Source organism: Cnephaeus nilssonii (assembly GCF_951640355.1).
Source record: "Cnephaeus nilssonii genome assembly, chromosome: 18".
NCBI lineage: Eukaryota > Metazoa > Chordata > Mammalia > Chiroptera > Vespertilionidae > Cnephaeus > Cnephaeus nilssonii.
The window spans coordinates 43,369,089-43,441,177 of NC_137089.1; the positions used below are offsets into that span (position 1 = coordinate 43,369,089).

The 72,089-nt window shown below is 44.4% G+C and overlaps 1 protein-coding gene and 1 long non-coding RNA gene across 4 annotated transcripts; both read right to left on the bottom strand.

Moving 5' to 3' along the window:
• Positions 1-19,161: 19,161 nt before the first annotated feature.
• Positions 19,162-29,819, bottom strand: LOC307114337. The gene is made up of 3 exons (XR_013814980.1): positions 29,343-29,819; positions 27,008-27,088; positions 19,162-19,317 (listed from the first exon to the last, which is right to left on the bottom strand). It is a non-coding gene; the product is annotated as an uncharacterized lncRNA (long non-coding RNA).
• Positions 29,820-34,119: 4,300 nt separating this feature from the next.
• On the bottom strand, positions 34,120-49,742 carry PEX2 (peroxisomal biogenesis factor 2). Of its 3 annotated transcripts, none has more exons than XM_079796566.1 (3): positions 49,442-49,742; positions 36,937-37,054; positions 34,120-35,397 (listed from the first exon to the last, which is right to left on the bottom strand). In XM_079796566.1, exon 3 carries the CDS (start codon positions 35,378-35,380, stop codon positions 34,463-34,465), a length of 918 nt encoding a protein of 305 aa, XP_079652692.1. In that variant the 5' UTR covers positions 35,381-35,397; positions 36,937-37,054; positions 49,442-49,742; the 3' UTR covers positions 34,120-34,462. The 3 variants fall into 3 exon arrangements, with proteins under 3 accessions (XP_079652692.1, XP_079652691.1, XP_079652693.1); XM_079796565.1 differs by having other exon boundaries at positions 36,954-37,054; positions 49,442-49,740; XM_079796567.1 differs by lacking the exon at positions 49,442-49,742 and adding an exon at positions 49,263-49,432 and having other exon boundaries at positions 36,954-37,054.
• Between the last annotated feature and the right edge of the window lie 22,347 nt (positions 49,743-72,089).

Consider the following 72,089-nt stretch of genomic DNA (forward strand, 5'->3'; position numbering starts at 1 on the left):
CATGACCAGCAGCGAGAGCTTTTAGGTACTTTTTAAAAAATTAAAAAATAATTATACCTTTCAAACTAATATAGTATGAGGTCCTTCACCAAGGTGAGGTTCATAGAACTTAAAATGGAAATCTAACATGGGCTCTTGTGCAGTTTAACAATGTTTCAGAAGCTAAGTGGGTGGCGAAGCTTATCAACTGGAAGTGAGGCCAAGAGGAGAAGCCATCATGAGGCGTGTTGGCTCCCCTTTCATCTGTGATCCGTTACTCAGCCAAACCTCTCCTGGACGTTGGCAGTGCTTGGTCTGTATGAAACAGTGCGCGCAGTCCGATGCTTGGCAAATGAGATTGCTGTTGGGCACTAGGCAGCAATGATGTGTTTAAATTCCAGGGGATTACATTAATGTTACCATAAATGGAAAATCAAATTGTCATCGTCTTTGAGGAGTAAAGAAGAGAAAAATCTATTTCTACCAGACACATCATAAAATTAAGTTACTTCACATAAAATATGAATTGCTCGAGTCCCCGGAGAAAACCATTACATATAGGCAAATACACAGAAAGTTTTGACTATAACAGAAAGGAAATAGGGTAGCGTTGCTAAATAGACCCCTTATAATGGAGCAGCAGCCTGTTTCTGAGATACCAAGAATTTTTTAGTGCAGAAAATTTGGATAAAAAGTAAGTAGATGGGAGAGAAGGTCCCAGTAACACCTTTACTGATCACCATTTCCATTGGCCAAGTCCAATTTTGATGACTTCTGCCATTTTTGAAGGATCAACAAAGCCTGAGAATTTGATGAAGACATAGACTGAAAAAAGTGAACCGCCATGGGAGCTACTTACAGGTTTGTTAGCTTAGAGAAAGAGTATGAGAAATACACCACAGCAAAGTCAAAATTGGCTGTAAATCTCAAATCAGAAGTGAAAGGCTGGCATTGGGCTGGAGTACCAGGCTCAGCTTTAGAACCAGGAGAATCTGTACACATGGAGATCGTCTTTCATTAGCTCTCCCAGCTTGTGGAAGAAAACCTCCAGCAGAGAACGGGGACCCGTGGAACGGCCTATACTGGGGAAAAGCATTGTTTTCTGCCTTTTCACTGCAAGTGCTGAAACTGTTAGCAGCTTTGCTGAAGTAGAGGGGGTTATGGTCCAAATACACCAGTGGTCCCAGAGCTTGTAGAACTCAAGTGCAGGCTTTTTCTTTAGCCGCAGGCAAGTCCTTCAGCCTTTGTCTTTCAATTTCATCTTTCTCCCACAGCTCGGTGGAAAACTCCACAGCCTCCCTCAACAGAATTGCTAATAGCCTGGGGATGTGTGTGCCATCTTCAGGAGTCATCTGACACTGGGGGCCAGAGCAAGCCTCTGTACATTGCCAAGAGAGATCAGGCAATGCTTTAGGTGCTACGTAGTTTTAATCCTGGGGGCATTGTCTGCCTGCCCTGGGCACTTTTCAGTCTATAATCTGGTGTGATTGCCGAGACAAGTCTTGAAATGGTATAGCAGTTCCCTCCTGAGTTATTATCAAATGCTGGAAGTCCCTTCTACATGTAAACATGACCTGAGGTTCAGATGAGCCAGTTAGTTACATTTGATTTACATTTTCACTCATTAGAACAAATACTATGGTGGGTAGTGTGCTTGAAAATGGAATTTAAAAATATCGAGATTGCCCAATCTTCAAGGATGTAACAAGCTAACAGGAAAAGGCGGCGATGGAAACAGCTATAAGGGGATCACAGAAGTACTTTCTGAGTACCAAGGACGGACGGGAGTGACAGACTTGATCTCAGGATCACCCAAGTGGTCGGCAAACTCAAAAAAGTCAGCAGAGCCAAATATCAACAGTACAACGATTGAAATTTCTTTTGAGAGCCAAATTTTTTAAACTTAAACTATATAGGTAGGTACATTGTTATTAACTTCATTAGGGTACTCCTAAGCTGGCCTTTGCTAAAAACTCAAGGGGCCAAAGAGCCGCATGTGGCTCGCGAGCCACAGTTTGCCGACCACTGACCCAGACTAACATCCAGCCCTGCAACTCCATTCATGGCAAGTGCCCTATAGAGATGTACAATTCTTCAAATCTTTATACCATATCCATCCTGTACCTTTTCCGTGCACAGTAATACTGCTATGGTCTATATGATATATATGGCATGTATAAGGTATAATGTATTGCTTCTAGACTACAAACCTATAGAGCATGTTACTGCACTGAATACAGTTGGCAACTGTAACACAATGGTATTTGTGTATCTGAACATATCTAAATATAGAAAGAGGAGATCCTTCTCTAGATGAGGGGTTTTAGTTAGTGAGGAAGAATATGAAATTATTACTAGAACTAAATCTTGTCATTATAATTTATTTGTATATAATTTTGCATCCACCTATTAAATTCAATTCCCCCTTTGCTCTCTTTCTAACGTTCCAATGATCAATATCCCAAGTTCAGGTATAAATAAAGCAAGATAGAGGGGCTTGATCATCTCACATGACGTGGAACCAGGTAGGCATCAGCGGGCAGGGAGCACCTCTTTGGGGGCACGGGGAGTCATTAGATTTATTTCAGACTGAGAGGAGGTATATCTCTTAAGACTAAGCATTCTTCTACTTGGGTTCAGGGATCAGGTTGGACTCTATGTAGACCAGTTTCTTACCATATTCTTAAAATGTTGTGTTGTTGTTGTTTTTTTAAAATGATTTTTAGAGAGAGAGGAAGGGAAAGGGAGAGGGAGAGAGGGAGAGAAACATAGATGTGAGAGTGAAACATCGATTGGCTGCCTCCTGCATGCCCCAGACCAGAAATCGAGCCTGCGACCTGGGCATGTGCCCTGACTGGGAATTGAACCAGCAACCTTTCAGTGTATGAGATGATGCTCAACCAACTGAGCCACACTGGCCAGGGCCTTACAATATTCTTAACTTGCTCAATATTTCTTATGCATATGCAATTCAGACTTGGGTTAATTTAACTATCTGCTTTTATACTAGCACTACCCCAAAAAGAGATATATATCCTCTCGCTTTCTCTTACAGGAAGAGGCAGTGATGGAAACAGCTATAAGGGGATCACAGAAGTACTTTCTGAGTACCAAGGACGGACGGGAGTGACAGACTTGATCTCAGGATCACCCAGAATAACATCCAGTCCTGCAACTCCATTCATGGCAAGTGCCCTATAGAGATGTACAATGCTTCAAATCTTTATACCATATCCATCCTGTACCTTTTCCGTGCACAGTAATACTGCTATGGTCTATATGATATATATGGCATGTATACGGTATAATGTATTGCTTCTAGACTACAAACCCCTCCACAGATTCTTAAGGTCCAGCTACATTAAAATTATTACTGTTCCGTATTTTTGCCCAGAGCAGATGCACCCCCTTCCTCCTGGAAGTATGCTGGTCTCCAAGCCTGGATACATGCTCACCAGGTGTGTTCTTCCTAATACGGTGCTTATTACATTGTCTAAGCACATATTTGTCTTCCCCTCTAACTAGACTGTAAGTTCATGTGGCCAGCATCCAAGTCTGTATTACTCATCTTTGTATCCCAGAACTGAATACCTCACTCATAATGAATACGCTATAAATACACACTGAGAAAAAGTGAACACTCATGAACTTAAATCTCCTCATACTCATGAATAAGTGAAAGGGCTAAGAATACAGCATCTTAGTAGAGATGAACAACTTGCATCCTGCTTAAGAGTTTTCTTAATCACTCTGGTCTGACCTTATTTTCATCTGTGTACTAGTTAAGTACAAAGTTAAGTAAGGAACAAAGCCAGACCGAGAAGACAATATATTCTTGGGATTTCTTTTAACCTCCCACTAGGAAACTAATAAGCCGAGGCAGGGGCCGTGGTAGGTAGTAAGGAAAGAATAACATATCTTCTGAACAATAGCTCTGCTTAAATATTTCCTTAATAAATGCCACAGCATTTGGGGATTCATTAAAGGGAAGAACAGTTCTCCAAATGTTCACTGTGGCCTCAGCAACAGGAGAGATAATTAAGAGATTCTTTGAACGGAACCTAACTTTCTCAGCGGCAGACTAATAGCTACGATTTTCCTAAAAAGGTCTTCTCTAATAAGGTGTAAGCTTTCCTAATCCCTGGTTCAGGCCTGTTTTCTGTCTACGAATAAAAGTAAAAGAGTTCTAGAACCCAACGCTAAAGTGCTAAAAATTTAGAATCTTTTCTAAAAAGAGAAGACAGATTGGCTAATAAATATCTTCACTTGCTGCATATTTCCCCTCTATCCCATTTCTCACCTCTGTAGGGCTTGACATTTCTAGCAATACGCCTGCATAATGATTATCTTAAAATCAGAATGCATTTTAAGAAAGTTAGATAATTTAGTTTTAAAAAATCACTTACCAACTAGTATTTGGGGGAAAAAGAGGTTTCAGATCAATAGAGTAGATTTAAAAAGTACTAAATACATAACACCTAAAAAAAATTAGACCCCAGACTTATATAAGGTTCTGTCAATATTGGAAAAATATTATGAATATACTTGGTTACAACATTATAAGCATCACATGACTCTATAGAATGTCCTTGGAAGAGAAAACAAAACACAGAGAGGCAAAATCAAGCGTCCTCAAACTACGGCCCGCGGGTTTTGATTTTTACTTCAAAATAAGATATGTGCAGTGTGCATAGGAATTTGTGCATAGTTTTTTTAAAACTATAGTCCAGCCCTCCAACGGTCTGAGGGACAGTGAACTGGCCCCCTGTTTAAAAAGTTTGAGGACCCCTGGGCTAAATAATTGGATATGAGAGGTGAAGCACTGCATGATCAATTCACATTTCTCACAGATAATTATCTTCAGATAAAATTTAAAAATGCTTATATACTAACTAGAGGCCCGATGCATGAAATTTGTGCAAGAGTAGGCCTTCCTTCCCCTGGCTGCCGGCACCGGCTTCCCTCTGGCACCCAAGACCCAGGCTTCCCTCAGACCGCTGGCAGGCACCTGGGACCCAGGCTTCCCTCGTGGACCCAGCTTCATCTGGAAGGTTGTCCAGTCTAATTAGCATATTACGCTTTTATTATTATAGATTTTAAAAAAGCAAAGTGAAGGAGAACTAATTATGTAAGTAAGTTAAGCTTTCATAGAATTTCCACCTATAACATCTAAATTATTGGGCAAAAGTATTTGTTGTTAGGTTGCCTGAAAATTTCCTCAGGTCTTCATTTTGTGCAATTACACCTATACGTCCCCAAAACTATCATGACTAATGTACACTGGGTGTTAAAAATTTACATGACAGCATCAAGAAACCATAGGCTATAGCATAGCAAGGTAAGAAGTTATAGATATACTAGAGGCCCGGTGCACGAAATTTGTGCACAGGGGAGGGGGGGTTGTGTCCCTCAGCCCAGCCTGCACCTTCTCCAATCTGGGACCCCTCAAGGATGTCCGACTGCCTGTTTAGGCCTGATCCCACTGGATGTCTGACTGCCCGTTTAGGCCCGATCCCAGTAGGATCGGGCCTAAACGGGCAGTCGGACATCCCTCTCACAATCCAGGACTGCTGGCTCCCAACTACTCACCTGCCTGCCTGCCTGATTGCCCCTGACAGCTTCTACCTGCCAGCCTGATCACCCCCTAATCACTCCCCGGCCAGCCTGATCAATGTCTAACTGCTCCCTTGCCAGCCTGGTCCCCCCAACTGCCCTCCCCTGCAGGCCTGGTTCCCCTAACTGCCCTTCCCTGTTGGCCTGGTTGCCCCTAACTGCTCTCCCCTACTGGCCTGGTTCCTCCCCAATTGCCCTCCCCTGAAGGCCTGGTCCCCCCCAACTGTCCTCCCTTGCAGGCCTGGTCTCCCCCAACTGCCCTCCCCTGCCGACCATCTGTGGTGGCCATCTTGTGTTCACATGGGGCGGCGATCTTGTGTGTTGGAGTGACAGTCAATTTGCATATTACTCTTTTATTAGATAGGATTGTTAATTTGGGAGAGATCACAATGTAAAACAAGAGCCTCCTCTCAAAGAATGAGAATTTTTTCTCAAACAAAAGTTTTAGGTGAATTGTACATTAAAATCAAATTTTAAACTTGTCACAAGCACCAAAATATATTTAAATGCTTTGATCAATTTTTAATTTTTAAAAGTATGCATTTGCTTGTGTATATGAATGTGTGAGTGGAAAGCTTCACTCAACATTTATTGTATACTAGAGGCCCAGTGCACGAAATTCGTGCACGGAGGGGGGTTGTCCCTCAGCCCAGCCTGTACCCTCTGCAATCTGGGACCCCTCAAGGGATGTCCGACTGCCCGTTTAGGCCCAATCCCTGGGATCGGGCCTAAACGGGCAGTCGGACATCCCTCTCACAATCCAGGACTGCTGGCTCCCAACTGCTTGCCTGCCTGCCTTCCTGATTGCCCCTAACCGCTTCTGCCTGCCAGCCTGATCACCCCCTAACCACTCTGCTGCCAGCCTGTTTGCCCCCAACTTCCCTCCTCTGCCGGCCTGGTTACCCCTAACTGCCCTTTTCTGCAGGGTTGATCACCTCCAACTGCCCTCCCTTGCAGGCCTGGTCCTTCTCAACTGCCCTCCCTTGCAGGTCGGGTGCCTCCCAACTGCCCTCTCCTGCTGGCCATCTTGTGGTGGCCATCTTGTGTCCACATGGGGGCAGGATCTTTGACCACATGGGGGCAGCTATATTGTGTGTTGCAGTGATGATCAATCTGCATAGTACTCTTTTATTAGATAGGATGACATTTCTTTTTTTTTTTTTTTTTATCCTCACCTGAGTATATGTTTCCATTGACTTTTAGAGAATGTGAAAGAGAAAGGGAAAGACAGAGAGAAACATCAAAGTGAGAGGAATACTTAGATTGCTTGCCTCCTTCCTGAGCCCTGACCTGGGCCCCAGCCAGGGAGGAGCCTGCAACTTAGGTACATGCCCTTGATCAGAATCTAACCTGGACTCTGCGGTTGACAAACCTAGACATTATCCACTGAGCCAAACCGTGTAGGGCAGGTTATGACATTTCTTAGCCCTCCAGCAGCGGACCTTCATTTTTTTCTCCAGGAGTGTGGTGGAAAAGCCCTAGATCACTTTTTTGGATTCTTATACCCAAGTTACTAAGAATATTACCAGTGGCATACAGGGAGCTTAGCCAATGAGTGGTCAGAAAAGGTATTTCCTCTGTAGTTCACACCTATCTCCTGTGATCTCCGGCTCCACCCCTGCCAAGGCCTAAAGCCTCCAGCCCTGGGCAGGGACCCCCAGCTGGCTCTGATCGCCCTGCTCTACCCCCAGCCAAGGCCGCAAGCCTCTGTTTGAGGCTCAGGCCCTGGGCAGGGACCCCCAGCTGGTTCCAATTGCCCACAGACACCCACAGCTGGCTCTATCGCCCGGCTCCACCCACGGCCAAGGCTGCAAGCCTCTAGGCTTGGGCTCTGGGCAGGGACCCCCAGCTGGCTCCGATCTCCCACAGGGGACCCCAGCTTGCTCTGATTGCCAGGCTCCGCCCCAGCGGCCAAGGCCGCAAGCCTCTGGCAGAGGCTTGGGCTCTGGGCAGGGACCCCCAGCTGGCTCGGATCACCTGCAAGGGACCCCAGCTGGCTCCGCTGGAGGGATCCACCCCAAGCCAAGGCCTAAAGCCTCTGGCTGAGGCTTGGGCCCTGGGCAGGGACCCCCAGCTGGCTCCAATCACCTGCAGGGACCCCCAGCTGGCTCCGCTCGTGGGCTCCACCCCCAGCCAAGGCCTAAAGCCTCTGGCAGAGGCTTGGGCTCTGGGCAGGGACCCCCAGCTGGCTCCGATCCCCCTCAGGGGACCCCAGCTGGCTCTGATTGCCAGGCTCCCATCACCAGGCTCCGCCCCAACGGCCAAGGCTGCAAGCCTCTGGCCAAGGCTTGGGCTCTGGGCAGGACCCCCAGCTGGCTCTGATCTCCCCGCTCCGCCCCCATCCAATGCCGCAAGCCTCTGTTTGAGGCTCGGCCCCTGGGCAGGGACCCCCAGATGGCTCTATCCCCCGCTCCATCCAAGGCCAAGGCCTCAAGCTTCTGTTTGAGGCTTGGGCCCTGGTCAGGGACCCCCAGCTGGCTCCAATCACCGCAGGGGACCCCAGCTGGTTCCAGTGGCCCAGCTCCACCCCCAGCCAATGCCGCAAGCCTCTGGCTGAGGCTCGGGCCCTGGACAGGGACCCCCAGCTGGCTCTGATCGCCTGCAGGGGACCCCAGCTGGCTCTGATCACCTGTGGGGGACCCCTGCTGGCTCTGATATTCCCCTCTGATCTTCGGTTCCAATATCCCAGTTCCAACAACTGCTCTCCGAGGCTGCAGCCATCTTGGTTAGGTGCATTTGCATATTCCCTTTCTGATTGGCCGGTGGGCGTGGCCGGTGGGCGTGGCTTGTGACTGTAGCGGAGTGATGATTTGCATATTACTGTTTTATAGATAGGATTCTGCACCACGCCTTAAGCTAAATGCTATGTTGCCACATATACAAAGAACACTAGTAACCAAGAAACTACTGGAAAGAAAAAGAATGCTTATTGGGCAGAATGCTTCCCTTTTTTCATCCAGGACACTACTTTTCAACCTGTGACTTGCACACATATATAGCAAAAAGTACTGTTGGTATTTTTTTAAAAATTGATTCCAGAGAGGAAGGAAGAGGGAGAGAGAGATAGAAATATCAATGATAAGAAAGAATCAATGATTGTCTGCCTCCTGCACACCCCACACTGAGATCAAGCCCACAACTTGGGCATATGCCCTTGACTGGGAATCAAACTGTGACCACCTGGTTCATAGGTTGAAGCTCAACCACTGAGCCATGCCAGCCAGGCAGAAAGTATTGTCTTATTAGCATGTATGATTATCTTATGAGATATTTTGCTCACTCTTTTTTGCTTTGCTCAAGTTTTCCTTTAATCTCTGTATTGAGATTCATCTCCTGAGGGCCTGCACTGACAGAGACAGTCAGAGAGTCTCAGAAAGGCTGGTCTGGTCCTTTCTAGTCTAGAGCAGCTTGGACTAATAACCTTGCTGTCAAGATGTTTACTATTTCATGTAGAAAAAAAACACAGTGAGCCACTCAAGTCTTATAAAGTGAAATATAAGCAAAATATGAGTGGAAACCTTTAATTATTGTCTAATTTGAGAGCCAGTGATTTAAGGTCAACATTCATGAACTATTAAAATCTCTGTCTATTTTCTTCAGTAGATGTGCTACAGATAATGAAACTAGGATCATTTCTTGACTTTTCCCTTTCTTAAAAATGTCTTGTAATTAAATGATATTCTAACACACAGTGAGTCCCTGGCCAAAACATTTATAATGTACATTGCATGAGGCCACTGGCCTGCATTTAGGGACCTGAACATATAAGAAGTGTACATCACTAGAGCAAAATACACAGAGAACAGATTCTCAGAGATTGAATTTTTAAAATCCTCCTGTTTTTGCAAATAAGCACTTACTCACTAGACATAGGTGATTATCAATTTCTGCCAGGAATGTAGTACTAAAGGCTGACTTCATTTGTCAATGATCTGCTTTGGGGACAGAGAACTGTTAAACTTGAATACACACAATTTACATTCCTCCATAAATCTGATCAAGATTCACCAAGGAGAAGAAAAATTTCAGCCCCACTCCAAAAACATATAATGTTACTCTCAATCTTTGGCATCAACAGAAGATCTTGAAAAGTAGTACTCATGTCATTCTGCATTAGAGATTTCAAACATGCATCTCCTTTTGCACATAACTTTGCTACTGGAGGAGGAGTCGGAAAAAAATAAAACCTATATATATAAAAGCCTAAGCAACCATTCGACCGTTGTACCATTTGCTATGATGTGCACTGACCACCAGAGGGCAGATGCTCAATGCAGGAGCTGCCCCCTGGTGCTCAGTGTGCTCCCACAGCAGGAGCACCACTCAGCTGACCGACAGGTCCCAGGCTCATGGCTGGCGAGCGCAGCTGTGGCGGCACAAGCCTCTCCCACGGACACTCCCCCTGCACGTCCCTCCCCCATCTGGACCAGGACCGGGATTGGGACCAGCATCAGGACTGACTGGGTGCGAGCCTGCAGCCGCTTCTCAGTCATGGGTGCATCGCTATGGCCCTAGGATGGGTGCACAGAGATTGCAGTGGAGCGGCAGCGAGCCTACCTAGTGGTGGCAGCAGGCGCAGTGGGGCCTGGATGAGTAGGAGCAGCATGGCACCCCGGCACAGGCTTGGGCTCCTCCCCAGGCACCTGCCGCACTACTATATCCCTCGGGGAATGTTGGACTGCTGTTTTGGCCCGATCCCCGCAGGCCATGCTGAGCGACCCCACCGGTGCACGAATCCATGCACCGGGCCTCTATTTAGAAATAAAGAAAACATATTAAGATTAGCATTTGAAAATTAGTAAAAGGACACTAAGGTGACAAGAGAATATTTTAATCAGACATTATTAATTTTAAGTTATATTCTCCTAGATTTAGCTTGACATGAGGGTAGAATTCCCATAGTTAGAAAATTTCTATTTATTTGGAAAAAAAAAAAGACATAATGGAAGTGCATAAACTGACTATAAAACTTAAAACTATTTTGTTATTAAAAATGTTAAAAATGATTACATTTCAGAGTTATTTTGGAATGGAATTTACCTAAAATAAAGTTTATGACTTCTGGAAAATTAATCTTATTAGTTTTTCTTTATGTTTTAGTTTATGATAGTTTCAAATTTTGGCAACAGACACATTAAAAATTGGAACAGAAGACAGTGCCCTTGGTGGTCCTGGATCTGACTCTTATAATCAAAAGATATTTCAGCACTCACACAGTGAGTCCCTGTCCTATTTGGAGGGAACAAACCAGCCTCCAGCCACTCTCCAGCGTCTTATCCAGTCACGACTTTCGGAAACACCTCTGAGACCAGCCAACACTGTTTTGTATTTCTACATTAGCTCCTTATTGCTGAACAACCCTGAGCTCTCAAGTTCCTCAGAATCATTCCACCAAGGAGGAGGCCCCATCAACTGCCTGGCCAACCCGCATTTGTGGGCCTCCCACACCTACCTCTTTCTGGACTTCTATTTCCACGGTGGCCATGTGGCCCCGTAGGACGGGGGCCATTTCTTCTGAGAGTTGGCCCAGAAGAAGCGCAAGAGCACCCAGCATCTCTTAAAGATACAAAGCCAGCACGGTGGCCGCATTCTCTTCCAGAAGGTGCGGAAGCCTCCCCAAGATGAGTGGGCAAAACTCAGGACACCATGGAAGCCGCCATGGCCTTGGAGGGGAACCTGAACCAGGCCCTTTGGAGCTGCAGACCTGGTTCTCCCCGCACAGACCCTCAGCTTTGTGACTTCCTGCAGAGCCACTTCCTGGGTAAGCAGGTGAAACTCATCAAGAAGATGGGCAACACCTGGCTCACCTCCGCAGGCTGGCCAGCTCCCAGGCTGGGCTGGGCGAGCAGCTCTTCAAAAGGTTCAGACTCAAGCACGACTGGGAGCCTTTGGAGCCCAGAGGCCTTTGAGGGCCCCTCTGCATCCCATGGTGTCTGGCTTTTGCCTGAGCCTCTCCCCGAAATCCATAGCCATTCTTTTAACCATCCTGAAGTCCACTCCCATGCATTGAACCAAACGGAAACAATAAAGCTTTTTGCAGCAAAAAAAGTTTTTAAAAAATTGGAACAGAATACTGCTTTTTTGCTCATGAACAAAACAAAGGGAAAGCCATTACTATGACCTTATCTCTATTCTCCTATGAAGAGAATAAGAAGCCTAACTTTTCTTTTGGAATTATTCTAAACAGGAATCCAAGAAGTTCTGAATTAAGCTGAAAAATCATTAAATGAATACAAATGATTCCAAATTTTAAAACCTTTTCCATAGGAAGAAAATAATGACTGTCAAAGAGTCCCCAACATTCAAGCCCCCACATCATATCATAAGCACAGTCCCCTAGATACTAAAGGACTATAAGTATAAGTAAGATATGCTCTCTATATGCAAGGAACTTTCTGTGGGGAGACACACAGAACATAAATACATATAAATGAAAGAATAAAAAATTCTCAGACTCCTTTACAGGTGCATCCCCTCCATGCCAGCCCCTCCCCTGCCCACACAAACTCACACCGTAAAGATTTTTCTCTGTTGATGTCCTTCAAGGATGGGTCCTTGGCTTTTATGCTGTATATTTTCTATGAACTCTCTAGGCCAAGCATGAGTCTTCCATTTACATCACACACAGATTTTCTCTTTGATCTCAAGGGAACCTTAAACACAAGTTTCCCCAAACCAAAAGGGTCTTACCTCCCAGACCTGATCTCCTTCCAGGGCTCAGTGTCTTGGTGCGATGGCACCACCCGGAACACTGACACCTCCTCTTCTCACCCTCTGTATCAAACCGCCACTATATCTGGTAGACTTTATGGTCCAAGTACTTCTCAATTCTCTACACTTCTCTTTGTCCCACTGACACCACCATAACCCAACCCACCCATTTACACCGGAACTACTGCAATGGTCTTAGAACTGGTTCATCTGCATCTACTTTTGTTATCTTCAGATAATTTCCCATGCTACAATCCGAAAGTTCTTTACAAAACTTTGTCACTTTGCCTGCTCAAAACTCATCAGAGGTTTTCCATTTCTCTTTGAATAAAAGAAAAAATCTGGACACTCCTTATCACAACAGATATCCTCATATCATTTAGATCCTGCTTTCTGCTGAATTATTACTAGTATCTTTTTTTAAAAAAAAATTGTTTACTTATTGATTTTAAAGAGAGAGGGGGAGAGACAGAGAGAGAAACATTGATTTGTTGTTCAACTTCATTATACATTCATTGGTTACTTCTTATATGTTCCCTGACTGGGATTGAACCTGCAACCTTAGCGTACCAGGACAATGCTCTAACCAACTCAGCTACCCAGCCAGGTGTAATAGTATCTTTTTATAGAAAGGTTAAACTACATGAGAACTGAGATGTGACCAATAGATTATAAATGACCTTTTAAATACTTGTTGCATTGATATTTTATGGGCAGTGATACGATTTTACGGGATTTAGTATAAAATGAGATATAAGAAAGTAAAGTTTGTAAGTAATGAATGTTTTTCTGAAAAATGTAGTGGTGATGAAAATAAAAGAAATGAATGGTAAAGTTTTTATTAGAATTATGAAACAATCAGACTTGTAGCCAATGGTGTAGAAAACATGAAAGATGCAGGAGAGAGCAGGTAACTGATGGAGAAAGAAGCAGGATACTGGGGAAGTAGCAGTGTCTATCAACTGGGTTAAAGGGTAGCAGAGTTTGCCAAAAACATAGGGACTTCCATTATAAGTGAGTCTGAAGGGGAGTAAGTGATAGAAATGGAAAGAGCTTGCACCTGGTGATGTTCATTTTTTTCTGTGCTAGGCAGGCATACCTCAGGGGTATTGCGGGTTTGGTTTCAGATCATAGCAATAGAGCAAAGATCGCGATAAAGTGAGTCGCATGCATTTTTTTGGTTTCCCAGTGCATATAAAAGTTATGTTTAAACTATACTGTAGTCTATTAACTGTGCAATAGCATTATGCCTAAGTAATGTACATACCTTAATTAAAAATATTTTCTTGCTAAAAAATGCTAACCATCGTCTGAGCCTTCGGCAAGTAGGAATCGTTTTGCTGGTGGAGGATCCTGCCTTGTTGACGTTGATGGCTGCCGACGGTGGCTGCTGCAGGTTGGGGTGGCTATGGCACTTACTTAAAATAAGACAACAGTGAAGTTTGCCACTGTTGACTCTTCCTTTCACAAAGGATTTCTCTGTAGCACGTGATGCTGGTTGGTAACGTAGTAACCACAGTAGAACCTCCTTTTTTGTTTTTAGAGAGAGTGGAAGGGAGGGGGAGAGACACAGAGAGAGAAACATCCATGTGAGAGAGACACTTCAATTGGTTGCCTCCCCCGTTCCCCGACCAGGACCAGGGATCAAGCTTGCAACTAAGGTACATGCCCTTGACTAGAATCAAACCTGGAACCCTTCAGTTCATGGGCTGATGCTCTATCCACTGAGCAAACTGGTCAGGGCAGAACCTCCTTTAAGAATAGAAGCCAATCCTCAAACCTTGCCACTGCTTTATCAACTAAATTCATGTAATAGTCTAAAGCCTTTACTGTCATTTTAACAGTTTTTCTCGCCATCTTCATCTGGAATGGATTCCATCTCAAGAAACCCCTTTCTTTGCTCGCCCATAAGAAGCAACTTCTCATTCCTTAACGTTTTATCATGAGTTTGCAGCAATTCAGTCCCATCTTAAGGCTCCACTTATAATTCTAGTTCTCTCATTGTTTCCTCATCTGCAGTTACTTCCTCAAAGTTAGACCAGAGGGTTGGAGTCAAAGGCTTCCAAACTCCTATTAATGTTGATATTTTGACCACTTCCCATGAATGATGAATGTTCTTAATAGTATCTAGAAAGGTGAATCCTTTCCGGAAGGTTTTCAAATGACTTTTCCCAGATCCATCAGAGGAATCACTAAAGTGGGATTCATTTCCATTGTCACAGGATATTGACAAATAAGAAATGACTGACCTCTTGGCTTCCACTACTTAAATCTAGAAAGGGTCTAGAAATTGCTTAGACTTAACCCTGGACTATAGTCCAGCTCAGACGATAGCTTAAAAATTAATGAAGAAAAAGGAAGCGGAGGATGGGGGAGACCCACAACACTGCCTCTGCATCTTTCCTGATGTCATGGCAAAGACGAGTTGCAATCCATCCTGTTTCCATTCTGGTCCTACATGCCCCACTGGTCTGGGAAAATTGCTCCTGACAGGGATGAAAACAAATGGGAACATGCCTGCGTTTTGCTTATATGCTGGCCAGATCTTTCCCAGAATTTCCTTTTGGCAAAAGCAGCTCTTTCAATTTACATGAAAGTGACTGTGTTTTTCCTTTTCCTCGGACCCTTTTGATTTACATTCTTCCTTATTGACTCACTTCTTCCTGGCGTGTTAAAAATCACTCCTCAAATTCTAGGATGACTAAGAGTCCTTTTTGGCTCTTTGTCAGGCCATGCTTCTTCATGACCACAGTTTCTAATTCCATGCTGTTTCACCCCACAACTGACCTGAAGAATGGGGCTCCCCCTGGGGTGGTCCCCACGGCCCTAGTCTCTCTGCATGTTGGGGAAGTAAAAGCACATTTATGGCACAAGATTTGGTATGGTCTTTTAGTGCCTAAAATGTTTTAAAAGTGTTATTGCTGTTAGATAAATCAAATGTATCAAAGTTTTAGCATACTAGGTAATAAAATATCATATCTAAGAATAACCAATAAGAATGGGTTGAGCCCTGGCTGGGTGGCTCAGTTGGTTAGAGCATCGTCAGCCACATGAGGGCATGTACGGGAGGCAACCGCTCCATGTTTCTCTCTCACATTGATGTTTCTCTCTCTCTCTCCTTTTCCCACTCTCTAAAAATTAATAAAAATGTATTGTCAAGCGAGGATTAAAAAAAAAAGAACGGTTTGAGAAGTGTGGCTGTGTTCCAATAAAACTTTATCTACAAAAGCAGGTGGTGGGCAGGCCATCATTTGCCTGTCTCAGGTTTAAATAAACACATGATAGAGATTTGCACATGCATAATGTTGAATATATATATATATATATATATATATATATATATAATCACTTAATAGTACTTCTCTTTTTGCATGTAGAATACTTAGCTGAAACATATTCCACTATTTTTTACAATCATTTTATCACCTTTTACTGAAAAGAATGGTTCGTTAGAACATTGTCCTGATACGCCAAGATTGCAGGTTCAATCCCCTATCAGGGCACATACAGGAATGAACCAATGAATGCATAGATAAGTGGAACAACACATCTATGTTTCTCTCCCTTTCTTTCTCTAAAATCTATAAATAAAAATTAAAAAACATAATGGTTTGATGAAAACACAAACAAAATACATTCAGTAAATATTTGTACATTTAACCTGATAAAGGAAAGCAGAAGACAATAGTAAAAGGACCATAGGTTTGGGGACTTGATGGAAATACCTCTGATATGAATACAAGTTCTGTAACTTATTAGCTCTGGGACCCTGGACTCAATACTTAACCTTCCGGAGACTCAGGCTTATTTTGACCATTCTCCCTATCTATAAACAGGGATGGTGTCATTGAAAAGAATAAAACGCAATAACTCCGGACACATTGAACAATGGTTTGCCAACCTGTGTGCTTTTTGAGGGTAGGAACTGTATCTTCTCACTTTGTGTTCCCATGCTAAACACAGCAGCCATCTGGTAAATCCACGAAAGATATACATTGAATGACTGAACAAGGACAGTAATGTGAATAATCCAGAATAACATCATGCAATGAATGTATTCTTACTGGGGGGGGGGGGGGGGGGGAGGGGAAGGGGGGTGGGGGAAGGATTTTATATGTGACTTTCCATGGAATGAGATTTACATGAGTCATGAAGAGCCAATATTTACAATTAGATTGCATTCCTTGGGAACACACAGGTTGAGCAGAAAGCCACCCAAAAACCTTGCTGAGCAATTAAGGGGCAACTGGCCTGGGACTAACAACCCTTATCAAAATAATAATAAATTGAAGTCCGTAACAATGCCAGTCTCTTTCCATTCATTCCACTGGAATGAATGGATCTAAGCTGTCATCGTTTAATATTATACTGCCACTGGGAGCTTTTCTCACATCACAAACTCTTCTTTTGGCATGTCCAAATACAGTGTGTATATTTGGTAGGCCAGTTTGGCAATTTTAAGGCTTTGATTTTTTTCTCTGTGAAACCCCTGCTTCCAGAGTCTGGAAAAAACTAAAAGCTCGAATTGAGCAAAGATTGATTGGAATGGTGGTTTCAGTTTATGCCGTCTAATTCTGATGGTTCTTATAACAGGCTATTAACTTATTTGGAACCCTGTAGTGAGAAGATTTTTAAGCTAAAAGATGGAGATCTTTTAATAAATAAAGAAGGTAACACAAAGAGTAAGACAAACAATGTTACCAGTGACTGGAGAAGACTTATCATGAAAATAATGTTATATGTTATTACCAGTATTAGTTTTAATGTAATTTTTACAGCCAATATGGCTTGCTGTGGGTTGCATTCAACCAAAATGACTCATAAATATTTTAAGGATGCATGCTTTGAGGACAGTCAATCAAATTTAAATAAAGCACTTGTTTTAAAATGGCACATTTAAGCCTTCAGCTATAAGCGTTTCTTTCGACCAATTACACCAGGGAATACATATGAATTGCTCTTAATTTTATTAATTTATTTATATTGCATCTCATTGTCTGAATCAAAAAAATATGATGATGATCAAGCTTTTAAGAAGCCTACTGCCTTGCTCTTTTTTGTTTTGCCATAGTTTAAGAAATTCATATCACACATGATCTGTGACTGCCTACTAAGAATCAAAAAGGTAATTAAAGACTTGTGATGGCAAACATTTATGTGCTTGATAGCATAAACCCAATGGATTTAAGTGATTTAACAAAGAACTTCACTTGTTATTTTGTAACAATACATATGATGAAGAGAATCAGATCAGTTTTTCAAAAGAAAACACAACACGCTTATTTATAACTAATTCAATCTATCCATTAGCTGTGTTGTAACTAGCACACTAAGAAAAGTATTGTTAAATAATTAAATGTAGAGGCACTCAATATCACAATATTGCATTGTTTTAATCAAGCTGTCAGCTCCAATAATGGAGATGAGGGTTAAGGATCTGGGACAAAGGAAGCTGAAGGGATTGACAGGGCAGAGATGGTGGAAAAGCAGAGAAGTAAGTATGAAGAGATGATTCGGTGGTGGAGGCTGTGCTAGTGTTTGGGAATCAAGTCCAAATGGTTGGCAAGAAAGGGGGGAGGGAAGAGAGGAAGTTTACAACTGGAAAGAAATGCTCTTCGGTGATCTACGGACGTGGGTTCAAATCTTAGTTCCACTGATTTCTTACAGCACCACCTTAACGGCAGGGATTCTCAACCTTTTCATCTCCTGGCCACATAAACTAATTACTAAATTCTGTGGCACACTAAAAAAATTTTTTTAACAATCTGACAAAAAATAAGTATAATTTGGATTCATTCACACTGGACAGCTATTGCTGTGTTGGCTGCTGTCGTTTTTTAATTTAACAATCTAAGGGAAAAGAGGTCAGTGCCCCTGACTGAATAGTCAGGTACTGCATGTTGTACAAATCCTTGCGGCACACCATTTGGCTGTCGCTGCCTAGGGTCCTAGAAGAGCCAGTTTTCTCGTTTGCAGAACGGAGACAACAACGCCTGTCTCTTAGGGATGCTGCAGGCATATTTGCCACCCGGCATCTCTCTAGGAGCTTACATTTTAGTAGATGAGAGAATCTGTGCACAGATAGTGACAATCGCGTGTGATATATGCGGTGTATATACAAGGTCCTCCAGTGACAGAAGAATGGGAGTAATGAACTCAGTTTGGGTAGGTGAAGCGGGGGGAGGGGGGGGCTGTGCAGAGAAGGGGTCACGCAACACCTCTGTGCCGTTATTGATGATCTGAGGTAGGCACCTGTCTTACTCCTCTTGCGCTGCAATAGCAAATGTCATAGGCTAGGTGGCTCAGACGACATATTTATTTCCTTACAGTTCTGGAGGCTAGAAGTTGGAGATCAGGGTGCCAGCAGTGGTCAGGCTCTGGGGAGAGCTCTCGCCTGGCTTGCAGACAGCTGCGGCGCTGAGAGAGAACTCTCTGGTGTCTCTTTTCCTCCTTTTATAAGGCCACCAGTCCTCTCAGATTAGGAGCCCACCCATAAGACCGCCTTTAGTCTTAATTGCTTGCTAAACTCCCTATCTCCAAATACAGCCACTCTGGGGAGAGGGAGGGAGGGCTTCAACATATGAATTCAGGGACATACCGTAGTTATATCAGCATCTAGTTAGGCAGGTGCCAAGACGATAAGCCTAAGGGACAATGAGTACAGAATCCATAGAGAAGACTGCGCCCAAGGAGCCAGAAGCTCAGACAAGTAGTCTAGTCCACCAAGTCCCCACAGAATTGAAATTCTTTACACTATGGTAACAATTTTTCTCAGACTAGGAAATGTTGCATACTTCCAATATTTTAGCACAGACACTCTCTAAGTGTGCCTACCCGAGGCCTTGTGATGGGGTTCCGTGGGAGGAGAAAGGATGTAGCTCAGTAGCTGAAGAAGTGCTGCTGAATGGAAACAGACCACGGTGACACGGAGAGAGCTGCTATCGCACAACTCTGTTTCTTCCACGGCGTCTCATACCCTAGGGGTGTCCAGTCCATGCCAGTTATACGAACTTCCTAGGAAAATCACATCCAGAAAAACAAGCGTGTGCTTTTGGTCCAATGGTGACAGAAAGTACCTTCTTCTCAAATAAAAAAAGAAGAGAATATTGCTGCGAAGATTCCAGGAAAGGCAAGGTATTTGTTGAAATATCTAAATGACATGTTCTACCAGGTCACACCTGTTGAGCCCAGCCAGTGAAGTGTGAGCACAGAGGGCTGTGGTGTGCATTTCATGTCCACTTCCTCTGTGTGCACAACGGGACTTCCCTTCCCTGGATGGGGCCACCTGGCCACAGGCTGCCCAGGGGATGTGGCAGAGGGGATATAAGCCAGGCCCTTAAACATGCTTCGAGTGGACATCAAACTCTCTCTGCCCTGCTGCGGTGGCACCCTGACTTGGAGACCACATGTTGCAGTTTCTGAAGTAAGACAGAAGACAGTGACACGGAGAGAACTGCTATCGCATTCAACTTGCTTACCCAGCCTGAACTGGCTTGGTGTGTGTGTGTGAAGGAATTTTTGTCTATAGTGTTAAAGCCACTTAGAAAACAAGAATAGGTAAGCTCACCCTGACACCTTGCCATGGGAGAGGAGATTTGATTTCTGTTCTGCTTAAATCTATTTTTATTTTAGTCTTCTAAAATGCTGGCCCTAACCTATCAAACTGATTTAATGATCCCCAAAGGCCTGTGATCTGTTATTTGGAAAAACCCTTTCAAACCCCAGGAGAGGTTGGATCCGGTAATGTGATGCTTGCCATTAAAACGCGGATTGAACCACATTCATAGACAAGCTATGGTGCAAACTGATCACAGTCAGATGGTTCCATTGTCTTCCTGGGTGGCCACAGTCCTACCCCAACCTTCCCATCGACCGGAACTACGGGAGCCAACTCTAGAGACTTGTCTCTTTCAAAATGAGACAAATCCTATTAAAACAACATAAATATTAATGACTCACTCCATAGGAAGGACAAAGGCAATGAGATAGGCCAATTTTGAAATGATTGTGTTTCTTTCCTTCTTGGAGGGGGGTGGCTCAGACTGCCTTACTGGGTTTCATTTTCTTGCACCATCTTCTTCAATCCCACTGTCACCTCACATCCTCGGCTCCTGGAGCCGCCTGGCTGTGTCACAGACCCCGGAGCTATGCCCTGCCCTCTGCTCCTCCATGAGGTTTCAATGATGCTGAATTTGAAGCCAGCTGGGTTGACTTTTTAATGAACTCAAATACTTAACCTCTCTCTAAGAAAGGATGTTCACTCCCTAGGTATGTGTCACCGTGTAGCAAAACCTTTCCTCTCTGCAGGCTCTGTCCCCAGTGCGGGGCATGCAGGAGGCAGCTGATCAATGATTCTCCCTCATCATTGATGCTTCTATCTCTCCCTCCCTTTCCACTCCTTTCTGAAATCAATAAAAATATATTTTTTAAAAAACAAAACACAAAAAACCTTTCCTGCCTGGGTTCCTGATATCCCCAACCATGGAACTGTTTCCTGAAACTTCGAAACTTCTCAAAGAGAATATTGTTCCTCAACCCCTTTTGGTTGTTTTAGATTCTTTGATTTTATTTAAGTAATTAGAGGCCTGGTGCACGAAACTCATGCAGGGGAGGGGAGGTATCCCTCAGCCCAGCCTGCACCCTCTCCAATCTGGGACCCCTCAAGGGATGTCCGACTGCCCGCTGTAAATGGGCAGTCGGACATTCCTCTCACAATCCAGGACTGCTGGCTCCCAACCACTCACCTGCCTGCCTGCCTGATTGCCCCTAACTGCTTCTGCCTGCCAGCCTGATCACCCCCTAACCACTCCCATGCCAGCCTGATAGATGCCTAACTTCTCCCCTGCTGGCCCGATTGCCCCTAACTGCCCTCCCCTGCTGGCCTGGTCACCCCTAACTGCCCTCCCCTGCCAGCCTGGTGGCCCCCAACTGCCCTCCCCTGCAAGCCTGGTCGCTCCCACTGCCCTCCCCTGCTGGTCTGGTCACCCCTAACTGCCCTCCCCTGCTGGTCTGGTCACCCCTAACTGCCCTCCCTTGCCAGCCTGGTCACCCCTAACTGCCCTCCCCTGTAGGCCTGATCCCCCCTAACTGCCCTCGCCTACAGGCCTGGTCCCTACCAACTGCCCTCCCCTGTAGGCTTGGGTCCCCCACAACTGCCATCCCCTGCAGGCCTGGTCCCTCCCAACTCCCCTCCCCTGTAGGCCTGGGTCCCCCCCAACTGCCCTCCCCTGCAGGCATGGTCTCCCCCAACTGCCCTCCGCTGCAGGCCTGGTCACCCCTAACTGCCCTCCTCTGGAGGCCTGGTCACCCCCAACTGCCCTCCCCTGCAGGCCCGGTCACCCATAACTGCCCTCCCCTGCAGGCCCGGTCACCCATAACTGCCCTCCTCTGCAGGCCCAGTCACCCCTAACTGCCCTCCCCTGCTGGCCTGGTCACCCCTAACTGCCCTCACCTGCAGGCCTGGTCCCCCCCAACTGCCCTCCCCTGCTGACCTGATCACCCACAACTGCTCTCCCCTGCTGGCCATCTTGTGGCGGACATCTTGTGTCCACATGGGGGCGGCCATCTTTGACCACATGGGGGTGGCCATCTTGTGTGTTGGAGTGATGGTCAATTTGCATATTACCTCTTTATTAGATAGGATATGTTGGTCAAAAGAAGGTACTGGGCTTAGAGACAGCAGATCTCCTCCATCACTTCTGAAAACTGTAGGAAGTCGGGGTACCCTCTTGCTTTCTAGGCTTAGATTGACTGAGCACACCCTCCATTCAATGGGTTTCACGTTATTTTAAACTTGAGGGAGATTTTTTGTTTTCTCGTCTCTACTTGAACTGTCAGGAGGTGTGATGACAGGGAATCACATAAGCTTTCTGCTGATAACTCTTCTTGTTAGATTATTTTTCATTAAACCATTGTCATATTTCATAACATATTAGGAGCAAATTTAAAACAGATTCAGGCATAACTTCTTCACAGGTAAAATTGCTCTGATGTTTCTTAGTTCGGGGGAAAATGATTTGTAGATGTTTTTGCGAAGAAAGGTAAAAGCTCTTGTGTGAAGGATCCATATTCTGTGGACTTGCAGCCAGGGAGAGAAATGTTCATGCCGTAAGGAAACATGTAAACAGCACCAAGTGCTAGAGAATAGGAAGAGGAGCAGGAAATCAAGGCTCAACTATATGGTGCCATTTATAAGACAGGGTTTTTGGAGAGTGGAGTGATACTAGACATTTAAAGAAAAACGGACAGAAACCATGGTAAAATTTCAAGTGTCATTCCTACTCCTAGTACCCACCCACCCATCACCCCCCTCTTTTTTTTTTTTTTTGCTAATTCTCAGTTGAGGATATTTTTCCCATTGATTTTTAGAGAGAGTGGAAGGGAGGGAGGGGAAGAGAGAGATATATATAGACAGAAACATGGATGTGAGACAGACACATTTATTTATCGGTTGCCTCTGCACATACCCTGACTGGGACTGGGGATCAAAACCTGCAACCCAGGTACCTGCACTTGACAGGGAATTGAACCCAAGACCCTTCAATCTGATTGTGTTTCTTCAATCTGGGGGCTAATGCTCTACCACTGAACCAAATTTCCAGAATTCTGAGTTCCCACTTTGATTGTGAAGTGTGATTACTGTTGAACACCACTAACGCCATGATCTAGACACAATGAGGTTACTATAGCCACGGTGGCTGCTGAAATTTGGGAAGAATTAGGAATCACAAGAGTTAGAAAGGCATGGGAGTCATTTGATGTGCACAACCATAGAAGTCTATGAGCTGTGCCAATGAATTAAATATTTTTCCTTTGACATATAAATAGAAACCATTATAGAGGCTTTCCTGCACTGGAAAAGCCCACGGAATTTAAAGTTTAGATAGCAATCTTCATTGTAAAGGATGGATTGGATGGCTGGTCTGGAGGCAAGGAAGTCAAAGATGGCAGTCTGAACTTGGGCAGGGAAGGGGAAATGGAGAGCAGTGGGTAGAACAGATGTGACACAAAGCCCATGCAGGCCCCAGGGGTCAGAGTCGACCAGCTGGATGTGAGAGAGGGAAAAGCAGGAAGCAAGAAATGATCCCAAGTTGCTGTGTTGCAGAAGACCAAAGAAATACCAAGCACAAAGAAATACCTAGAGAAAGGGAGGGATCCCGTTTATTAACACTCATGGACTCCGGGAATAATTTCCACATCAGAGTGAAGAAAGACGCAGAGGGCTTCACTTTTTATAACCTTCTGGGGTCTTTGTCTCGCAGATATGGTTCCGCCCCCTTTCCTGGGCTTACAGGAAGGCCCCCAGGTGTTGGGGGTCCCCAGGCCATATCTGATGATCTGTCCTGGGGCCAGCGATAACGACCCTTTCCCCCCATCCCCCCACCCCCAATCCCGCCCAGGGCAGTGCATTGTTCACAGTTTTTATGGCCTGACACGCCTTGCAAGACCAGTTCCCTCCTCAGCTGTGTCATGGTGACTGCAAGAATCAAGTGAAGAAGTGGGCGGGGCAAAATGATAATCAGTTCAGTTTTAAATCTGTTGAGAAATTTTCAATTGGAGACCCAATTTATGATGGTCTTTGAAAACCTGGTGGAAGAGTTCAACTTTGATGCAGTAATTAGACAAGAACTTTAAAGAGTTAAATTGGAGTCATAAAGATGGTGTTAAAGTATAATTCATGGTATATCCATGTATAACTTTTAAGAAGAAAAAATAGATTAAGAAAAATCCATCTTTGAGGAGCTAGTGATATAAGCACGGTGAGAGCAATAGAAAAATTCAGGAAAGGACCAGAGAGGGGAGATTTCACATCTTATATGAGGAACACAGATCCCAAAACCCATATTATATATATAACGAGAGGTCTGGTGCACAACATTCGTGCACTGGAGGGGGGGGTCCCTCAGCCTGACCTGCACCCTCTCGCAGTCTGGGACCCCTTGGGGGATATCCGCCTGCCTGCTTAGCTGGCAGGCAGACATCCCTCTTGCAGTCTGGGGCTCTCGCAGTCCCGGACCCCTTGCTTCTTACCACCTGCCTGAAGTGGAGGCTGAAGAGGCTCCTGCCACCATGCCACCATGCCACCACTGCTGCACTTGCCAGCGTGAACCGGCTGAGTGGCGTTTCTCCTGTGGGAGCGCACTGACCACCAGGAGGCAGCTCCTGCATTGAGCGTCTGTCCCTTGTGGTCAGTGCTCCTCATAGCGACCAGTGATTCCACCATTCGGTTGATTTGCATATTAGCCTTTTATTATCCTATCTAATAAAGAGGGAATATGCTAATTGACCGTCATGCCCTCACAAAGCTGGCGGTGCCCACAGCCAATAAGGAGGGAATATGCTAATTGTCTGCTATGCCCTCAAAGATGGCGGCGCCCACAGCCACAAGATGGCGGCACCCAGTCCCCTCAGCCCCACCGGGGTGGCAGGCACGCAGCACGGCCAGGCCCGCCCCCAGGCAGGTCTGGCTGCTCTGCACACCTGCCTCCAGAGTCCCCCAGTCCCCTCAGTCCCCCAGCTGCCCAGGGCTGCCCGAGGCTCAGGTAACCAGGGCCGGCCGAGGCTTGTGCTGCCAGCAGTGGCAGCAGCAGAGGTGTGATAGGGGCGTCACCTTCCCATGATCGCCGGGTAGCCTCCCTCCCCTGAAGGCTCCCGGACTGTAAGAGGGAACAGGCCGGGCTGAGGGACCCCCGCTCCAGTGCATGAATTTTCATGCACCGGGCCTCTAGTATAGGATAAGAAGGTGACTTTTCCAGATGATCTAAGTCCTGCAGGTGGGAAGCTTGGTGAAGGAACCTAATGGGCAGTGCCTTTGTGAAAATTACAGGACATCTCCTTTGAATGGCTGTCCTAGCCCAGGGCCTGTGGCTGGTCCTACTCCCATTCATCCTTCTGACCCAGCCTCCATCTGCAGTGTGGATGCCCCAGGGAGTGTAAACAGGCCTGGAGACCTTTGAGTAGATAAGAGAAAAGGAAGAAAGCCTTGTTTTGTTATCACTTTAAGTAGATAAAGGACTCTCTTGAGGAAAGAAGCTCAGACTTTTTCTGAGGGGTTTACAGGGCAGGATTATGACCCGCAGTCAACCATTTCGAAATGGCAGGTAAATGTTTTAAGTAAATAAAACTGCTCAAAAGCATGACTGCCTTTCTTGGGAGACAGTGAATTCAGCCATTGGAAGTAATAAAATGCAGTTTGGACCTCTAATTGATAAGGATGATTCTTTCAAGCCTGTGATTTGATGGTTACTTGCCCAATGAGTGTTATGGCCAGTAAATCTATGACCACAGAGGAGAGCTGACGGTGGCTAGAATGGAGGCGGCAGAATCTGGTCTGGTTATTGTAAGAGCAATTTTTCCTCAAATTCCAAGATTTGGGGGAAAATAGAACAGTCCCCCAAAATACTTTTAACTTATAATTACATAGCTGTATAACATTTGCTACAGTTGATTATGATTTTACTGGAAGTACAAGATCAGCTTTGGCTTAGAAGTTGTACTTGAGTTAATGGATTATTCTAATAGGAGTTGTGGATAAAATCCTGATTTGTCGTTGGCTAAATTATGAGTCTGCATTCCCCAGATTTTCTAACAGATGTAACTGGGATAGCTAGTGTTTGTTTATGTTTCTGAATTCAATGGCTAATTAGTACTAGGATATCAATTTTATTTCAGAACGAAGGTCTTCAGTATGACCTGACTGTAAATACCTGTACAGGTTTGGTTATGTATATTTAACTGATATTTAAGAATCTTATTTTCATTTAATGTTAAATTCATCAGCCAACTAATTTAAGAAAAATAAACCTTTTATGAAAAAAAAAGTAAGTTGATTAAAATTCCAGTTCGTTTTCAAATTCTTCAGTAAGGGAGAATGTAGAACGGAAATGCAAAAAGCAAACAGCTTACAGAAGGACAAAGAGGAACCTGAGCCAGCAGGTTAGTCACACAGGCAACCTTGCTTCTGTCTCTTCAAAGAATCAACAGAAGGCCAGGAAGATAAAATCTAGTTTCCTGGTTCAGAAGGCTGCTGAACATCTTGGAACACATTCTACCTTCCAATTCATGACCCTCCCTGGAGATTAGAAACAGGTTCTAACAGATCGGAGTGTCTAAGAATTAATGTTCTTAGCAAGGTAGAACATTGGCTCAAGCCTTCTCCTATAGCAAAACCCATTTCTAATGAGAACCTTGTCATCAGAATTATTAGAAATAGAGGAAAATAAACATTTGGAAGATCGGTAGTGCAGTAAACCCATGAACCCAGCAAAACTTAGACCTTATCAGTAAAAACAAATGGATTCTCATTTAACTTATGGGAGATCCATTCATAGAAGGCCTACTGTGGGGCAGGCACTTAAAATGAAAACAGGAGCAGCAATAACAACCACCCAATGCCTATTTTCCCATCAGTCATTGTTGGCTTGCTGCAACTAACTAATTAAAACCATATTTCAATTCAAGTAGCTTTACTAAGTGACCAGAAATGGGCATTTTTCTGGTACACCAACTATTTATTAAATTTAGGACACTATACTTCATTAAAAGTACTTTAGGTCAACATGTAGAAGAAAACTCAAAATAGTATTTCCTCTGTCTTACGTGGCAATCTTTCACTGTTAATTGTCATTTGGCATGTGTATAGGCTAAAACCAGGTTACCTATTGCTGCATAACAAATTGCCACTTGAAGATGGGGTCTTGCTTACCAGTTCCCAGAGCTGCAATGCTTGAGGCATCAAACTGGTGCTGACTCGTTAAGTACTCGTGCAACAACCATGGCTGTTTCCCTTAAAGATGAGAAGAAAGCCTCTTTCTCCACTCTGGCCAGGGTTATTCCCTCAGGTCCCAGAACAATGTTGCATATACCAATGTCTAACAGGGATCTTCCTGAGACCATTTCCTTTGTCTTATTCTGGCAGCACCTCCATCATAGGGTGTGTTGGTTAATTTTATGTGTCAACTTGACTGGCACCATGGGGTGACCAGATATTTGGTCAAATATTATTCTGGTGCTTCTATGAGAGTGCTTCTGATGACATTAACATTTAAATCGGTGGACTTTGAGTAGCAGTGGTTCTCATCTGATCAGTTGAAGGCCTTTATAGGACAAAAAGAGCAGGCTGCCCTGAGCACGAGGGAATTCTCCAGCCTGCTGGCCCCCACATTGGAATGGCAGCATCAGCTCTCCTGGGTCTCCAGGAGACACAAGGCAGGACACTAAGTCTTGGCTCCAGGGCATAAATCCTCCCCCTCCTCTTTTGGCCTCAGGTGAGTCAACATACACATCTCTAAAGTTGATTCCGTAGATTCCTCTAATATATACATATGTGAATCCTGGGACTACATATAACCTTGTGATGCACATACTTGCACAAAAGTCATTGTCCCCATTTTGGACTGCTTTCCTAGGATAGATTTGGAGAAGTGGAATTCTTGGGTCAAAGCTGTAAGTTATTTAAGGTTCTTCACTAATACTGGCAAATTCTTGACTGAAATATATCATTATTGAGCCTCATCAATAATGAATATTCACACTGCCAATTTTTATTATAGTAAATATGGGTGAATATCCTGGTAAATAAATCTCTCCACACACCAGTAGTATTAAATTACAGAATTATACTTTCTTGTAAAAAATAAGTAATTTTTAGGGTATTTGTATGGAAGGAGGCAGAGACAGGAGGAAGGGGAAAGCAGGGAAAAACTTAATATTTTAAAGCTTCTGATACATATAACAAATTTGTTCTCCAAAACAGTTTATATTCCTACTGTCATATCAGAAGGTGCTCATTTTCTTGTACTCCTAATAATACTTGGTATGATTATTAAAAATAGCACCAGCAGAAAATAACTTTAACAACATGTAGGTTAAAATAGCATCTCTGATGTTTTACCTTTTCCTTGACGTTCAATCTTCCCTTCATTCAACTAATAATTATTGAGTACCACCATGGACCAGGCATATTGTTCAGTTCTGAGAAAACAGTTATAACCCCTCCCCTTCCTGAATCATCTCCATTTCTTGGGTCAAAAGAAATTCTTGACAAAGACTTTTCCTCTCAAGCATCCAAGTATCTGCAGAATACATTGTACCTCCCCTATTTCTTAATTATCGTACATACAGTTACTCAAATAGGACATTCTAACCACTGTCTGCTCTATTATGGCTAATACTCTACCTGGCATTTCCATCTGAGTAATTTTTTTTCCCTGATACCTTCTGATTTTTGTTGAGATCAACGCAGAGGGTTTGGGTAAGCCAGATGAACAATGTACCTCTGGGAGAAATTGTGAAATAAAATTGAAAGGTTTTGTGATATTGTAAAAAGGTATATTTTGAGCCAGAAAGATCTTAGTTCTTACACTTGCAATGTAACCTTAGGCAGATTACTCAGTGGACTTTTTTATGAATTATGGTTTATATAATGTTTTTTTCTCACTGAATAAAATATTCCAGGAGAGTACTAGCCACTGAGTAGAGCTAAGGATTTGGGGTTTGTTTCGGCCATGCTTTGTTACTCGGTCTGTTACCTTTCACCAGTCTTATTGCTGGTTTTGCTGCTCCATTTCTTGCCAGGAGCCCCTCCCTGTTGGCTCTGGAAAGTGTGGATCTCCACTAGAGTTGACCAACCACACTTCCTTCTCCAAATGCGCTTTATGTTCTCACCTGTCTTTGCCTTGCTTATGCACAAACCGTTGTTCGGACTGGACCCTGTTTTCCAGTGACAACTAGTTTTCAGGAAAACTGTGAGCTCTGTACGGGCAGAAAACACATCCTCTGGTTTATGTTTTTTCACACTCAGTGCTTGCCCAGCCCAGTGTCTGACACTCTATAAATCCTTAATGATCATCTGTTGAATGACTATTCACCTGAACTTGGGTGTTGAGGGCTCATGTGTGAAATCTCAAGGGTATTTTTCCCCTCATTTTAATATCCTTTCGTTTCACCTGAAGATTTCCTACAGAGCTATCAAGACTGAACTCAAATGCCACCTTCCCAAGCAGGGTTTCCACAGATCCCCGATGGAATACACTACTCACTTCTCGATGTTCTCCAGGCATTTGTCGATTTTCTCTCACCACCTTCTCCTTTGGTAGAGTCTGATCTCTTATTTATCTTTGGATTCCTAGGCATCCACATTCTGAAGAAAGTGTTCGATAGCTGTCTGAAATGAATGGACAGGGAGGCTGTGTTCACTCGTTCCTAGGACTTTACATTTTAGTTTGCATAAAGGAGAAGCCAGTTTAAAATGTACTTGAAGGAAAGTGAGTACGAGGCCATGTGCAGTAACTGGGGAGTGCAGAGGATGGGGGCATGGAATAGGTTTTAATTGGCGGCTCCATAGTTCAGGGGTGTATCTCCAGGGGCCAACTCTCCCCTTTCTTTGGCTGCTGCCAGTCTCTCTCTGCCTGTTGCCAGCAGGAAACCCACCAGAGGTGACCCCACATCCCTTGCGATTTCACGGGGTAGAGACAATACTGAGCCCTTAGGGGCAGACTACTCTCCACTGAGGATGGAATTCCTGGCACCATGGCAGACGCAGGGGCAGATATTCATATTTCTCAAAACACCCTCGGGGCCTCTGCATAAGAATGGTTCTGCAGAGACAGGTCCACAGACCCTCCTTATGTAACTCATTAGAGGAAATATGTGGGTAACCAGAGTAGTGGCCGGCGGAGGGGTGAATAAGGACCAGCTTTACGTTCAAATGATCTCGAGAGTCTGTCACTTCACCCTTGCAATACCTCATAACTTGGTTAGTAAATTCAATTATCGTACTTTTGATTCAACCTCTCAATCCAAATATGGAGGTGTTTTGAAAAAGACTGGACTTTAACTTCCTAAGGCTTTTAGATGTTTAACCTTTTCCTTGTTGGCATTTCTGAGAAATTTTCATTTATTGTAGATGGCCTTAGACCGTCACTGTATCTGCAGGCATTACTTTCCTCTTACTAGTAACTCCGTATTTTTTAAAAAAATATTTTTTTATTGGTTTCAGAGAGGGAGAGGGATAGAAACATCAATGAGGGAGAATCATTGGTTGGCTGCCTCCTGCACGTCCCCTCCACTGGGGATCAAGCCTGTAAACCAGGCATATGCCCTTGACTGGAATCGAACATGGAACCCTTCAGTCCGCAGGCCGACGCTCTATCCACTGGGCCAAAACAGCCAGGGCTTAACTCCCTATTTTTTTTTTTTTTATAATATGTTTTTATTGATTTCAGAGAGAGAAAGGGAGACAGAGAGGACAGAAACATCAATGATGAGAAAAAATCGTTGATTGGCTGCCTTCTGCACACCCCCTACTGGGGATTGTGAGTGAAACCTGGGCATGTGTCCTGATCAGGAATCCAACCCTGACCTCCTGGTTCATAGGCTGATGCTCAACCACTGAGCCACACCAGCTGGATTTAACTCCATATTTTATACTGGAATGCCCATTTTCCATCAGTCAACTTTGAAACACTGGACAAAACTAAGTTCAAGTGCTGGTGGGGTAATTTTCCCAGGGATCACTCCCAGGAGGTGCCAGGTGATAGAAGGTGAACAGTTCCTGATTTCCACAGCCCCTACACTCCTTCACCGTGGGGATGAAAAGATTGAAAGTAAACAGTAAAAAGGGAGGATTTCACCTTGGAAAAAAATTTTCTTCTTAATATTTCAGTTTGACTGGGAGAAAGGAGTGAATGTTAATTGTTTTTAGACATCAAGTAGCATGGGGTTTGGCGTTTTCTACCAGCTATCCATCCACTTGTGGAAACAACAGATGCAGGTAAGAAAAAGAGACTGATCACTTAATTTTTTAAAATAAAATTGATGAGACAGCAAATGATATTCAATCCTATTAAGGAGACAAAGCACAGACCTTAAAAAGAAAAGAAATCCTTTCCTTCCTTGCATTGGGATTGTGTGTTATGGTTCCACAATTCAGGGAGATTGGAAATTATAGAACATCTGCAATGAAATTGGTTTTCTGTGGAAAACTGATGAATCACTTACCGCCAATGACTAGAAAGAAAAGCACTTGTTTATACCCTTATGTAATGAATTTTTATGAGGTGAAGTTCGCTGTTTATAAAAAATACACTTTAAGCTGCTCGAGATGTAAAATAATAGAATTCAGAATTCAGAGCCATGCATTACTGCAAAGACAGTCACTAGCAGAATATTATCTGCTTACAAAACACCAAAACAGGGCTATTACTTCTATAATGGAATTAAAAAAAAATCTCATCTACCCAGTTGGATTCTAGAGGAAAAAGTATTTAAAGGGACATAGCTGAAATTGACAGCTCCAAAATTGCATGTATTTTCAAAGAAAAGTTATTAATTCTCTTATTGTGCTCCTGAATTCCAACTGTGTTTTCCCTCAAAGCAAGAACGCCATAGAACGTTTTAAATTAAAAACGGCACTCGAAGATACACTGCAAACTGGGGCTGCTGTCCGCGCTACACTGTTACAGAAATGCATGGGCAAGTGTTCCCACAATTCCACCCGCTGCTCTGCTCATTTATTTGGGAGGCCTTCCTAATCAAACCCCAAACCCTCTTGTCTTTTTTTTTTTTTTTTTAAGTAATCACCCTTCTTTAAAAAAAAAAAATGGAGATAGACCCAGCTGGCATGGCTCAGTGGTTGAGCGTCAACCTATGAACCAGGTCACGGTTTGATTCCAGGTCAGGGCACATGCCTGGGTTATGGGCTTGATCCCCAGTAGGGTTCGTTCAGAAGGCAGCCAATCAATGATTCTCTCTCATCATTGATGTTTCTATCTCTCGTTCCCATTCCCTCTCACTTCCTCTCTGAAATCAATAAAAATATATATTTAAAAAAAGTGGAGATAGAAACATTGAGGAGAAACATCAACATCGATCAGCTACCTCCTGCATGCCCCCTACTGGGGACCCAGCCCACAACCCAGACATGTGCCCTGACCAGGAATCGAACTGGTGACCTCTTGGTGCATGGGTCGATGATCAACCACTGAGCCACACTGGCAGGGCCCTCTTGTCTTCTTCAAACATTGTGGCAGTTACTGTTTTTGGCTGTAGGGACACACACACACACACACACACACACACACACACACACACACTCACACATAGCTTCAGTCTATTTTGAAAGACAGTCATCTAGTTGAGACTAAGGCATATTCTAGTAGGTTTAAGATGTGGCATTAAGAAATAATGCAAGCAATACTGTATAGGGGTTTTCCCTCTAAAAGAATTTGCCCTTTGCATTTAAGCCTTTTTAAAGCAATTAAGCATAGTGTGTTATTTTATAATTTTTGTTGACTAAAAGGGAATTCTTACAGATTGGTGTGGAATTTAAAGAACAGAGGCTTTCAGGAGAGGATGCTCACCATTTCTGAACATGAAGTGAGATGTGTTTAGCAGGAACCCCTCCTGGACACCTCTCAGAACAGTAAAGCCTCTGGCTCCACAAATGCAGATTTATGACTATTTAGATAAAGTCTCAGCTGAAGTTCAAGTTTGCATTATGTCTTATTGGCAACTGAACCATAAAAATACTCAGAAATGTCAGCATTCTTGTGTCCACATCTGGAAGGCATACAAAATCCTGGTCAGGCCCTGTGTCTTGACTCTTAGTTGAGGAAATATTGTCATCTTATAGGCTTAGGCAAATTGATAATATAACGTATTCATGTCGATTGTTTTGCTCTGGTGTACCAGTTCTAGATATTTTAAGGTAACCAAACCACATTTACAAACACTGTACATTCACTTACACATACAAGTACTTCTGGAAGAGGGAGTGGGGACTTTCTTTTTGTTGCCTAAACAGTTCTAAGTGGTTAAAAAAAGTTCTATACTATATGGAGTCAGACTTAGCATCTAACTTAAAATGTATGAAATAATTCAGACTTTTTCAACAGCTGTGGGTGGCCATAAAGGCAGGCTATTTATTATAGCACACAAATGGGGTTTATAGGGCCTCCTATGTCCTAAATTCACATTTGTAAAAGACGGATTCCTACCTATGCAGATGTTTTCTCTTTGGATTTAACTGAAACAACACTGGCCATCAGATTTTAAAGAAATAACTTGTTTTGATGTAATTAAAAAGTATGACATGCTTATTGTAGAAAAATTGGGAAATACAGGAGGGACTTATGTCTACCTGCCCATCACCCATCATTCTTGAACCAGCACCTCAGTGCCCGTGGTGACCTGCCTCCCCTCCTACTTCAGGATCACGTGGTTTACGTGAGGGATGTCACCCACATTGCGTAATGGGAAGGATTTTCCATCCGGGGGTAGGAGTACGAACACAATCCCATGCTGGCCCATTACAGTGATCTCCCTGCTTTGCTGAGTGGCCAGGCAAGGAGCTCTTATTCCAGTGGGGCCAGGGAGCTCGCAGGACATAAGTCTTCAGCTTTTGGGGGCCTCCATTCTGCCTGAGAACAGAGCCCACTGAACCCCTTAAAAACTGGCTTCAGAGAAAAGCTTACAATTACGAGTGGGCCACCAGATCAGAAGGTTTAAAACAACAGGGTCTGGCCGGCTGGCATGCATCAGGTGGCTGAACGTCACTCCATGAACCAGGAGGCCATGGTTCAATTCCTGGTCAGGGCACATACCCAGGCTGAATCCCTAGTTGGGGACGTGCAGGAGGCAGCCGATCAGTGATTCTCTCTCATCACTGATGTTTCTATCTCTCTCTCTCTCTTCCTCCCTTCCTCTCTAAAATCAATAAAAATATATTAAACAAACAAACAAACAACCCAAAACACCACAGTCTTATCACTGTCAGATTATGTTATAACACCATCTCTGGAAATAAAGGCACGCTCATCCCAGTCTCCAAAACTTTTTATTTTTAGAGTCTAACCTTGTTCTAGGAAGTACAAAGTGAAGGAGCATTGTTCGTAGGCATCGGACAAAAACTGCCCATTACTCCTGACATTCAACACTGAATGCAATCATTAAAGAAAATAACACATTAGCATTTACAGAATATACTTAGAAACCCATGGATCCCAGTGATTAGCTTTTAGTCAGGTCTGGCAAGGAACAGAACACAGTGGCTGAGAAGTACATGTTCTCATAAAAGACACCTAAATGGTATGCTCAGGGTGACTAATCCTAAGGATTTCAACACAATTCAGTTTTCTGCAGAGACAACGATTTTCAGTTTCTAAAGAGCATTCACTTCCGACACCTCGATTCCTGACTTCAGCGGCTGCACACTGTGCACCTCTGTGCCACACTTCGGGCAGGTGAAGAACATGTCAAACAGGAAGCTGCTCTTCACGCAGTAATAACAGAAGATGTGCTCACAGCCGATGGTGTGGGGCATAGTGGGCCACTCCCCGCACAGAGAACACTGCTTGCCGCTGCTGGCCAAGGAGCTGTCGCTGTGAGGAGCACCGGCGAGAGGGATGCACCACGAAGATAACTTGGCCTTCAACTTTTGGGTGTTGATGAGCGGTAAGAGAAAAATGAGAAACTCGGCGAAGCCGTGCCAGAGAAGCTCCCTGTTCATGTACTCGAAGCCAACCTCACGCACGTGCTGGGGCTGGCAGAACACGGAGCGAATGCCTAGCAGGCGTTCCGTCAAAGTTGCAAATTTGCCCTTCTGGAGGAAAATCAAGAAGTTAATCAGGCTCCCTAATTGCACAAGGCCCACCACAAAGTTCAGACACTGTTTGGCTTTCCCAAATGAGGCTAAGTGATGGTTTCGAAAAAGATCATAGCAGCGTTCTTCTAACCACTTCCCGCCGATCGTGCAGGCAGCGTACCAGAGCTTCTGGTTCTTACTCGGGGGCTGGTATCTCAGGGTCGTGGAGAAATCGTTTTTGTACTGAATATTTAAAACTGACTGGCCCACAGTGGCGTTTTTGGAGTAAACGGTGAATCGCCACAAGAAAAGCCACAGGAGGGCTTTCAGCTCAGGTTCAAAGCGGGCCAGCAGCCCTGGCTGAAACCCATGGAAGCACTGAGTGACCTGGGACCAAACCAGCTGCTCCAGGGCCTTGTTCAGTTCAAGTGCATCCAACTGACTGATTCTCAGCACCCTGTGTGTGCTCTGTGCTTTCTCTTCTCTGGAAGCCATGCCTTCTCCAAAGAGCTCTAGGAGAAAGTACGATTAGGAAACAGCATCAGACACAGACAACCTTGTACCATCTCCGCAACCAATGCTCGGGAAACCGGGATACACAAGACAGGACACACCTCTGCATCGTGTCCAAACAGCACACTGAGCAGTCACCTCTTACTGGGAACTCCTTTCTCTTTCTCCTCGCATGTCCTCCTCCCTCCTTTCTTTCCTGTTTTTTTCTTTTCGTTTTTGACCCTCCTCATCAAGGGAATAACAGGTTTTAGCAATAATAGCTAAGTAATAGGCCGAATAATAGCATGGCTAGTGGAGAAATATATGCACTTAATAAATACAATGAATTATGTGGAACACTGTAATGAATGGTTAAGTCATGGCCTCAGTTTAATGCCCAGCACTTCTACCGGTTTATTTTTATTTTTAAAAAATCTTTATTCTTGAAAGTATTACATACGTCCCCCTTTCCCCCCTCATTGATCCCATCTAACCCGTCCCACCCTTTACCACCCTATTGTCTGTGTCCATAGGTTATGCATATATGCATACAAGTTCTTTGGTTCGTCTTCTCATCCCCTCTCCCCACCCCTTCCTTCTGAGGTTCAACAGTGTGTTCCATGCTTCGATGTCTCTGGATCTATTTTGTTCAACAGTTTATTTTGTTCATTAGATTCCTCATATGAGTGAGATCATGTGATACTTGTCTTTCTCTGACTTATTTCACTTAGCACAATACTCTCCTGGTCCCTCCAAGCTGCCTCAAAGGGTAAGAGATTCTTCTTTTTTACTGCTGCATAGTATTCCGTGGTGTAAATGTACCACAGCTTTTTAATCCACTCAATTACTGATGGGCACTTGGGCTGTTTCCATATCTTAGCTATTGTAAATTGAGCTGCTATGAACAAAGGGGTGCATACATTCTTTTTGATTGGTGTTTCGGGTTTCTTAGGATATATTCCTAGAAGTGGGATTACTGGGTCGAATGGCAGTTCCATATTTAATTTTTTGAGGAAACTCCATACTGTTTTCCATATGGCTGCACCAGTCTGCATCCCCACCAGCAGTGTACTAGGGTTCCCTTTTCTCCATATCCTTACCAGCATTTGTCATTTGTTGATTTGTAGTAAGTTTTCATTATTCTATCACACGATTGCAGAAAATAAATACTAGCACAAAGCAACATGAATGCAGGAATCTCATTATTAAGATGCATCATACACTTTTGGGGAAAAGAGAACTATTATGCAAAAAGGTATTCTAAGATCAGTTCACAAATTCTATTACTTTATGACTTTTACTAAAAGATGTTAAATATAATTTGTTAGAAGTCAAAAGGACTGCAAAATACATCCTAAAATAAAGTTGTATGTCTTAAAATTGGAATATCTTTACAATCAGAGAATTTTTCAGGAGGAAGACTTTGAGTTACCCATGGATCCCAGATAACTGAGGGGCAGGAAGCCCAATACAGGAAACAAACATGACTACTAAATAACAGGTTGTTTAGTGCTCTTTTTTTCTGAACCCAGATATAATATGACAGGAATGCTTCTCACATTCCGGGTGACCTCACCGGTTCCCCCTTCCTGGAGCTCCGTTAAGACTTCTAAGCTGATAGCAGTGGGGATTTTGGCTGCAACTTCTGTGAAATCCTTGCCTCATGCTGGTCAGGAGCTACAGGAGAGAAAGGAGGAGGTTAGAACAGAGTTTTCTCTGCTCCCTATACAAATCTAATTAATCCCCAAGGCCTGTTCTTTGTCCAAAACATTTTTCAAGTCCATCCCTTATTCTATCCCACAGCTTCTCCCTAAATTGCGCTGCTCTTGTCTCCTGTGGATTACATCCAATGCGTGTATCTACCTTCTGAGGCCTTCGGTGCATTCCCACACCGTGATCCTTCAAACAAGCCTCCTTCAGCTTCTTGCCTTCCTAATGCTTTGACCTCTAGTCTAAGTGCCCCCTCTCTGCTCACGAGGGGACATTTTATCACCTGTTCCCTTCACTGGGAGCAGTACGTTCCCATTCTTTAACTCATCCTAAGTTCTCAAGTACTGAGTGAGGCATCACTTCCTCCCGACTGGCCCAGCTTGGGTGAGCTGCCCCCTCTCGCTCTTCTTCCCCTGTCTAGACCTTTCTGTACTGGACATACACTACTTTGGAAGGTTGATTTCCTCCACCAGAAGATAAGGCCCATTGCAAAGATCATCCGAGTCTTATCACAGTTGAATCTTAGCAACTAGTTCAGTGCCTGGCATGCAGGATGCATCCTATAAAACTAGATAAATGGATCAATGGACAGAAAAATGTCTGGGATGGTGAAGGGTAGAAAATACAAATTTCCATCCCTTAAAACTGTTTCAAATGCCCATATCCAGATTGTTGTTGATTACTTATTTCAACATGGGTTTGTTAATGTGTGAGAGCTAGTGAAAGAATGGCAGACAGACTCAACTCCTGTGAAGAGTATAATGTAACAGGGTGATGTGGGGGGTAAGAGTGTACTAAAATGTCAAACAGACAATTACAAGAAGACATGATAAGTGATGTGCGATGGGAATTATGCTTATGAGCAGAAAAGGCTTCACGGAGGGGCAACACCTATGCACCTGAAGGGTGAGCTATGTCAGGCTGGTAAAGGAAGGTAAGAGCAATAGTCCAGGCCGAGGGAAGAGCAGGTGACAAGGACTGAAGGTCCAAGGACAAAAAATAAGGTTGGCAAGAAAAGAACGAGACTCATCCTTAAGGCCCTCGTTTATCGAGATGGTAATGGGGAGCCATGGAATGGTTGTAAGAAAACAATAAAATTTGCGTTTACACAGCTTGTTCTGGCTACACTGAGAATGGCTTTGGGGCCGAAAGACCAGTTGACTGTTAAAACGATCTGGTGAGAAACTAATGGTCTAAATTGGAAAGGTATCAGTGGGGATGGAGAGAGTCAGGTGCCTCTGAAAGCTCGGAAGTGGTAGAATTGACAATATTTTGTGAGAAATAAGCCAAGAATCACTGACTTGAGTAACTGAGTGGATCAGACCAGTTCTCTGAAATGGGAGACACACACAGAGATGTTGGTTAAAGGGAAAGATAATGTACACATGTAGTCTTGGAGATCTGAGGCCACTATGAGACAGCCAAGTGGAAAAGGTCAGGAGGCAGTCATGAGGACTGGGAGAAAAAACCTGGGCGGGAACATTGAGCATGGGGACACTCAAATTGGATTAATCCTAGCTAATAAAAGAGTAATATGCAAATTGACCATCACTCTAACACAAGATGACCGTCACTCCAACACACATGATGGCCGCCCCTATGTGATCAAAGATGGCTGCCCCCATGTGGACACAAGATGGCCGCCACAAGATGGCCAGCAGGGGAGGGCAGTTGGGAGGGACCAGGCTTGCAAGGGAGGGCAGTTGGGGGCGATCAGGCCAGTAGGGGAGGGCAGTTAGGGGTGACCGGACCCGCAGATGAGGGCAGTTGCAGGGAACCAGGTCTGCAAGGAAGGACAGTTGGGGGGGGACCCAGGCCTGCAAGGGAGGGCAGTTGGGGGGGACCAGGCCTGCAGGGGAGGACAGATGTGGGGGGACCAGGCCAGCAGGGGAGGGCAGTTGGGGGGGACCAGACCAGTAGGGGAGGGCAGTTGGGGGCAACCAGGCCGGCAGGGGAGGGCAGTTGGGAGGGGACCAGGCCGGCAGGGGAGGGCAGTTAGGGATGACCAGGCCGGCAGGGGAGGGCAGTTGGGGGCAACCAGGTTGGCAGGGGAGCAGTTAGGTGTCAATCAAGGCTGGCAGGGAGTGGTTAGGGGCAATCAGGCTGGCAGGCAGGCGAGTGGTTTGGAGCCAGCAGTTCTGGATTGTGAGAGAGATGTCCGACTGCCCATTTGGGCCCGATCCCACCGGGGGGCCCAATCCCTTGAGGGGTCCCAGATTGGAGAGGGTGCAAGCTGGGCTGATGGACACAGCCTCCCCGCTCCCCCCATGCATGAATCTCATGCATCGGGCCTCTAGTCTATTATAATTTTAGTTAAATGCTCAAACCAGCAAGGCGGTGATTTATACAAGACAAATAGATCTTGACCGTTTATAACACATTTAATGTTCTCTGTAACAATGTAATATTTTCATAGTTTTCCTACTTCAGCTACTGTGGCATCTCATTGGTTATGTTCACTGATACCACTTATCTTTGGGCTTTCCATCTTCCTATGCCGTGCTCTTCCACATCGCAGCCCTGTAGGCTCTGTTCTAGTCTAGGAAGACTTGGATTGTGGTGCCTCAGTTATTTGCATTTCTAACAAGTTCCCTGGAGATGTTGAGAATTATGGGCTAGTCCATTTCAAAGCACAATTCATAATCCTTTGGTATATCTATGACCTATACATGCTGCGTGCCAGCTGCCCACTCATTCCTGGTTCATTCCGGGTTCCTTCTCATCCCTGTATCCAAAGAAGCTGTTCAATGCACTGACTCAGGTGCTCCCTTCCTCCTATTAAGGGATGACACAAATCCACGCGCATCAATGCATCCTCGCCCTCCCTGCAAGGTGCTTGGGGCGCAGAGATAAAGACTCGCCCTGGCTCACTGAAGGTCCCCAACCAAGGTCTGCCGGGACGCAGCAAGTGAATGGACAACTAGGCAACCACAGAGGGAGATAGTACCTCAGGCAAAACACAGAATTTCAAAGATAGAAAAATAACTTTAAAGTTCACACACACACAAATTATCAATGAATAAGATTATTTTTCTCACTTTTTTGTGGTTTACAAATTTTCTTGAATCAACTTATATCATTTATGTAACTAAAAACACACACAAAAAAACATTATTTTAAAAACCTCATAAGCAAACCAAAATCTACAAAACTATTTCCCCACACTAATCATATCACCTCTTTCTTAGCTCATATCACCCCGGGATAAAGTACAAACTTCTCAGACCCAACGTGGCCCAATTCTGTCTCCACCCCTGCGATCGTGTGACCATCATTCCCCGTGGAGCCGTGAAGGAGGACCATCCTGCAGTCCCACCTCGTCGTTTCTCAAGCACCTAACACTTACCTTCCCTATCAACGGCCCCAATGCCCTCAACTATCTCCCTTCACATTCCAACTCTATTTCAAAATTCCCTAAAAAATTCGTAACTATCCCCAACTCCCGCTGTCACCATTTCTTAACTGTGACAGCCACTGTCTGTGACACCCACTCGAACCCTCAACCACTTGTACTGTGATTTCAGTCATGTGAACACACCTTCTGCTAACTTGACTATAAACTAGTTAAGGGAAGAGCCTTATCTTATACTTATTTCCCAACGCTCCTACCACTTACGCAGTGACTTGATACGTAGCTCAGTTTGTGTCATGTAAGATTCTGCAATCATTGGTGATATGTGGGGGTATGGTATGTGTAACACAGTGTCTACAACATAGCTTCCACACCCTGTGGTCAGCAAGATAAGGGAAGCTCTCTGATTGTCAAAGTGCTCTTGAAACGCTCGGACCTTACTGCACATCAACATTAGGTCCAACACTACCAGTTCCCTCCCTTCATCCCACTTCCATGTTTAACTGGAAGGATTGCTTTTTTTCCCCCCAGATGAGTATCAGATGAAATATGTAGCTGGCGTTGGAGGCCAGTTGTGCCCATTTATGCATTTTTAAATACTGGAATCACAATCAGTTTCGGATTGTGGCTGATGACTATCTTATTATGTTACGGAATTTAACTCAAAGATGGGTTCAGAGTAGCTGCTCAATAAACGTGTTGAACGAATGCGTGGTGGAAGGAGTGAACTGGAGGGGAGAGAAGCGATCTTTTCCTCGGGTTCCTTGTGTTTAGTGAGAAACTGGACAGAAGGAGTGGCTTCTTGGGAGCCTTTTATTTCAAACCCCTTCTTCTGGAGGAATCATACTTAAGAACATTTTGTAAAAACAGAAAAATTTGACAGCTGCCAGAAAAGGAGACTTATCACACGACCCAACCAAGCCAACATTTAACAGTTCTTATTATCAAAAACTTCTTTCTTATCCCTCTTGTTACAGTTTAACATTGTTTTCCCTTTTTCTCCCCAAGCCTGGCCTCAGTGCAGATTAAGAACAGCTGGGCCCAATCTCCTCGCTCCATCCGACTGGACTTGTCGTGGACCCGCAGACTAATATTAAACTGCTCTCCACATTTTAGAGTCAAAAGTCCCCAACTCTTCTGGTAAACCATACTTTCCTGTCCCTGTTCCATTGATGGCTACTGGCCTGTCCAGGTCTATTTACGTTCAAGAATTTAAGTCAGCATTAACAATACCCAGATTATTGGTTCTTGCAGGTTACTATCTAGTCTCTCACAAGTAGGTTCAAACTTGAATAGTTAAAAAAAACACAAGCTAATTTTTATTTTCAAAGTTGGGATCATTTTGAATGGAAACAAACACCATCGTATTTCATTCAAAGTTATTTTTCCAGAATTCCCCCAAACAGGCAATGCTTTTCCTTATTTTGCCATGGAATCTCATTCCTTTAATGCATAATCCTATCACTCCTTCCTTCCCACTCCCCAAATTATACTAATTTAAGAATATAAAAGGCTAATGCAGGGGAAAACATTTATGACCAAGCAAAGAGACTTACAAAAATAATTAAAAGTATACTTACCACTAAGTAATATTAGTGTTTAGTGAAGGATAGGGTATGTGAAAACGATGCTTAAGGCAAAATCAAGACCAGATAAAAAGTAGAGCAACTACTAGGGTTAGGCGTGATTAACTTGTCACATAAATATGTTTAAGACAAAATAATCTAGCACTAAAAACTATCAAGAAGGTCTCCTGCTGACATTTTATCACTAGACATCACACTGATTTTCTTTCACAGAAAAAAACCCTGAAATTCGTTTACTAAGAGCAGCGATACATAACCTTATCCCTTAAATAACTCAGGCTTTCCTTTTACGCTTTTCATTCTCTAAAATAAAACTCTGCCATCTATATCGCATTCTAAAACCAACACAAATGATTCTATCTCACTAAAGAGGGAAGAATGTTTCAGGATGTATTTCAGAGCTTTTATTGAGTCGAGTACAAATTATGAATGAATATATTTTATTTAAAACCATGTTATTGACAGAAATCTATCAATAATAATGTGGGTATTGTCAAGGGCCTGTCAATATTAATGTAATTATGATTAAGGGGATGACATGGATTTTTAGCTATAATACCTAGTAACATCTCCTACATTGCTGCTATCAATACACACACACTATTATTGACCTGCTCCAAGACTCAGTGCTAGATGTATTACCATTAGGCATATTTGTCAATGCATGCTGCCTACAAAACTACACTGAAATTTACAGTCCTGTAAACTCTGTCAGCAGAAACACGTGACTCCCAAGTAACCTCTCAGGTATCAAACCCACCCATTGCCCCCGCCCCCGTCCCTTCCCCCGCCAGGACAACCTTTTCCGGATCCACAATAGTCACCTAATGTTCAGTATGACAATGTTGCTGCCACACTCTCCTAAGGGTTCTAGCAATCAAAATGGATGAAAGCGAATATTCATTTCTTTCCCTTTTAGGGTTTAAAAAATTTTTAAACTAACATTTTTGCATTATGAGTTTACGTGAATAAAGCTCTTAAAATGGAGATTTTTAAGTTTTGAACTTCCTCCCTAGTATTTCCTTTGTGTGGTCAGATAGATTTACTGTACATTGTATTGAAATCAATACTAATAAATGGGACGTGCATCAAAGAGGGATTTAACAGGACACCGATTCCCAGAACACATTTCAAACACGAGCAGGAGAGAAAAAGCTATGGCCGAGGCCATTAGAACACCGTGACCCCTGACACTGTGAACAGGCCTAGAAGTCACCGTCAGAAAGTTCAAATCCCACTGTGGCCACACACTTGCTAAGTGACTTGTCACTACTCCTTTGTTGCTCTTTCATCAAGTACAAGCCACGTTTCAGTAGTTTATAGATATCCCAACTGTGCTGCTCTGGATGCAGACAAGACTTGAAGGATTGAAAACATTCTGTTATGGACACCAGTCCTCTAGATCATTTTTAACTTAAAGGCAATCCTCAACGAAATCCAAATAAAAATAATTTTTTGGGGGTGGTAACGGGTACACAACAAAATGTTTTTAGAATACATTTGAAGGAAAACTTCAAAGTATTACAAATTTCTCAAAGAGATGAACATTGATAAGTACTTTGTCCTAGCAGAGGGGATATATATATATATATATATATATATATATGTATATATACATACACACACATATATATGTATATATATACATATATATGTGTGTGTATGTGTATATATATATACACATACACACACATATATATGTATATATACATATATATAAATATATAAATATATATATATATATATATATATATATATATATATATATTTATATATATGTATATATACATACTAAAGGCCCGGTGCATGAAATTCGTGCACGGAGGGGGGGGTTGTCCCTCAGCCCAGCCTGCACCCTATCCAATCTGGGACCCCTGGAGGGATGTCTGACTGCCCGTTTAGGCCCGATCCCGGTGGGCCTAAATGGGCAGTCGGACATCCCTCTCAAAATCCAGGACTGCTGACTCCCAACTGCTTGCCTGCCTGCCTTCCTGATTGCCCCTAACCGCTTCTGCCTGCCAGCCTGATCACCCCCTAACCACTCTGCTGCCAGCCTGTTTGCCCCCAACTTCCCTCCTCTGCCGGCCTGGTCACCCCAACTGCCCTCCCGTGCAGGGTAGATCACCTCCAACTGCCCTCCCTTGCAGGCCTGGTCCCTCTCAACTGCCCTCCCTTGCAGGCAGGGTGCCTCCCAACTGCCCTCTCCTGCTGGCCATCTTGTGGTGGCCATCTTGTGTCCATATGGGGGCAGGATCTTTGACCACAAGGGGGCAGCTATATTGTGTGTTGCAGTGATGATCAATCTGCAGATTACTCTTTTATTAGATAGGATAGAGGCCTGGTACAGGGGTGGGGGCCAGCTGGTTTGCCCTGAAGGGTGTCCCTGATCAGGGTGGGGTTCCCTTGGGGCGTGGGGTGGCCTGAGCGAGGGGCCTGTGGTGGTTTGCAGGCTGGCCACGCCCCCTGGCAACCCAAGCGGAGGCCCTGGTATCTGGAATTTATTTTCCTTCTACAATTGAAACTTTGTAGCCTGGAGCGGAGTCAAGCCTGGAGCTCCCTCGGCGGCTGGCAGCCATTTGTGTTGGGGTTATAATTGAAACTTTGTAGCCTTAAGCAGAGGCCTGGGCCTGGCCAGGGTGTGCGGAATGCTTTGCTTCCCCTGTTGCCGGGGGCAACCCTGGCCTGCTCTCTCAAGCTCCATTCTGCCACCATTTCTGTTTGAATTTGTTTACCTTCTGTAATTGAAACTTTGTAGCTTGAGTGGAGGCTTAGGCCTGGCAAGGGCAGGCGGAAAGCTTGGCTTCCTCTGTTACCTAGGAAACCTTGCTCTCTGTGGCTGTAGTTATCTTGGTTGGGTTAATTTGCATACTCGCTCTGATTGGATGGTGGGTGTGGCTTGTGGGTGTGTCGGAGGTATGGTCAATTTGCATATTTGTCTATTATTAGGTAGGATATATATGTGTGTGTGTATATATATATATATATATATATTTTTTTTTTTCTCTTTATTTGGAGAGAAGGTACTCAACTCAAATACTACAGTCTTCAAGACGATCATCAGTGTTACAGAGTTGAGCACCTTACCTATTTCATTTACGGTATATTTACTCAAGTATCTAAAACGAACACAAAATACTTTTTTAAACCTTAAAACAGAATCCCCAATACCTTGAGGCCAGCTTCACAAACACATTTTTTAAGAGAAGAGCATGGCACTCATGATCTTTTCTTCAGAACGTTGATGCTCCTGAGTCCTGACGAGAGAAAGCACAGTATGAAAACAGAGGACAGGTGTTTGAGTGAATAAGGGGGATTCTAACCAGCTCTACGGCCCAGCCCAGGTCCACCCTCAGGCTGTGTGACCCTGGACCAAGTCATTATACCACAGGACACTTTTCAGCAGTTAAAAAGGTCAGCAACTATAGAAATTTCACCTACCTAGAATCCTTATGGGAACTAACCCGTGGAAGAGGAAGAGAAAGAATAAAAGAACAGTCCTTTCCAACTGCAGAAATGGTAATGTTGAACACGAGTCTGGAAAAGGCTAGCGCGAGTGGAGAAATCAGAACAGAAGACGTGAGACAGAGAAACACTCCTCGTGGAAGAAACAGCAAAACCAAATTCCACCGGCTCATAAGTTTACAGCTGCAGTAAACATGCACCACTGACCAGTGACTGAGGCTGATAATGACTATGGTAGCCAAGTGCGCTTTGCAAAATTAAGTAGCAAGTCATTTAATCTTTACACTATGATGAAAGAGCTTCTTTCATTATGTCTGTTTTAAAACAAGGAAACGGAGGCACAGAGAGATTAGCTGACCAGCCAGAAATAACTCAGCCACATTCTGAACCAATGCACCACACTGACAAGTGGTGATGGGCTTGAAAAACATTAACAGCCAAAAAGGTGAACATGGGCACTTTAGGAGGGCGCCACTGGGCATGCCGATGGGGCTGTTTTAAGAGGCTGAGGGCTCAGAGATCAAGAGCACAGGCACAAGCTATCGGGAAATGCCAACCCAAGGAGGAGCCAATGCGCCTCATCCAACAGGAAGCCACCAGAGCCGAAGCACGCTGTGCATGTAGAACAGGACCGAACTGCCTAAGAGGAGATTTCGAAATGACGTAAAATTTTTGGAATACACATTCCACTGCACATTTTACGGCACTGGAGAGAATGTGGAACTATCCACACGGGAAGAGATGTTTGCAAGGTAACAGGAGCAAGTGCCAGAGGACACACAGGGTTTTCTTTGCACGCTTTATCTCACCGAATTTTCATACAAGTAAAGATCATCATTCCATTTTACAAAGACCAAAATTAAGCCTTGAGGAGATTAACACACCTGTGCAAGGCCAAGCTGGCAGTTAGTAAATTTCTGGTAAACCCTAGAGAAAGTACGGAACACACAAAAGGCAGTGAGTGGTAGGGACATTGGGTAAGCTTGGACCAAATTCAACACCGCAGAACTCAAAGCACAATTTCTTCTCTCAAGACCAGGCTGCCAGTCACTCTCAGGACTGGATGGGGAGAGAAACGACAGAACATGGTTGAGCTACCCATGTTGCCTGGGGTGCGTGCCATCCACATTCCCTCTCTCTACTCCTACACATGTGGTCAGAGAACTGTCCAAAGAGACTCACGGTACATCTGCACAAAAATGAGGCGTGAACATTCATTTAGCGATTGTGAACACCCACTATACCCAAAGCAGAGGCAAGGCCAACTCACCTAACACTGGGAGGCAATGGTTATGCATAATCAAAACACTGACTCTAGAGCTCTTGGTTTTTACGTTTTAACAGTAAGAAGGAAAAAAAGACACACGGATGAAATTTATCTCACCTTACTGACAGGCAGGTAAGAAGGGGGCGCTCTGATAAGAAGAAAACCTACTAAATAGAATAAAAACATAGAAACGGGCAGTTGGTTGTGTAGCTGGGAAAGGCTGGAAGAAGTGGTCACAGCCCACAATGGGGAGGACAGAGGATGCCATTGGCTCCTCTCCTGGCCTCTAGCTCGTATAGAAATCCCAGCTCTGGCATCTGCAGCACCAGGAGTACATGCCCAGGGGCAAGAGCAGCAGTCAGGGCTTCCCTCCTGAGGTTCCTCCCCCAGTCGGAAGGAACTGAAGAGGAACATGGGATGTTTAGAAACCGCTGTCGTTTCACAGGAAAGAGATAAAGGGAACATCCAATTTGCTTCTAGGCTGCCCAACCCAGATAATCAAAAGGGAGCCAGTGATTCAGAGCAGAACTTTTGTCCAGAAACAAAGACTGTGCATATGGCATACATGTCCCTTGTGCTACAGTAACCTGCACACTGTGGAGTAAAAAAAGAAAAGAAACTTTAAAACCATGTGATGCTGTCAGAAAAAGATGAGGCTAGGACTAAGAACTTTACTAGCAATGTGAGGCTGGGTGAGACTGCTAACATCTGTATGCTGGATAAGACTGCTAACATCTGTAAGGTTCAGCCACCAAACACGTCAAATGGAAAGTACCTGCTTTCCTACTGCAAAGATGATAACAAGCTTTGAATATAAGTAAAAATTTTATGGTTAACATAAAAGGGTAGGGGGAAGAAAGAAAAATAAAGAATTGTGATTCTGATCATAAAGAAAGAATGAAACTTGTAATCTGTATTTATGAAACAAATGAGATTGAATATGGACATGTTTATGGCTTTTAGTAATGAATTAACTGTGAACATGATTCTTTTATTAAAAAAACACACACTAATACATAAATGCACATTGAATACAAATGAATACTATCCCGAGAAACAAAATTTAAATGCTAGAAGGGAACACAGGTCTTCTAGTCTAAGATATGAATTTTATTTTCTTAACAGAAACCCTGTTTTTCGAGCAAAATATATAAAATAGCTGCGGAGGGTCTGCTTGCTTTGTCTCTCCCCAGAAAGCTCCAAGCAATTTCTGCAGCTCTCCTATGAAAGTTATAACACCACAGGTGGAGTTCTACCCCTAATTCCTAAAAATGGGGAGAATAAGGCCAAGCGGTAGAGCAGGGCATAAGAAAATCAGTCAGGTCTGGAACTCAGTTTTCTTCACTGAGTGTAGCATTCTCTTTACTACCTTGTGTTACTTCTATCCTCCCCCCCCCCCTTTTTTTTTAAAGAAAAATAAACAGGAGAAAAAATTTTTTTGACTCTTCTTTCAAATCTGCTTCTGTCTCAAGCACATACAACTTCAATTTTTCTAGACACAGTACTTGATAATATGGGTGAGATCAGAGAGACTATTAAAGTGAAAAGAGAAAAATGCAAAGTCGGCCATCCCAAGTTTATTCTGTTCAGGTTTAACTAAAGGTAAACACATTAGGGGAAGGTGTCCAGACTACAAACAGTGGTGTGGATGGAGCCTCAGTCTCCCCATAATTGCTATTTTTATTTATTGTTTTAAAAAATATTTGTATTGATTTCAGAGAGGAAGGGAGAGGGAGAGACAAACATCAATGATGAGAGAGAATCACTGATCAGCTGCCTCCTGCATGCCCCACACTGGGGATGGAGGCCATAACCCCGGCATGTGCCCTGACCGGGAATCGAACCCCCAAGGCCGAGTTCATAGGTCGATGCTCAACCACTGAGCCACGCTTTCCGGGCTGGTTTTAAATTATGGTAAAAAAAAACACATATTTCCAAGGCCATCATGGAATACTAGCTAGGTCGTGTTAGACCTGAACGTTCAACAATTAGTCTTATTCTGCAAAAAAAAAAAAAAAAAAAAAAAAAAAAACCCACACCACTTTCATACACAAAACGTTGTATTTTTGGAAAACGGAACCTAAAAAACTGAACAAACAATAACTTTTAACTTCAGGCCCTAGACGAAAAATGCTAACGACGCTCATATTTCTTATCAGAAATCATTTTAAATATAACAAACTCATCGCAAGTGATTCTATTGGAAAATTCTCAGCAACGCTTCCTCCACAAGAAAATCAAAACTGCTTTTCAGTGCACAGGCTTTGCAAAAAATGTTGGACACTTCAGCACCCTCTTTTTTTCTTTTTCGGTACCAAATGCAACACTGTGCACGAGCCACCTAAGAAGTGAGGAGTGGGCGCCCTAACCCACAGCCCCTTCTCCGGGGAAGGCACCGCGCAGCTCGGCCGGGTGCGGGCAGATTCGGGCGGTCTGAAGTCACTGCGCGGAGCCGCCGGCCCGGCCTGGCTGTCTTTCCCCTCCGCAGGGTGCGATCCCGGGCCTAACCTTCGGAGTTCAGGTTTGCTTCTGGTCTTTCCCCAAATCACACTCTGATCGGCCTCCTCCGGGAAGCCAGGGCCCTGGGGACCCCAGCCAAGGGCGACGAGGACAAGGCGGGGAACCGGACGCCCGCGGGCCACCCCGCCGACCTCGGGCTGCGCTGCGGCTCCTCGGCGGACACTGACCTTAGGAGTCGGCGACACGCCCCGCTCCAGCGAACTTTCTCTGAAACATTTTCTCGGAAGCTTGGCTTTTCCAGGCAGAACCTGGGCTAGCCAGGCTTCCGGAACTCGCGGGCTTCCGGGGCGACGCAGGACCCGGAAGTGTCTGGGGGGAAAAAAAGAAAAAAAAAGAAAAGGGAACTTAAACCAACGAGAACTACGCTTTGGCGCAGGCGGAAGGCCCGGGAAGGCCCCGCAACGACGAACTCCGACGAGCCGAAGGGCCGAAGGGGCGAAGGGCGACGAGCCGAAGGGCCGAAGAGCCGAAGGACGACGAGCCGAAGAGCCGAAGGGCCGAAGAGCCGAAGAGTGCACGGCGCGCGGTGATTGGTCGGCTGGCCTGTTCGGAGGAAATCCGTATTTGATTGGCAGGAGAGTCGCGAACGGGTCAGCCGAGGGTCGGGACCGCGCGTCGGGAGGTCCAGAGGTCACGGGGCGGAGGCGGAGAGGGTTTCTCCCCGGCGGCCACGGGACAAGCGCCGCGGGGTGGCGGCGGGGCGCCTGTGCACCCCCGGGCTCCTTGCTGGCTCGCCCTGGGTGAAGGGCCACTGCGGGATAGCCTGGTGGGGAGGGGCTGCGGGGTGGGGCGGCCGCCTGCGGGCGGCGTGCGCTTGGCTTAGGCTGGGGGCTTGCTGACCCTGCGGGCTCAGGCCCAGGGTGGCCGATGCCCCGCGGGGCGGGCTGGGTGCGCTCGCGGCCTCTGGGCACTGAGTCAGCCTGCAGGGTGGGTCTCAGTCACCCCTGAGCTCTTGGAAACACGGACAGCCCACCCCTGGGAAACAGGATTTCCAGGCCTGGGCCCAGGCGAGGGTTAGAGAGGTTAGTTATCCTGTACAACCCGTGTCACAATAAATATTTTTGTTTTGTTTTTTCAGTCGTGGAACCGAGTCGTTACTCGATGTGAAACGTGGGCAAGATGAACGATGAACGAACACGTGTTATTGAACTCTAATACTGTTCAAGTTCTTTTTTTTTACGGTGTACAATTTAACATCTCGCATGCCTGGGGTTTTGTTGTCTTCCACACATTAAGGAGATCTTGGGAAAACTAGGCCCAGAGGAGGAGGAAGGTTTCTGGAATTAGAAAAAGGCCTTCCCACCAGGTGAACCGAGGGTACAAATGAGGTCCGGTAGGAGGGACAGGTGGACAGTTGTGCAGGTCACTTAGGCACAGGGCGAGGTTTTCTCTGGAGTTGGCCAGGGTAGTAGCCGCCTGAAATGTGGCCAGTCCAGGTTCAGGTCTGATCTAAGTGCAAAATGTGCACTGGGTTTCTAAGACATCGTATGAAAGGAAAAGAGTGTACACTATTTCATTTTATATTGATTGCACGTTGAAATGAGAATGTTATGGGAAGTTTAAAATCCCATTATATTTATGTGGGAAAGGGCTGTTCTACAGGGACGGGGAATCTACTCTCAGAGCTTCGGGTTGCCTTCTGGTATAGTCATGCACCGCTTAACTATGGAGACACATTCTGAGAAATGCATTGTTAGACGATTTCATCATTGTGTGAACACCATAGAGTGCATGTACGCAAACCTAGATGGATCAGCCTACTGCACACCCAGGCTCCATGGTGTAGCCTACGGCTTCTGGGCTACAAGCCTGTACAGCAGGTGACTGTACAGAACTACACACGTTAAAGGAGCCACAAGAGGCAAGGATGCAATGGAGGCGGAGCAACAAATTGATGTCTCTCTCATACACAAATCAATCAATGAATCAACTTTTTAAAAGCACAGATGTATGGGGCTGCTGCTGCCAGCATAAAAGGGCTACAGTTTTACAGCAAACATTTTCTAAGAAGTAGAAAGAGCCCACTCTGAAATAATGATAAGAAAGTATAGCCCTGACCTGTTTGGCTCAGTGGATACAGCATTGGCCTGTGGACTGAAGGGTCCCAGGTTCGATTCCGGTCAAGGGCATGTACCTTGGTTGCAGGCACATCCCCAGTAGGGAGTATGCAGGAGGCAGCTGATCGGTGTTTCTCTCTCATCGATGTTTCTAACTCTCTATCCCTCTCCCTTCCTCTCTGTAAAAAATCAATAAAGTATATTTTTTAAAAAAAGAAAGTATAGTATTGTAAATATATAAACCAGTATCAGAGTTGTTTGTCATTATCTAGCACTATGTACCGTATATAATTGTGTGTGCTGTGCTTTTATACCACTGGCAGCACTGTAGGTTTGTTGACTGCAGCATCACCACAAACACGTGGGTAATGTGTTGCACTACCCCCGTGGTCGGCAAACTGCAGCTCGCGAGCCACATGCGGCTCTTTGGCCCCTTGAGTGTGGCTCTTCCACAAAATACCACGGCCTGGGCGAGTCTATTTTGAAGAAGTGGCGTTAGAAGAAGTTTAAGTTTAAAAAATTTGGTTCTCAAAAGAAATTTTAATTGTTGTACTGTTGATATTTGGCTCTGTTGACTCATGAGTTTCCCGACCACTGCTACCCCATCACTAGGCCAAAGGAAAGTATAGCTCATAATCTTATGGGACCACTGTCTTATATTTGGTCTGTCATTGACCAGAACATCTGTATGCAGCTCATGACTAATCTCTTACCTTCTAGGCTAAGAAGACCAAGTCTCACTTAACAGTCATGAAGGAAGGCAGCCAATTCACACTTCTCTGGTGGGACTATAGGTGTACTGTGCTTCACTTAATTTTTTAGGAAAGGGGGGAAAAGGCCTCCAAAAGATGGTGATTTTCAGAAAGAAAGTTCTAGTTCATGGAGGCTTATAAATGTCACATGAACATGACAATACTGATAAAAGTAAAGATACCAAGCTATCCCAAAATTTGAATTATGTTTGATGAATCTGATTAAGAATATAATAAAACAGCCCTGCAGGATAGCTCAGTTGGTTAGAATGTCATCCCCATATGCCAAGGTTGAGGGTTCGATCCCCTGTCTGGGTACATACAAGAATCAACCAATGAATTCATAATTAAGTGGAACAATAAGTTGATGCCTCTCTCTCTCTCTCTCTCTCTCTCTCTCTCTCTCTCTCTCTCCCCCTTCCTCTCTCTCTAAAATCTCTCTATATATCCATATATTACTAGAGCATGGGATTTGTGCACTGGTGGGGGGCATGGCCTGCGGGGATCAGCCTGCTGTGGGAGCGCCACTCATCCTGGTCAGCGAGTGGCTGTGGACCCACCCTCTGAGTAGCTGCTCCCTGGTCCGGCATCTTCTGTGGAGCCGGAGCACTCGCCTCTCCAGGGGACCCAGTCGAGGCCAGGCTCAGGCTCAGTGACCACAGCACTGAGAGGTGGTGGAGTAGGCCTCAGTCCCACAGCAGCCACAAACCCGCCTCCCAGCCTCCGGGGTCAACTCTGCGAGCCCGGGGGGCGGCACTGCACGGCCTGCAGGCATCCGGAGGAGGTGGCAGGGAGCAAGGAGGAGGAGCCTGGGGCGAGGAGGTGACAATTGCAGCCCGGGTTCCTATCTGTCGGCCTGGGGTTCACAGCGAGAGCAGCCGCTCATCCCAGTCAGCCGAGTGGCGCTCCCACTGTGGGAGTGCACTGACCACCATGGGGCAGCTCCTGCATTGCGTGTCTGCCGCTTGGTGGTCAGTGTGCATCATAGCAACTGGTTGACTGGTCGTTCTGGTCGTTTCGCTGTTTGGTCGCTGGGCTTTTATTATATAGGATACTAGGGGCCCAGTGCACAAATTTGTGCACCTTGAAAGGAACTGGGGGCTGCAAGGCTGCAGTGGGCACAGGGGCAGGTCTCGGCCCATCCTACGTGTCCCTATCCTTCCCCTCCCGCTGCGGGCCCTGGTCCCCTGTCTGCCAGCATCCCCGCTCCTGCTGCCACCACTCCCACCTGCTGATGGCGTGGAGCGATTGGGGCTGGTGCCAGCAGTGGGTGCAAGTGGCGGCTGCTGCCCTGATCACCCCTTAGGAGCAGGGGGAGGTGGAGAAGCCTTCAGGGGCAATCAGGGCCAGCAGCCACTGCTTGCACCCACTGACAGCACCAAGCAATTGGGACTGGCGCCGGGCACTGGCAGCAGGTGCAAGCGGCAGTGGCAAAGGGTGCGAGCACCGGGCGGGACTGTAGCGCGCTGGAGCATAGAATTTTCAGTAACCACCAGAGGCTTGCCCTGATGACAGCGATCAGCGCCCTGCCTTAGTCTGGCGTCCCCGCTTACCTGCTCCACCATCCCACCATGGCCAATGCCCACCATATTCTGTGCTCTGCCGTCTGCTGCCAACACCCGCCATGTTCCACGCACACTCCCTGGTGGTCAGCGCATATCATAGCGACCGGTTGTTCGCTTGTTCCGCTGTTCGGCCTATTTGCATATCAGGGTTTTTATGTAGTGAGATAAAAGCCTAAGCAACCGAATGACTGGTTGACTGGTTGCTGACACGCACTGACCACCAGGGGTAGACACTCAACGCAGGAGCTGCCCCCTGGTGGTCAGTGCGCTCCCACAGCCAACCTCCCACAGCCGCCGGCCAACCTCCTGCGGTCCCTTCCCCAGGCCCGCCAACCTCTGGTGGTTCCTCCCTCTGACCGGTCGGCCAACCTCCCACAGCCTCTCACCCCAGCCTGTCAGCCCCTCAATTGGGCCCGATCACTGGCCAGGCCGAGGGACCCCCCACCCGTGCTTGAATTTGTGCACCAGGCCTCTAGTCAATAATAACAATAATAAAAGAAACATGTAGAACATTATAATTTTTGTTGAAAATGTTTAAAATCAATTCTGTTTTTTATCATTTAATGTCTAAATACATTATATCTTTTTAGATTTCCAGTGACCTAGTAAGGCAAGGTTTCAGGGAAGATTTGTTTCCTGTCTTTTTGTACTTACTTTATATTTATTTTTCACTCCTTTATTTAACAAAAGCAGTGAGGGGCCAGGAGTGTTGCTAGACAGTGTTGAAATAAAGGTGAACTACACAGACATGGATGGCCCTTGCTCAGAGCTAATGAGTATCAATTCAGAGACAGAGAAAAAGTAGATAATGACCGAGGCATAGTATATTTTGCCTTTGATTAAGTGCTGTACCTCTGTAAATTCAACATGTTAATTGTTTTAAACCTAGAATTTATATATTCCTGCCAACATGTTAAGAAAGAGTCATTAGGATTTGGCTCTGGGCTTAAAAAACATTAGTAAAAAAATCAAAGTCTATTTAATTCATGCATTAATTATGAAAACCTAAAGAATAAAATCTTTAAATTAGAATATTTCTGTACCTTTGTAAAAAAGATGAAAAAATTATAATAGCATCTTACTTATAATAGCCCTTCAGCGACTTTTAGGCTCTCAGGAGTTTAATAATAGATATGTAAAGGAGACATTGATTTATGCCCCTAACATCATTTAAAATTGCTGACTTTAAAAAGTTATTTTAGCATATTACATAGTTCTTTAAAAAAAATAATTTTATTGACTTCAGGGAGGAAGGGAGAGGGAGAGAGAGATAGAAACATCAATGGTGAGAGAGAATCATTGATTGGCTGCCTCCTGCACACCCCACACTGGGGATTGAGCCCGCAACCCCAGGCATGTGCCCTGACCAGGAATCAAACCTTAACCTTCTTGTTCATCGGCCGGACAGCATATTACATAGTTCTTAAATCAATGGGTACATCAGGAAAAAAGGGAAGGATTCTAAGAGTTCACAGGCAGGTGAGATTGACCCTGATTAGAGGTACCGGTAAGGCGTGCCAGGAGGGTGCCAGGAAGGCATCCAATCTGACTCCTGAAGGCTGGGCAGGATTTAGATATTTGTCTATTAGAGGTCAACTGTGTCATCTGAGCAAAAAGGGTGGAGAAGCATGAGACAGGTGAGAAGATGCCTCCTCACAGTGGCTGGACCTGGGGCGGGATGAGGAATTGTGGAAGATAATACTGGAAAAGTAGTTGGAACCTGGTTTTATACTATGTAAAAAATCAGGAATATTTATTTTATTAAAAAATTGATTCTTGAGTTTTTTTGACTAATCATTTAAATAAACTACAACTTAGTTTAAATTCTACAATGGAACTATTAAAGAGATAACTAGTGGCCCGATGCATGAATGAAGATTCGTGCAAGAATGGGCCTTCGTTCCCCTGGCTTCCGGCACCGCCTTTGTCCTGGCTGGAGCAGCCTTTCCACTCTGGCCCAGAGCCGCCTTTCTGCTCTGGCCCGGAGTGGCTGGGGTGGTGCAGAATGCCTGCGTCATCACCATGGCGACAACACAAGTGTCCCACCCCGTTCCCAACTGCTCGGTGCCTGCGTATGCAAATTAACCCGGCATCTTTGTTGGGTTAATTTGCATACTCACTCCTGATTGGCTGGTGGGCGTCACAAAGGTACGGTCAAGTAGCATGTGACTCTTTTATTAGGTAGATATTCTGGTGAACTTGAAACATGGGGTCTGATTGTATGGATTGTGTGAAAATCAGAAATTTAGTTCCAGTTAAGTTCAAAATAAAAATAGAGAGGCGCGCAGAACACTTTGTGTGGCCCAGTTTCTTTTTTCAAAAAAAATATATTTATTGATTTCAGAGAGGAAGGGAGAGAGAGAGACAGAGAAAGAGATAGAAACATAATGATGAGAGAGAACCATTGATTGGCTCCCTCCTGAATGTCCCACACTGGGGATTGAGCCAGCAACCTGAGCATGTGCCCTTGACCGGAATTGAACCTGGGACCCTTCAGTCTGCAGGCCAACACTGAGCCAAACCAGGTAGGGCGTGGCTCAGTTTCTTAACACATTCAAAATGTGTTCAAGACTGTCAAATCTCAGTGGGAAGCTGGGGGTGGGTGGATGGGTGGGAAGAAATCTTCCAAAAACTTGTATGCATATATGCATAACTCATGGACACAGACAATAGGGTAGTGAAGCCTAGGGTGAGGGTTGGGGTAGGCTAGAAGAGGTCAATGGGGGGAAAAACGGGGACATAGATAATGCTTTCAACAATAAAAATTTAAAAAGTGTGTTCAGTTTATATTTAATTTCAGTACATGAATATCAAAATTTGCAGGCCTTTTTATTTCCTTCTAAAAACAACACTAGTAGTGATTACATTCAAGGCACAGTCAGTATTTCACTAAAAACAGAGCATGTAGAAATAAAGAAAAAATCATTAGGATTGTGTTTTCCGTTACCTGGGAGTGGGCCTTCAAAACAGTATGGAAAGGAGTCCTATGAAGCAGGGCTTAAAATATTATTCTTTTTCTCAAACCATCATTCAAAATCACTAGATGAAAATTTAATTTTGTAAGACGTCTGCACCATTCAAATTTGTTTATGGCGTGGGCTTTCAATTTAGACAATTTATCATGACTTGGAGAAGAATTTTTTCTTTTAAGCCAGATCAGGTTTCCTTCCCAGGGAATAGATGAATCCAGGAAAAATGTTTCTTTCCACAGCTCACGCCTGGCCAGAAGCAGTGGCCGTGGAGGAATGGCGAGCTCATTGAATAATGACAAAGGAGAATACCTAACCTCCTTTCCCGCGGTCCCTCCGTGTCCTTGACATGTCTCCACCTCCCCCCTACCCCCCCCCCCCCGCCCCCGCAAGTCCACAGAGCCAAGGAATTTACCTTTTGATGCTTAAATGTAGGAACTGAACCTTTGTTTCTCAACTGTATCAAGCAAGCGATTGCAACCATGACCTACATGCGGAGAGACCTGACTCTGCTTTGCCGCTGAGGGTGTGTATGCTTGGGAAGGTCTCTTAACTGTCACGAGCCCCAGTTTCTTAATCGCTCATCTGTTTGACATTCCTCTAAGATCCCTTTCTGTTTCAGTGGATTGGGATTCTAAAGGCCAATTTTGTAAGATCACTTTTAATCCAGTTCTCCTTAAATGCTGTCTCCATGTATTTTATGAATCCCTCTTTTCTATGTGAGCAGGTTTTCTGCAATAACATCATTGTATCTGTAAGAGAAGCTAAGTCCTAAATTCTTTTTGTTGTTTGCTGTTGTTAATACTCATCCATTGATTTTTTAGAGAGAGAGTGGAAGGGAAGGGAGAGGCAGAGAGAGAGAGAAACATCCATGTGAGGAAGACACATCAATTAGTTGCCTCCTGCACATGCCCAACCAGGGCCAGGGATCAAGCCTGCAACCGAGGTATGTGCCCTTGACCGGAATTGAACTTGGGACTCTTCATTCCATGGGCCGATGCTCTATCCACTGAGCCAAACCAGCTAGGGTGCTAAGTCCTAAATTCTTAGTCTAGTTCCAATTTGACTCGTCGTCTTGCTGTTTTTGATCTCATCATTTAGGACAGGATACTCCCTGCACCTCTCAGGCAGCCAGATGCTGGGACAGCCCTGGAGGAATCAGCTCCAAGTCATTTCTTTATAAAATATCTCCCTGTTCTGCGTGGATGTACGTGTTACTTCCATAACAGGAAGTCAGTGAGGAAAAGAGGAACACTATACGGCAATAATTTAACCTGACACCGTTAACCTTAGCAACCTCAGCATCCAGTGCCTCCCTCCCTCCCCAGCCCACAACGCCCAACCCTGGAGGACTGCAGTGGTTCTCCGAGGGAGGAACTCTTTTCAGAAAGAAGTCTTCTGGACCTGGGAACCATGAGAAGGTGTTGCAGACAAGAGCTGTTCGCTCATTGCTTCAGAGGTCCGGACTGGTCTGCAGTCATGTTGATGTATCCCTCAGAACGTGGGAAGTGGAGTAAAGGTTGATATAAGTGCACCGGGCTTTCCCATGATCAGCAAACAGTCTGGAATGCATCCGTGAGCTCTGATTCTTCTCGAGTTTCTGAGTTAGTGCACCATCCCTCCTGTGGCTCATTGTAGAAGGCTCCCACAGCTACACCGAGCTCCTGATTGTCTCTGGGTCATAGAAATCCTGACAGCTGGATAAAGGCGATGCTGTGGAGTTACAGGACCTGGGCTCTGAGTTAAGGAGACCTGGTGGCTTGTGCCCACCAGATACATCGAGTGCCCTGTGGGCGAGTGAAAACTTCCAAGGACCTCAGCACCTCATGTGAAAGCGAAGCGGCTGGGCTCGGTGAACGCAGAGGACGTTCTCATTCTAAAGCGACACAGTCCTAAGAGTAAGTTGCCACCTGCCTAGCGTACTTTGGATTAGGCCCAGGCAGCAAGGTGAAGAGATGCCCCAGGGCCGTGGTCAGCAAACTAATTAGTCAACAGAGCCAAATATCAATAGTACAACGATTGAAATTTCTTTTGAGAGCCAAATTTTTTAAACTTAAACTTCTTCTAATGCCACTTCTTCAAAACAGACTTGCCCAGGCCGTGGTATTTTGTGGAAGAGCCACACTCAAGGGGCCAAAGAGCCGAATGTGGCTCATGAGCCACAGTTTGCCGACCACGGCCCCAGGGGAATGCTGCTGAGCTAGGCTCAGGCACTGGCCAGACTTAGAGGGCATAGGTGTAGTCCACCCTGAGTCCAAACTTCCCAGGGAAAAACACAGCCCTGAGGAAGGTTAGGTTTGCTATTGTTATTCCATCTCTAAGTGCTTTGTTTTATTGTATTAGAGATTATGTTAGAGATTTTATCACTTCGAGGTGTTCCTTTTAGTCATTATTACAGAAAGACATTACAAACTCTATGATTTCTATATTTACTCCTTTCAAATGCTATCATTTAAAAATGATCCTTGTTAGGAGAACACACTAATCTGACGACAATCGAGGCGAGGAGTTTTTCCTGCTCCCCTGCCACTATATTGTCTCTTTGGAAGGATTTAAACCTTATGAGAAAGTGCTCTCCCTTTACCAGCTGGTGTGCTAGGAGAGGAGCAGAGTCCAGAGAAATAAACATTGAACAGCGGCGACAGAATCAGAATGCCCAGGACATTTTTGCAGGAAAATGGATTAACCTAAAAGGGAAAACATGCACTTTGGTTTGCTAATAAAATAATCGTGTGAGTACTTGGTGAAATGAAAGGTTATTCCATGTAGAAGGTTGAAATCTTTCTTTTCCCGGCGTGCAAAGCTCTCTTTAAAGACAAATGTTGCAGGGGTATTTTTTTTTTTAAATTACCTTCTTATATTCAGGAACATCCAAAGGGATCTGGGACATGGAAGTGTTTCATAGCTGTTTAGAGAAATGAGAACGTAGGCGTTTCTAGTTCCAAAGGTTACTTCCCAGTTCTAAGTTCAGGCTATTCTCTGTAGTATTGAAGCTTCCAAGTTGTGTTTCATCAATAGGATGTAGATCTCTGTGTGCTGAATGTCAAAACACCCGTGAGTCACTAGGATACATTGAGGCAAGATTGTTTTAGCTAGTTTTGTTCTGGTTAGTGAACTACCACGTAGAACAACATATGATTTAGGAAATAAAGTTTTGTAAATTTCTCCTTCTTCCCAAGTAATTGTAGTTCAAACACAGTGTAATGAGCTTGACGTCTGGCTCTCTACGGACTGGTGACCTGAAACAGTGTTTGGCTTCACATGACCAGAAAATGCTCATCTTGGGGTAATCATGATGGAGTCCTACTCACCCATCAAAATCTTAAACCATATCCATGTATGTTATGTTGTGTTTATTTAAGGCTAGCATTTCTAAGTGTTGTCACATAAAATTTTAAAAATAGTGCTAATTTATAAAGTGTAGGTGGGCCATATTTCTGATTAAGGCTAGACTATTTCCCTCTCTTTTTTAATATGTTTTTATTGATTTTAGAGAGAGAGGAAGGGAGAGGGAGAGAGAGAGAGAGAAACATCCATGATGAGAGAGAATCAAAGATTGGATGCCTCCTGCATGGCCCCTACTGGGGATGGAACCCGCAACCTGGGCATGTGCCCTTGACTGGAATCGAACCTGGGACCCTTCAGGGCGCAGGCCGACACTCTATCCACTGAGCCAAACCAGCTAGGGCTATTTCCCTCTCTTGTTAACAAGTAGTAATGGCTAATATGTATATGGTACCAACTACATGCCAGATACAAGTCTCAGTGTTTTACAGATAGTAGCTCACTTAATATTCACAACAACTCCATTGTGGTGATTACCATCTCATTTTACAGATGAAGAAAACGAGGTCCAGAGAAATTAAGTAAACTGCCCCAGATCACAAAGGTCAGAATTTGCACTCAGCCACCCTGGCCTCGGTACCTATGCTCTTAGTTCCCATAATATACTTCCTCCTGCACCTCAGCTCCCCTCCCTTTGAGGCCCGGAATCCAAACCTGTTTTTCCCTCAATCACTCAACAATAAGTGAGTGAGGGGGGAAGAAGTCACATAACTAGCTTCAGGCCTGAGTTGCTCATATAACTTGCAGAGCTCAGTCCAAAATGAAGATGTGGGGCTTCTTGTTAAAAAAAAAAATAGGGAAAATTGCTAGGGAAGGTACTGAACCATATAGCTCATTCCTTTTCTTCATAGTCTCTTTTGTCATGGTGTTTTCAATTTGTCATTTAATGCTCTAAGTCAGTGGTTCTCAACCTTTCTAATGCCGCGACCCTTTAATACAGTTCCTCATGTTGTGGTGACCCCCAACCATAAAATTATTTTTGTTGCTACTTCATAACTGTAATTTTGCTACTGTTATGAATCGTAATGTAAATATCTGTGTTTTCCGATGGTCTCAGGCGACCCTGCTAGCGGTTCTCAACTTGTGGGTCGCAACAGGTTGAGAACGAAAATAATTTTATGGTTGGGGGTCACCACAACATGAGGAACTGTATTAAAGGGTCGCAGCATTAGAAAGGTTGAGAACCACTGTGTAAAGAAACATTAAAAGTTTAAATTATTGGCATGGGTTTTACCATTCATCTTTGTTTTGTGCAATGTATTTCAAATGCAAATATGAGGGATTTAACCTGTATGTGTAATCATTCACATTGCATGATACTTTTCTTGTAGCTTGTCCCTAAACAGAAACGTTCTTCTAGAAGCAATGAAAACGCTGGGCAACATGAACTCAACTGTGTTTATTTCACTCCTTGACACACACGTATTCTACCAGCACCTCTAGCTCTGGCTTGCTACTGAGTAAGGAAGGAAAGGAAAAGGGAAGGTGAGTTGTCCTGTTTTTTTCTTCTCTGACATCATTGTGCATGTGAAGTAGTTCACTAATGTGAGTTCAAGCAGAAAGCACAGCTCTTAGGGCTCTGGGTGTCTTTGTTTACTCTGTTGCACACGTGACACCCTGACTATGTCTTTGAGGTTCTCTACACTTTCACTTATTGTGGGTCCCCTGCGCTTGTGGACATCACAGATACTGAATATGAATTGCATGCATTTCGCTTGCACCTCCTCTGATCCTTGTGATTTCACTTACAAGTTCAATTTTGAAGTCATAGAGGATTTCATCATGGCCATAGCAGAGCCCTTTTGAATGCAAGGCCCTGCACAGGTTACGTGTCTGTGAAGCCGGCCCAGCTTTGGGCCATTAGATGAGATGGAAACTTAACTGGATGGAAATTGCTTTTTCAGTCAACCCCAAACCTCTACAGCATTGCACTAAAGATACAAGGGATTGGCCTGCGAGGTTGGTGTGGTCACAGGTGATGACCACAGGACAGACACACCTGCATGCCAGTTGACTGGCTACTGCGGCGTGGAGAGGAAGCCCTGAAGAAGAAGAGTGAACCATTGCCTGCCACTCACAAGTGGTTAATGCCTACACGTGGAGCCAGAGAGTTGGGGTGGCTGTGGCGCATTCAAAGGGCAGGCAAAGTCAAATGGCAGAGAGAAGAACTCACCGTGAGAGCTGCTGCCGAGGCAGATGCTATGAGAAGCTTGGAGTCCTAGTTGGGACAACCAGGGATCTGGAGAAGTGGGACAGGGCTCCCTGATGTCCCGGAGGATGTGGACCCTACAGCCCCTCTGGATCCTCCAGGTGTGCAGTGGGGGCCACCGTCCCTTCCGGAGAAGGAGCCAGCCCTTGGGCTGCACTGGAAGATGCTGCAGAATCAGCTGGGGCCCCTGTTCAGATTCCACCCTCATTGCCTCTCCTGGCTGCCGGGCCAGGATCTAGGGACTGGCTTTTTATCCTATATAATAAAAGGCTAATATGCAAATCTACTGAACAGAGGAATGACGCTATGGTGTGCACTGACCACCAGGGGGCAGACGCTCAAGGCAGGAGCTGCCCCCTGATGGTCAGTGCGCTCCCACAGCGGGAGCACAGCTCAGTCAGAAGCCTTGAGCTCCGCTGACGGCTGGTGAGCGCAGTGGCGGTGGCCGGAGCCTCTCCCACCTCTGCGGCCGCACTAAGGATGTCCGACTGCCGGCTTAGGCCCGCTCGGTGGGGAGCAGGCCTAAGCTGGCAGTCGGACATCCCTTGAGGGTTCCCAGACCGGGCTGAGGGATGCCCCCCTCCAGTGCACGAATCTTGTGCACCAGGCCTCTAGCATATATATATATACACTATTGGTTTCAGAGAGGACGGGAGAGGGAGAGAGAGATAGAAACATCAGTGACGAGAGAGAATCATTGATTGGCTGCCTCCTGCATGCCCCCTACTGGGGATTGAGCCCTCAACCTGGGCATGTGCCTGAATTGAACTCAGGACCCTTCAGTTCGCGGGTCAACGCTCTATCCACTGAGCCAAAACAGCTAGGGCTAGGGACTGGCTTTTTAAGAGCGGTGGTTCAGGTTCCAGGATGTAAGTCTGAATAAGCAAGAATTTATGAACTTGGGGGCACTTTCTTCGAAAATGAAGATCACCAACCTGGTCAAGACCCGAGGTGTAGGGCACAGGTGCCACCCTGGTGGCTCCTAAATAGCCCAGAAGAACAGTGGCCGCCTCGCAGAAGTGAGAAAGCCCGAGTGGGCCTGGCAGGTGGTAGGCGAAGGGGAAAAACGCTTGAGAGGAGTGGGCATGTTGGAGTGGCTCTATTATGTAAGGGCAGGAAACCCACCGTGAGATTGTGTCCTGCCAGAGGGGGAGAGGATGCACCAGTGCAGGCTGATAAGAGAGAGAACAGTTGCAAGCCAGAGAGTCAGGCGGCCCTTGTCTGAATCACGGCTCTGTCACTTCCCAGCTGTGTGACCTTGGACAGTGACTTAGGTCCTGAGACTCAGTTATTTTATTTTTTAAAAATATATTTTATTGATTATTTTTACAGAGAGGAAGGGGGAGGGATAGAGAGTTAGAAACATCGATGAGAGAGAAACATCAATCAGCTGCCTCCTACACACCCCCTACTGGGGATGTGCCCGCAACCAAGGTACATGCCCTTGACCGGAACCGAACCTGGGACCCTTCAGTCCGCAGGCCGACGCTCTATCCACAGAGCCAAACCGGTTAGGGCAAGACTTAGTTATTTTAATTGCACAAGGAGGCTAAGGGCAATATTTGAATTCTGTATTGTTGGGGACATGACCTGTGATTACTCAGGTAAGATGGGTAGCGTTCCTCAGCATGTAGTATGCATCCAATAAGTTTTAATTCAGGATAAAACGCATGTGTTTTCATTACCTTTAGGATAGGGCTTGCCAGTGGCATCGAAGCATCTACCGATTGCCTTTCAGACCCCACTTTTATTTTAGAATTCTAGTTACTGGAAGATCTGACAGACTATAACTATTGTTTAAGGAACAAATTAGTATAAAAGTAAGAGGAATTGTGTCATTTTCTATGAATTTCCAATATCAAAATTGACAAATCAAGGCCACGCCAATTTGAAAATGTGCACAGAGGAAGAGCACCACTGAGTCACCTCATTTATCTTCTCTTTCAAACATATATTTTCTAAAACAGCAGGATAAAAAAGGAAAATTGTGTTAGAAAAAGGGTTGTTCCCCTACTGCCTTTCCTCGGTGATTGATTGTATTTTCTCCCAGGAATTGAAGAAAGGAGAAGAGAACATGAGGGTTGATTGCATCAAAAGTGTGACACGAATAAAAGAATCAAGAAATCACATATGTCTGCACAGAAGTCAACTAATAAATCAAAAGCATGTTCTTAGCTAAGTCAGATGTTTCTTTGAAACAGCATATGGTGCAATTCTAGCGTATTCTCTATTCAGCCACCTAACAGGCTGTCTTATTGCTTTCAACTAGGGGAAAATCAAGCAGCACCAATGTTTATAAGGCTGGTAAAACATTTTGACTTTATTTTATGCCCTGATTAGCTATGACTGGCTTAATGATTACATTGTAAAAGCTAAAATCATAAATGGAGAGAACAACCTGTTGGCAGGATTAAACACTAATTGTTACAGTGTCCTACATTAAATGTGTTCATCGTTTCTTTTTAGCAGTGATTTTGATGTAACATTTAACAAGTTTTCTTTCATCCCATTTTAAGTCTGTATTTTTTTTTGAATTGTGGATTTAAGATATCTGCATCATTTTCAGAGGTGAGTCATAAAATTAATATACATCATAATAATTTTAACCAAACCAAGTCCTCACGACAATGTCATATCCTAATCAGCCAAGAATGAAGATTATAACTCTTAAAATTGTTATGATGATCCTATTTTACTCTAAAGAATAAGTCAACCCCAGTATAATTGAAGAAAATTAGTTCACATGGATTTGTAATCTTTCCAATAGACGTCCGTGACTATGTGAAGGTTGCTGTGGGTGAATAGAACTTTGCACCAAAGAAGACACTTGTGAGATTATAATTAATTGACAAGGGTAGGAGGAATTTGTTTCAGTAAATCATTATTCTCCCTGTTTCTTTTTTGTAAATATACTTAAATGCCATTATATTTTAATGCCCGTGTTAGTTAGCGTCAAATCTGAAAACTATATCCCACCCACCCTCATCCATCCCTTGACCAGAATATGCCACCACTCATGTTCCTTGGTCCCTGATTCCAGATAAGGACAATCATCTGGAGGAAACGGTTGAGGCCTGCATCTTATCAGATCCCAAAAGGAAGACGGCTAGGAGGATATTAGTGAAAGAGTAATTTTGGAATAAAGTGATAAAAGAAACACTGTCATACATTTCTGCCCAGTTCTTTTACTTTTTTGCGTCTGGGACATCAGGTTATTCAGAATGAAGACCAAAGCTCCTTGCCTCCAATGAATGCACCCAGCAGCATCCCTGGGCTCATGAGAAGGAACAGTGGACTTCGCCCAACCCGCGGCGCGTCGCCAGGGTTCTGAGAGGGCCCCAGAGCCACTTAGCCAGGATTTGGAAATCCAGGTTCTCTTGCTTCGTTCTTTCTTTCATTAACTCTCCTCTTTATTTCTCAATGCCACTGATTTCTGTGTTTATTACCTACTCACAGCACATCATGTTTCCTAAGAGCACAGTGCTATTGGTAACAGCAAAACAAATAGTAGAAATGCTCTCTAAAAATCCAAGTGGTCAGATGTGGATGGGTCTGGCTATGTATTGCAGAAGGTATAGTGGGTGTTTTATTTAGGGGTGTGTGTGTGTGTTTCTCTTCTTCCCCTCTTGGCCCCAATAAAATAATTGAAGAACATAAAAGAGGGAATGGCGCTAGTTGAGTGTTCCTCTCTTTTACATTATGTCTGTCATCTTCCTACGGGTCCAGGCCCAAGACCAGTTGTGTTCATACTTGAGAAATATGGACGTCAGGTGCTGACTCAGGACCACGCCATTCATGTGTGAGGACTACCCCCTTGCTGGTGCCCCGGTTGCAGTAAGGGGTGCGGTCAAGCCTTCCATAGAAACGGCGACCTTTCCCTTTCTCCTGCTTAAATTTTCCATTTCTTCTTTTCCCTGAATCTCACCCAATTTTACCTAATTCCAGGCTCCTGGATGCCTTTGCCTCCTTTCCTGTTTGCTTACTCGGACTTCTAATTGCCTGTCGCTGCTTCCCAATTAGAATTATGTTCCACCTGCAGCAGCCGCTGTCCAAGCTGGGATCTTTCTCTTTATTTATTTATTTTTTAAATATTTTTTATTGATTTCAGAGAGAAAGGGAGAAGGAGAGAGAGAGAGAGAGAAACATCAATGATGAGAGAGAATCACTGATCAACTGCCTCCTGTACACCCCCTACTGGGGATCAAACCCACAACCCAGGCATGTGCCCTGACTGGGAATTGAACCACAACCTCCTTGTTCATAGGTCAAAGCTCAACCACTGAGCCACGCCGGCTGGGCAGGCTGGGATCTTCCTGCCATCCATCCTCTGACTGCTTCAACTTCTCTATTTGCCACAATTCCCTCACATGCCACATGTGGATTCAGAATTACCCCCTTCCCCTACTTTGGGACCCAACCCTAGTTGCCTCCTCTTTCCATTCAGGTCAGCCTTGTTTGACTGTCCAACCTTCTCTGTGAGTTCTGGTGTTCTGATTATGGGAAAGAAGAAAAAATATGGGCAGAGGGTTGAGAAACAGGTAGGGCCAGAACCCTGAACTTTGGGGTTGTCTCTGCTCTGGACCTGTCCTGGGAAGATTCCATTCCTCGGTTCTTTCCTAATGTGTGGAGAAGGGACCAGCGAAGTCTTGATTAATGCAAAGCTCAGGTGTCTCGCAGCTCCCAGGTAGTGACCGTGGCCATTGTTCTGACTTTATGCACATGTTAGGAGCTCTATTGCAAGCCTCTCTCTTGTTAACTCCGGGATTTGCCTTTCTTCTTCCCCTGATGTAAACATTTGTTCCTCTCCAAAATAGAGCAATATTTTTTTTCCCTGATGAGCAAAGCACACTCAATAATTTCTCACTTAGTGATGATTCATTAATCATGGAAGGGCATGTGAGCAGCAGTAAAAGCAACTCCTCTAATGTAGTTTAATTTAACAAACATTTATGGAGTGTTTAATGTGCAGAGCAAAGTGCTAAGCATGAGACCTCAAGAGACCCGGTTTTGATGATATGCAAATTATTTTTTTCATTGGGATAAGTGTTTAATAAACTTTTCTGAATCACATATAATTGGTGTAGGCTTTGTTATGGTTTAAAGTCTAGATAATAAGTTCTATCATACTATTTAGTAATAAACATAAAGACACGTACTTGGGGTTGTTTCCATAGGGAATGAATAACTTTTATTTAGGTAACGTATCTACAGTTCATATTCTCAAGCAAAGAGTGCCACATCAAGAACTAACCTCTGCAAAATACCCCTGGTTATGTCTTCCTTCTATACTCTGTGTCTTTGTTCTAACACAAGGTTAGAATCAGGGAAATGCTTACAGTAGGGGTGATGTTTGTGCAAAACTAGACTATGGTGTGAAATAGTCATTTTAATTTAATTATATCATAGGTCATAGAATCATGGAACATTAGAACAGACAATGACATAGGGGCCAAGTTCATTTCAATCACTTTATACGTAAGGAGGGTCCGATTCAGAGAGATGTGATTTGTCAAAGGTTGCCCAACTAGCTGGAACTAAGAAACTAGTCTTTGATTTAAGCTGGAAATGTGGGTTATGTCTCTTTGAATGATAAGAAATAGAACATTGTCATGCCATTGAGGAGTGGGTAGATTGCAAGCATGACTTGATATGAGGATACCAATGGTTTTAGTTTTCTCTCTCAAAACTGATATAGGTATAACCCAATTTTACACTTTTGGAATGGGGTAAAAGGTTGAAGATATTAATCAGGATATTGTTTCCTATATTAGATCTTATTACAAACATTGAATAGTTTTTAATCAGCAGAATATACTCCCTTGTCCACAAACCGCCCCCCCCATAATGCAGACATACACTCTAATAATTAGCAAATCCAACTTTTTACATTGTCTCTTCATCCCTGTTGTTGTCACTGTACAACTCCAGGCAAACAAACAGTAGAAAAAAAATGTTTAGGAGCCCCTTTTGTTCATATTCATTCAATTATTTGATAAAGTTAATGTTTATTATATTACAACAAATATTAATGATTAGTGAAATAATGGGTAACTTGCTTAGACCATTCCTACATACATAGAAAGTGCTATATTCTTTTGAATAAACAAAACTAAAAGTTTTTGAATGTTTATCCTTTCGCATGTAATTATTTTTGTGTCTATGCATTATCAAAAATAGTCATTGTGGTTCAATGCACTGCACTACATACTCATGAAGTTCTTTTTAGAATGAGTTAGCAAATAAATGACTACAGATATACATAAGTGCATACACACATCATAAACAAACAGACCTCTGACCCGAGTTAACACCACTCAGCCACTTCTAGTCTTTACTGTTCATATTTCATTCTACTTCCCTGAGGTAGATATTATTATTTAAATGATTAAGTAATTAGCCCAATCCTATATAATAAAAGGCTAATATGCAAATAGACCAAGTGGCGGAACAACCAAACAACCGGTCATTATGACGCGTGCAGAACACCAGGGGGCATGCGCGGAACAAGATGGGCATGGGCAGCAGGCAGCAGAGCACGGAACATGGTGGGCATCGGCCATAGCAGGGTGGTGGAGCAGGTGAGCAGGGGCACCAGACCAAGGAGGGGCGTCGGTTGCTGTCATCGGGCGAGTCTCTGGTGGTTACTGACAATTCTTTGCTTCCATGCACCGTGGTCCTGTCTGGTGCTCGCACCTGCTGCCAGCGCCGGCCCCACTAGCACCTGTTGCCAGCGCCCGGCACCAATCCCCATTGCTCAGTGCCATCAGCGGATACGAGCAGCAGCTGCCGGCCCCAATCTCCCCTGAGGGCTTCTCCACCTTTCCCTGCTCCTGAGGGGCGACCGGGGCAGCAGCTGCCGCTCGAACCCGCTGCTGGTGCTGGCCTCAATCACTCTGTGCCATCAGCAGGTGCAAGTGGGGCTGGCGCTGTCAGTACGTGGGTGTGGTGGCAGTGGGAGGGGCTGGGCGGGGCCGCAGAGGATGGGCTGAGACCTGCCCCTGTGCCCACCGCAGCCTTGCAGCCCACAGTTCCTTTCAAGGTGCATGAATTCATGCACTGGGCCACTAGTATAATATAAAAGTAGAAGCTTTGTCAGATAGTATGGGTTTTAGTCCCAGCTCTGCTTCTTACAGATTTATTAAACCTAGGATCTAAACACATGACTGTTGAGTAACAAACTCTTGCAGTTGTCTGATTTGCAGATACCAAGCTGCTTCTTTCCATTCAGACCTCGTATATTTCAGGCTGGAGCACACTGACACTTGCTAACATACACACACATACACACACACTCACACACACTCACATACACACACACATAGTCTCACACTCAAACACACACACACTCACACACTCACTCACACATACACACACTCACATTTTCACACTCACATACACACACTCACACATACACACACTCGCACACTCACACACACTCACATACACACACACATAGTCTCACACTCAAACACACACACACTCACTCACACATACACACACTCACATTTTCACACTCACATACACACACTCACACACACACACTCACATTCTCAAACACACACACACACACACACACCAAAAAATAAGTAAGTCACACTGTCCTCTAGCACCAATTTCACACAAAAGTTTCTGAGAAAAAGTTAAAGATTTTACTAGTAAAAAAATTTGCAGTATTTTAAAAATCAAAAGAAGCATCAGTAAGTGATGGCTTTTACCCCGTTGGGGGTTCCCTACCAGATCATAGACCAGGGGTCCTCAAACTTTTTAAACAGGGGGCCAGTTCACTGTCCCTCAGACCGTTGGAGGGGCGGACTATAGTTTTTAAAAAAAACTATGAACAAATTCTTATGCATACTGCTAAGTCGGCTGCTAAGCAGGACAGGCAGCAGCGGCAAAAATACCCGGCGGGCCGGATAAATGTCCTCGGCGGGCCGCATATGGCCCGTGGGCCGTAGTTTGAGGACCCCTGTCAATTCCTTGAGCTCCTCATTTCCGGTTACCTTCCTTTCTCTTTTATCATGGGCATCACCACACCATAGAAATTCTTTAAGTTGGAAAGCACTTTGAATTCTTCTACCTCTGAGAGACTATGTTATAGTATCTCATTTTCACTGCTGTCTCTTAGTTCCCTAACTCACTCATTGAGAACTCCAGGTCTGGAAATCTCTTCTTTTACCTATTAGCCTCCTTTCTCTGCTGCCTATGATTTAGGTATATTTTCTCTCCCAGTAGACACTGTCAATAAACCAATTCTGTTCCATTATCTGTGACTCTCTGTGGGCTGTGACCTTCACTATCTCTCCATCGCCCCAAACTCGACACTCCACCAGCACTGAAAGTACTGGCTGTTCCCTGGATGTGCCCTGCTGTTATGGGTCTTTGTTCCTTTGCTCGTGCCTCTTTCTACTTGAAGTACCTGTTGTACAAAGACACATTGAATTTTAAAGTTTTTCTGGGAAAGTCTCCATAAAAACTTCCACGATCACCCCCTAGATTAAATGTTCTTCGCTCACTGGGTGTCCCACCGTGTTCCGTGTCCATTACAGCAGAGCACACACCATACCCGTTTCCCCTTATTTGGTTTTTATATCAGCCTTCCTTCCATGGCTGCTTAGCGTGCTTCGCATTGGTGTAGTGCCTCACGTGTGGTAGGCAGTCAATAAGTATTTATTGGATGAAATGGAAATTTTTATTTCCCCAAAAGTAAGTCATAGGCAGCTGTCATCCGCTTCCCCTGCCTCCTCTTCTGGCTGCTCAGAAGTACCGGGTCAAGTGTGAGAGCCAAGTTATCAGCCGTCTGAACCCTCACTGTTGGTATATTTGAATTCTTTATTTTCCTCTATCTAGAGTTTTACATGATTAACTTTAGATTATGTGATTTTAAAAATTAAGTTTGTGTGTGCATGTGTGAATAGAAAGAGATGGGTAAATAGGTATTTTCAACAAATACTATTTAAGAAAATAACAGTATCTCTATTGGCACTTGTTGGTGCTTATAAATGCTCCAGATGATCACATTTTTCAACTTGCTGTAAAAAAATGAGATCACCATTTTATATGAAAGAAAATGGTCACATGAAGAAAAGAATATTCCAGCACCAAGAGAACAAATTTTCCACTTTCTGAAATTTATGTTTAAAATCAGTGCACAGAAATGTGAATATCTTGAATAAATTTAAAATTTCATTTTATAAACTTTAAATAATATTCTTGACACAAACATTACCTATGACCCCTCTCCTGCAAATATATAGTCAAGCATTTAGCCCAAATACATAAATAGAACTTAGCTAAACACTAACGCCTAAGGTCTGTGAAAATTGTAGAGGAAAACATGGAGATATACAAATTCATGATCGTATAGAAAAAGAATAACTAGGAAAACACATACCAAACCACTCACAGAAGTCCTACAGTTTGGTAAATGTTTATGTTATCCTTTTCACATCCATAAAGCATACTTTTGGGATTATCCCCTTTAAAATTTACTTGAAAAAAAAAACACACGGAATTTCTACTTTTCAGACCAATATTATTCACTACATAGGAAACTTAAACATTCAATGTAAATATTTTAAGAAACAGAAAGTAACCAAATTGACTCAAAAGATATAGATATACTAAATAAAACAATGATCATGGAAGGAATTTATTATGTTAAATGAGAGCCTTGCCTGTAAAAGCACCAAATAATTTCATGGATAAATGTTTTTAAACCTTCAAAGAACAGATAATTCCAATTCAATTTAATTGTTTCACGCACAGAAAATAAAGAAAGCATTTCAATTCTTTATAAAAACCCAAGTCTGACAAAGACACCACAAAAAAGAAAATAATAAATCATCTCACTGATGAATATTAATGCAAAACAGTAATAAAATCCAGAAAATAAAATCCAACATTATATTCAAAGAATGT

Bases quoted from the DNA above. Each gene is read 5' to 3' on its own strand.
- PEX2 (XM_079796566.1), bottom strand. From the start codon at position 35,380: ATGGCTTCCAGAGAAGAGAAAGCACAGAGCACACACAGGGTGCTGAGA.